Genomic DNA, 72,089 nt, shown 5'->3' on the forward strand with positions numbered 1-72,089 from the left:
ATGACCGGTGTGGCTAGCCCTGAGTATGACCCAGTATGGTGACGACTTCATGGAAGTCGAGAACATCGGAGCTGGAAGGAATCAGGGCACACCAAGCCACACCCCTTCATTTTACAGGTTCAACGAAGGGTTTGTGGAGTTGCTCATACACGGAGAGGCCCCTAGCTGTGAGCTTCTGGGGAGATCCCAGGGGAAATTGAGCAGAGATGTTCTCACAGGGCTGTATGTCGGGTTCAATTCTCTCTCCTCCCTCCTTCCCCATTTCAACCTTCCTTTGCTTCTCTTCCCTTCTCCTCCCTCCATCGCCGCCTCCTCCTCCTCTTCCTTTATCTTCATGGTCCTTCCTCCTCCCACTGTCCCTCTCCCATCCCTCCTTTCATTCCTTCTCTGCTTCCTTCTCTTCTTTCTCCCTCTCTCCTCCCCCTCCTCCTCCCCTAAGCACCCTACCTGTTCATGCTGAATGTCTTGTTTATACCCAACCTCAGCTTTCCAGCTGAGCCAGCCTCCCAAGCCCTCTCGGGGCATCCAATGCCTGATCTTCCTGGCATTCCTGTGGCAGGATGCTGAGAGCTCCCGGGGACAGGTGGCGGCGTGGGTGTCCCTTAGGGCAGCTGCCCACAACCATGTTCTTAGTTTTGCCACAGGTGCTGGGTTTTCATTCAAACAGTCAACATCCTGTACCTTCAGCTCTGTTTTTACCCATTTGCCAAAATGGGCCAAGAGTCAAAGATGTTCCTTTGGCTGTCCGCTCCCAAAAAAGACCCCCAAGAAGTCCTAATATACAGATAACCCCCTGAGGCCCTGCTAGGGGTCTCCCAGAGTCAGAATCTGACTCCTAGGGCCCACCGCCCAGCTCCTGGGAGAGTCCCTGAGCCTGAGGCCAGTCTTGCCTCGCTAACCTGCTCCCGGCCACCTGAATGCACACTGCAGCTGAAGAAAGGGTCAACTTTCCCCTGAGCCGAGCTGCCTTCTTTCTCAAAGAAAACTTAATGCAAATTATTTAGAAGTGGTTTATGCTGCTCCCAATTCCCGAAGGATCCTGCTTTCACGGAGCAATTAGGAGCCTGGGAAGCCACCACAGCACTGCGCCTGTTTCTCCACATGGAGACAAAGTGTTTGCTAATATTGACTGCCCACAAAATCTTCATGCCCTCCTGGCCAGGCCCCAGGTCCCCGCACAGGCTCAGTCCTGTTTCAGATCCTAATTCCTTTCCCCACGCTCAATCTGCCAAGTCACATAACCCAAGCCTGAGCCCGCTACCTGGCACATGGATAGGTTTCACAAATGTTCAGGGCCCAAACGAGATGAGTTGATTCACTCGACAACCAACATATGCTTAGAAAGCACCTACTATGTGCAGAGCACTGTGCTGGCTCTGACCCTAAGGGAGCTTACACAGGTGCTGGTCCTGCTCGCTGGGGGGTGGAGAAGTGAAGAAAGGAGTAAGTGAATGAATGAATGAATGAGTGAGTGAGTGACTCTAACGCATGTGCTGTGTAATACATGCTGTGGGGTTGGTTGGTTGGTAGTGAAAAGCACCCATCAGACAAAGCCTGTAAGTCTCAGCTTGGTAGCATTGATTCTGGGCCAGTCTCAGAAGGAATTAATCGCTGGGCTGGAGAGGGGCAGGAGAGAGGGACTGGTCAGCACATCCTTGCCTCACTGCTCTATAGGGGGTGCAGACGGCCTTTTGCTGCTCCCCAGAAAGGCCCACCCACCACCAATACTCTTTGTGGCCAAGTGACAAGGGCAGAGGAGTGTCTGTGCTTGGAAGGTCTTCATCTTTCATCTCACCTCTATGGGCCACCAGGAGGGAAGGGAGAGTGACAGGCCGGGCCACCCCGCCCGAAGCAGCCTGGGCCCTGCTCCCGGAGCTGGTGGGCTTCAGCTCTTCCGACGGCAGGCTCTTGCCCAAATGACCCAAAGGGCCTAATTCTCCAAGACGCGGCCCACCCCTTCCTGCAGGTTGGTTGTTTCAGGCTGGCCTAGGAACAAAAATTAAATTAAATTTAAAAAAGGCAGGACTCCAAGCAGAAGTGCTCATCCGAGCCGGTTTTGCAGACAGCAGAACTTTCCTCTCCCCAACAGAGTGCGTGTTTATTAGCTTGTTGCCTAGTTTCTAAGCCCAGAACGCGCACTCCGTGAGCACAGGGCCTTGTTCTGTTGCATCCCCAAGACGCAGAACAGAGCCTGGCTCTCGTAAGTGCGCAAGACGACTGCATGGATGAAGGGATGCACGAGCAAGCACATCGCCTTTTGGGTGGTTTTTAGGCCTGATTCCACTATAACCAGCTGGGGAGTTACTTAAAAAAATACTTTTCTTCTAAAAACATCCCCCACGTGGTTATCATTTCAGCCAATAGTGAGGGCCTATGCTCTGGGGAGATCACGCTTTAAAAACCCGTCCCTGGGACAGACATGCTCCTGCACTGCTGCAGTGTGCCAGTGGGGAGAACCTTCCAGAAGGAGATTCAGCAGTGTGTTCATTCACACGTGTCTATTTCCAGGCACCGATCTTCGGGACCATATTAAGGTGCCGTCCTAATTAGGCTGTGGAGATGGCCACAGACCCTGCTGTAATGGCCACAAAAGTGGGATCCAGCAACAATACTGAAAGTGTTAAATAACATGCTACTCTCATCCTCCGGAATATTAAATACTACTAAATGTAATTTGAGGAAAAGTCTTTATTGAGATAAAAAGTTCACAATCTGCTATAAGGTTTTTAACAAACAGGTTGAGCAAGACACTATAAATAGTATAATGGAATTTTTAAAATGACACATGCATGGGAGTGCCCTCCGGAAAGAGAAAAAGCTTATTTATCCAGGAGCATCTGAGACACTGTTGATCTTGTTATGTTACCTTGGAGTTATGTGTCATATCTATGAAATGACAGGCGGTACTAGCATTAGCATCCCAGTCAGAATGAGGATACAGGCGGAGAGAGAGGCGATGACTGGGCCCAGGCAGGTAACTCCAGAATCCGTGCTCACCTGCCCTGGACTGAGTGGAGGCACTGGGCCAGCACTGGTTGTGTGTGGGGCTGGCATCACAGCCGTTTCCCCTCCTTTCTCTTTCTGTATACATTTATTCTCTCATTGTCCTATAGTGGATATATGTCAACTGAATAAAAGTATCTGAACATTGAGGACAGGTGACATCTTCCAGTGCTAGACACACTGCTATCCTCACGGGTAAAAATTACTTTGGTAGCTGGCCTTCTCCCCCTTGGATTAATTGGTGTGAACTCGGCCAAGGGACCCCCTTGGCCCAGGAAGGGGCACTGCCCCTCAGCACCTCCTGATCTGGGGCTGTTGAAACTGCACCTGAATTCTGAATATAGCCCTTGGCTGCACATCCCTGAAATGTCAACAAGTTGGAAGTTGTTTAGGGAATTGCAACAGGGATGATTAAGGAAGAAACGGAATGAATTTGTCAGAAAGGCTTTATAAGAGCTAAACACGATGGCTTGGAGTAATGGCAACTGTCCATCAGTATGAGCGGGGTCCAAACAGGAGAGCATGCAAGAGAGAACTGTGGCTCTCGAGGAGAAGATCTGGGAGAAATGAGATGGGATAGGACCAGGAACCTTCCTGGCTCTGTGGCAGGAGGAGCGTGCTCAGAGTGGGCTGGCTTTGGGGTTGTAGTAAGAACCCTTCCAACTGGACATCACTGGGCATTTTGGGGCATTCATTCTAGGCAACATCAGACATCACTGAGCACCACTGAGCATCATTGGACATCATTGGACATCCCTGGATACAGAGAGTCAGTACAAAGATGTAACATCTGCTTACAAAAAGTTTATAATCCAGAGCAGTAGTAGACACATGTACAAAACAACTCTGATCTTACAACATAGAAGGTGCTCAGGTAGTGTCACCTACATAACGCTAGGAGAGAACAGGACGGAATTAAGGACTTCAGCTAGTAATGGAATTTAGCTTGAGCTTCCTGGCAGCCAAAAGAAAAGGAAAACTATGTTGGTTATATGGATCTCATTGCTCAAAGAAAATGTTTTTCAGAAACACTATGCCACAAAACCTACGTCCTTCACCTCACTTCACCTCATCACGTAGGAATCATATCATTTCACATCATATCATATCACATCATCACAAGAAGCAGGATGAGTTCAGTACAATGAGATATTTTGAGAGAGAGAAAGACCACATTCACTAACCTTTCATATTGTTATAATTGTTCTGTTTTATTATTTGTTGTTGGTAATCTCTTACTGTGCCTAATTTATAAATTAAACTTTATTCTAGGCATGCATTTATAGGAAAAAACATAGTACAGTGAAACCTAGATATAACCGACTAATTTGGAAGGGGGTGTCCATTGAAGCTGAAAGTTATATAATAAAATAGGTTCTCTAAATACATATGTTAAAAATTGACAAATAGTTTACCTGTTTTTTAAATTATGTGGATGTGTTTGTGTAATTAAAATTAAGCGTATGTGAAAAGTTTAATTTCACAGAAAAGTTTTCTATATGCATTATTATAATTTTAAATTTATACCGAACACCCATTCAGAGCAACAAATGGGAAAAAAAAAATTTAAAGCAGGAGGAGAGCTTAAGGGAGCTTTGGGACAACATGAAAAGTAACAACATTTGCATTATAGAGGTAGCAGAAAGAGAAGAATCCAAGCAAGGAATGGAGAACCCATTTGGAGAAAAATTTCCCAACCTGGTGAAGGAAAAGGTCACTCAAATTCAGGAAACAGAGAGTCCCAGCCAAGATGAATCTCAAAAAACCCACACCTGGGCACATAATAATTAATATAGTAAACATTAAATACAAAGAAAGAATCTTAAAGGCTGCAAGAGAGAGACAGAAAGTTACCTACAAGGGAGCTTCCATACGACTGTCAGCTGATTTTTCAATAGAAACATGTCAGGCCAGAAGGGAGGGGCATGAAGTATATAAAGTAATGAAAAACAAGGGACTGAACCCAAGACTACTCTATCCAGCAAGGCTATCATTCAAAAATCAAAGGTGAAATAAAGAGCTTCACAGGCAAAAAAAAAAAAAAAAAGGCTAAAAATTTATTACCACCAAGAAATGCTAAAGGGACTAGTGTAAGGAGAAATAGAGAGAAAGAGGAGGACACAGGCAACAAATAGTAAGAATGGCAACAAATAAGTACTTACCAATAAGAACTTTAAATGTAAATGGCTTAAATGCTTCAATCAAAAGGCATACAGTAGCTGAATTGATAAGAAAACATGACCCATATATATGCTGTCTACAGGAAACTTACCTCAGAACAAAAGACTCACACAGAATGAACGTGAAGGGGTGGAAAAATATTTTCCAGGCAAATGGAAACGGGAAAAAAAAAAAAAAGCTGGGGTAGCAATACTCATATCTGACAAAATAGACTTCAAAATGAAGGCCATCACAAGAGACAACAAAGGTCACTACATAATACTAAAGGGATTGATCCAACAAGAGGATATAACTCTGGTAAACAATATATGCACCCAATAGGGGAGCATCCAAATATATAAAAATCTTCTGGAGGATTTTAAAGGAAATATGGACAGCAATAAAATCATAGTAGGGGACTTCAACACCCCACTGACATCCCTGGTTAGATCCTCTAGACAAAAACAACAACAAGGAAGCAGCGGTCCTAAATGACACACTAGATCAGATGGAATTAATTGACATTTACAGAACATTTCACCCCAAAGCTACAGAATATACATTCTTCTCAAGTGCACATGGGACATTTTCAAAGATAGACCATATGTTAGGACACAAACTAAGTCTCTACAAGTTCAAGAAGATTGAAATCATATTGAGCATCTTCTTAGATCAGAAGGGCACAAAGTTAGAAATCAACTGCAATTAAAACACTCAGAAACATTCAAATACATGGAGGCTAAATAGCATGTTATTAATCAATGAATGGGTTACCAAAGAGATAAAGAAAGGAATAAAAAAACTTCCTGGGGACAAACGAAAATGAACACACAGCAATCAAAATCCATGGGACACAGTGAAAGCAGTCCTGAGAGGGAAATTCATAGCACTACAAGCCTACCTCAAAAAACAAGAAAAACTTCTAATAAACTATCTAATCCTACAACTTAAAGAATTAGAAAGAGGCCGAAACTGGTTTGGCTCAGTGGATAAAGCGTCCGCCTGCTGACTGGAAGGTCCCAGATTCGATTCCAGTCAAGGGCATGTACCTTGGTTGTGGGCACATCCCCAGTAGGGGGTGTGCAAGAGGCAGCTGATCGATGTTTCTCTCTCATCGATGTTTCTAACTCTCTATCCCTCTCTCTTCCTCTCTGTAAACAATCAATAAAATATATTTTTTTAAAAAAAGAATTAGAAAGAGAACAAGAAAAGCCCAGAGTAAGTAGAAAGAAGGAAATAATAAAGATCAGAGTGGAAATAAATTATATAGAGACTAAAAAACAATACAAAAGGTCAACAAAACCAAGAGCTGGTTCGTTGAAAAGATAAACAAAATTGATGAACCTTTAGCTAGATTCATTAAGAAACAAAGAGAGAGGACCTAATAAACAAAATCAGAAACAAAAGAGGCGAAGTAACAGCTGACCCCACAGAAATGTAAAGGATTGTAAAAAAAAGAAAATACTATGAACAACTATATTCCAACAATGTGGACAACCTGGACAAAATGGACATATTTCTAGAAAAATGCAATTTTCCGAAACTCAATCAAGAAGAATCAGAAAACTTGAATAGGCCCATAACTACTGATGAAATTAAAGCAGTAATAAAAATAAATAAAAATAAACCTCCCAGCAAACAAAAGCCCTGGTCTGGATGGCTTCACAGGGGAGTTTTACCAAACATTCAAGGAAGAACTAACACCTATCCCCCTCAAACTATTTTTAAAAATCCAAGAGGAAGGAACACTTCCAAGCTCTTTTTATGAGACCAGCATTATCCTAATTCCAAACCCAGATAAAGACACTACAAAGAAAGAGAATTACAGGCCAATATCCCTGATAAACATAGATGCTAAAATCCTCAACAAAATATTAGCAAACCAAATCCAGCAATACATTAAAAAGATCATACACTGTGACCAAATGGGATTTATTATGGGGATGCAAGGCTGATACAATATTCGCAAATCAATAAATGTGATACATCACATAAACAGATTGGAAGACAAAAATCACATGAGCATATCAATTGATGCAGGAAAAGCATTCAACAAAATCCAACACCATTTTTTGATAAAAATTCTCAGCAAAATGGGGATAGAAGGATCATACTTCAACATAAGAAAGGCCATATGTGACAAACCTACAGCCAACATCATACTCAATGGGCAAAAACTAAAACCATTTCCCCTAAGAATAAGAACAAGACAGGGATATCCTCTTTCACTACTTTTATTCAATACTAGAGGCCCGGTGCACGAATTTGTGCATGGGTGGGGTCCGGCAGGCCCGCCCTGATGGGGGCTGCCGCAGTGCATGTCATAGGGACTGGTCGTTTTGTTCCTTCCAGTTGTTCTGATCATTTTGTTGTCCCAGTCACTTGGCTTTTATATTATAGATAATACTGTACAGCCTCAGTGATCAAGAAGAAAAAATAAAAGGCATCCAAATTGGAAAGGAGGAAGTAAAATTCTCATTATTTGAAGGTGACATGATATTGTATATAGAAAACCCTAAAGACTTAAAAAAAAAAACCCTACTAGATTTAATAAATGAATTCAGCAATATAGCAGGATACAAAATTAACACTCAGAAATCTATGGCATTTTTATACACCAATAATGAACTCTCAGAAAAATAAACTATAAAATACCATTTACCACTGCAACAACAAAAAAAATTAAGACATTTAGAAATAAACTTAACCAAGGAGGTAAAAGACCTATACTTGGAAAACTACAGGACATTGAAAAAATAAAGGATGGTAATTCCATGTTCATGGTTTGGTGGAATCAACATCACTAAAATGTCCATATTCCCAAAGCAATCTATAGATTCAATGCAATCCCTCTTGAAATATCAACAGCATATTTCACAGATCTAGAACAAACACTCCAAAAATTTATATGGAACCAAAAAAAGACCCTGAATAGCCACAGCCATCTTGAGAAAGAAGAACAAAGTTGGAGGAATCACAATGCCAGATATCAAGTTATTCCATAAAGCCACTGTACTCAAAACAGCCTAGTATGGGTACAAGAACAGGCAGATAGATCAATGGAATAGAAGAGAGAACCCAGAAATCAACCCAAGTCATTATGGTCAATTAATATTTGACAAAGGAGGCAAGAGCATACAATCGAGTAAAGATAGTCTCTTCAATAAATGGTGTTGGGAAAATTGGACAGGTAAATGCAAAATATGAAACTAGACCACCAACTTACACCTTACACAAGAATAAAGTAAAAATGGATAAAAGACCTAACTGTAAGTCATGAAACCATAAAAATCTTAGAAGAAACCATAGGCAGCAAAATCGCAGACATCCCTCATAGCAATATGTTTGCAATACATCTCCTAGGGCAAAGGAAACTAAGGATAAAATAAACCAATGGGACTACATCAAAATAAAAAGCTTCTGCACAGCAAAAGAAACCATCAGCAAAGTGAAAAGAGTGCCCACTCTGTGGGAGAACATATTTGCCAATGATATATCCGATAAGAGGTTAATTTCCAAAATACATAAGGAACTCATACAACTTAACAAAAGGAAGACAAATAATCCAATTAAGAAATGGGCAAAGGACCTAAATAGACACTTCTCTAAAGTGGACATACAGAAGGTCAGGAGACATATGAAAAAATGATCTAAGTCACTAATCATCCCAGAAATGCAAATTAAAAAGACAATGAGGTATCACTTCATACCTGTCAGAATGGCTACCAGCAACAAATCAACAAACAAGTACTGGTGAGGAAGTGAAGAAAGGGAACCCTAGTACACTGCTGGTGGGAATGCAGACTGGTGCAGCCATTATGAAAAAACAGTAAGGGGTTTCCTCAAAAAATTGAAAATCAACTCCCATGTGACCTAGTGATCCCACTTCTAGGTATACATCCCAAGAAACCCGAAACACCAATCAGAAAGAATGTATGCACCCCTATGTTCATAGCAGTGCGATTTACAATAGCTAAGATTTCGAAACAGTCCAAGTGCCCATTAGTAGATGAGTGGATAAAAAAACTGTGGTACATTTACACAATGTATAAAAAAAAAAAGAAGGAACTCTTACTATTTACAACAGCATGGATGGACCTGGAGAGTATTATGCTAAGTGAAATAAGCCAGTCAGAGAAAGATAAGTATCGCATGATCTCACTCATATGTGGAATCTAATGAACAACATAAACTGATGAACAAAAATAGATCCAGAGACACAGAACCATGAACAGACTGATGAATTTCAGAGGGAAGTGTGTGTGTGTGGGGGGGGGGGAAGGTTAACCAAAGAACTTATATACAGATATGCATAGCCCATGGACACAGACAATAGTATAGCAAAAGATTGGGAGGAGCGGGTGTGGGGAGGAGGAGGTCAATGGGGGGAAAAACAACAACAAAAAAAGAAAAACAAAGCAAACATCTGTAATACTTTAAACAATAAAGATAAATTAAAAAACAAAAAACAAATTTATACTGAATAGGTCTAGTAAATGTGTGCATTCACCAATCACCTGGGGTGAACAAATGCTCCCGTCTAGGCGTGACTCAGCACATGTGGGAACATTGGCACGCACACGGTAAAGCAGCTGCAGAAAGTCAGGCCATGTGACAACAGAACCAATTACCATGGCGATGCGGTGTGATCACATGCTAATCATTCACTAAACATTGTTTATGAGCGGTGACTTTTGGATTTAAATACGTAGACTATAGTTGTAGATATATAGTATTTATTTATGTCAGTGAAATTACTGCAGTGTTTTTTCCAATATGGCCTATTTGCTAAAATGCGTCAAAAATAACAGTGAAGTGACCTGCTGGGTTGCTCAGTGGTTAGAGCATTGACCCAAGGACTGAAGGGTCTCAGGTTTGATTTCCAGCAACCAGCACATACCTTAGTTGCAGGTTCTCGTTAGGGGCGCGTGCCAAGGGCAACCAATCAACGCATCTCTCTCATGTCAACATTTCTCTCTCTCTCTCTCCATCCTCTTTCCCTTCCACCTTTCTCTTCTCTCTCCCTTCTACTCTCTCTAGAAATCAGTGGAAAAAATATCCTTGGGTAAGGATTAAAAAAAACAAAACAAAACAGTAAATTAATAACAAAAAATAACCTGTTAATTTAAATATAAGCAAATCTTGGTTAAAAGCATTCTAAAATGAACAGGGTGTCAATTTTCACATATGCTATCCAGACCAGAAGTTTTGTCCGTTAAATCCAAAGTCTGTTCAATCGGGTTCTGCAATATCGTATATGTAGTGGTTTCAGGCATCCACTGGGACTTGGAACGCAGCCCCACAGTAAGGTGGGAGGCTGCTGCACAAGGGAATTCTGAATGTGGTCCATCTTCAGGCTGTGGAAACAGGAGAGGGGAGGGAGCGCGCACTCTTTATTTGTGTCCGTCTCTATTGGTTGAATTTGTTAAAGCAAGCATCCATTTCTTTCTTAATTAAAAAACGGGGGTGTGTGCTTGAATATATGTAAAAGGAAGACATCTTCCCCCAGGAAATTTCTTAAAGTGGAGGCTGGGTTGGGCACTGGTGAGCCATTCTGAGAAAAGCTTCAGGCTACCCATGGTCAAGTGCACATCAGCCCTGCCAGCTGCAGGCTCCTCCTGCCTCCACGACACTGCAAAATGCTGCAAAACAGGAGGCTCTGGGAAGGCCACCTCCCACCTTCCCCCACCCGGCCCTGCCCATCCGCAATGGGCTCCCGTGAGGCAAACAACAGGCTCACTTTGGACACGTTTCTTTTTAAATAAAAACAGCAAAACAAACAGACGAGTGGATCTGAAGGATCTCCTTAAGATCCTTGGCGGATCTGGTCCCCTTCTCCGTGCCTGAGTCTAGAGGCACAAATCTAAACCTCCATCTGCGGTCATGCAGGGTAGCAGAGGTGGAAGTTAACAGCAATTGAGGAGGGTTTCCTGTGATAAATGCCTCAATCTTCCTTGAAATCTGCGCGCTCCCAGCTTTATGGCCGGCTCATGCTGGAGGGAGCTCTGCAGACCAGACCATGTCAGAGGTCACGCTGCCACTTTTTAAAGATTTGGCCAGAGAGGAGGGTCCTTCGCTATCAGATGTACCCGGTGGCCCCAGCAGGACAGAGCTGGTGGGAGATCGGCTGACCTACTGGCCAGCTGCCCAGCACTGGGGGGCCATCAACAGCAAATTACTTCCTGGGCCTCCATCTCCTCATCCATAAAAGGGACAATCATTTCTGCTGGGAGGTTGCTATGATACGAGCAAGCAAGTGAAATGATTAGAAAAAAACATGGTGTACTGAGTAATAAATAGATAACAAAGTGCTTGGACAGTGTGTCCTCGGGCAAATCCAGATTTAAATCAAGGTACCCATTCAACTAACTGCTGAGACTGGGTTCCCACACCTGTCAAATGGGCATCTCAAGGCACATGGCAATGACCTCTGAGCACCCTACTTACAACTGCAAATACCCATGCCCCTGCCTCCACCCACTTCTCTCTTTTCTCCAAAACACGTATCACTATCCTGGCATCCCGTTTATTGATTTGTTTCATTGTCATCTCCCATCCCCCCAACCCCGAAAGCTTCATGGGGACAGGGATTTTTATTTGTTTTATCCTCTACTCTAGCCCCAGCACCTAGTACAATGTCTAGCACATAGTAGGTGCTCAATAAAATATTAGTTAGTGTTGTTGCATTTGATAATGTGTATACTGGATACTTCTGAAGTTGATTTGCAATAAGTCCAATTTATATATTTAAGGTACTTTATGTGAAATATTTATTTTAAAGTCCTCTCTTTTCTCCTTTTCTGGAGGTTTTAAACTTTAAGGTGTAAAATTCTGATAGAGGTAGGGAGAGGCGGGAGGGGAGAGGAAAGGCATTGGGAATTTGGTTGACATTCCTGTGTTTGGGGCCAATTTAAATCCACCTCCTACCCAAGCCCTCCTTTGCACGCCCTCCCACCACAGACTTAGACGGACTTTGGCTTCCTTCCCGGCGGCAGGCACCTTCCATTGCAATCACAGCCCCAAGTGTCTCTCTGTTTTCAAAGAGAACTAAGCGCCTCAGGTGAGCACTGTTCCTAGTGGGAGGAGGAGCCTCCTAGGTCTCAGGAATGGTCCTCCCCTTGGAATCCACGATCGAGAACAAGCCAGGGAATGGGAGCAGAGCATCCGCCATCCAAAGCGCTGGCCTGGAGCTTTCCTCTGGCCAGGACCCGTGTCCAGGTCATCGGGGTCAGACTCCGTCTGCACCAGGGTGAGAACCAGAACGCGAGGAGACACGAGGGAGGGTGGGGGTGATGGCCGCTGAGAAGCCGCCCGGCGTGGTCCAGGCTGGGAGAGAGAAATGCAGGTCTGGCTGGATGCTGGAAAGGGTTCTGATTAGTTTGCATCAGTCATGCCCTCCCATTTCTAATGTTCCTTTCAAATCAAGTGAAAAACGGAGGGACGGGCCAGGCATTTATATGTGGAATGTTTGGGACGACCCCAGACATCAGAACATCTGCTGAATCTGATTTCGGGCGCGCTCCCTGCCTCCCCATCCCAGGCCTGTGAGCATCTGGTACGACTTTCTTGCTTATCTGGATGATTCCAATTGCAACACCATCTCGTCTGTGGTTTCACTGTTCATTATAAAATCATGTTTTACTTTTAAAATGCAATAATGGTAGAACCAACCTAATTAGGCACCAAAACCAAAATCTCCCAGAAAAGAGAGTTTTCTTTTTTACCCGCCACGAGAGAGCTGAAATCAGATTATTACTAAATCTAATTTGCAATAGGTTAAGAGTGAGGTACCGGCGTAAGCCTTTTAATTGATTTCAGTGACGGCGCCGGAAACAAACCTCTGGAGGAAATGATAATAGCAGAGAAGAAAACGTTATCATGCATTGGCATGAGCGATCAGGAACTTTAAGATGCAGCTTCTTGGCTTAATGCTCAGCAAATATCTCTTCCCTCTCTCGATTCCCTCATCTTTAAAATGGGAACAAGAGAATCAGCTTATTTCCTAAACATTCTAAAGATTTGGGTAAGAATGCAACCCTCATGCCATGTGCAAGGAGCCAAAATCAGTATGTGTAGCTTGGCTGTGAAGTACTAATATTTCTTAGCTCACCCTGAAAAACTACAGGACCCGCAAACCCCAAGATGAGATGGTCCTTTACATCTTCCACTTAACAATTGGCTCTGTCCCCCAGCCCCAGCCAATTTCTCTCTCTCTCGGCAACCGACGCTCTTTTCCCAGGGTCAGCATGTCCTTCTGAGGCATCCGCAGTCATTCCTTCCTTCCCCCTGCCCACGCACTCACGCGCACTCCGGCCACCAGCTGGCCCAGCATGTTTGGGCCATTTGCGTGCGACCAGCACGCGCCCTGCTCAGCTTGCAGGCTCCCATTACTGGATGCTTCCTGTTAGGCTGGACTGCACGAAACTGCCGTTTTTGTAGGTCAAAAGCAGTTGCGTGTTGGCGTATGAATATGGTTTCAACAAGGCACAGAAATAAGAGCATCTGAGTTCCTGGATGGCGGTCCGTCCTCGGGTCTGGATGCGGTTTGGTGCCTGCCTGCACCACCTACTCTGTGGCCTTTGGCCATGACCTTTTCTGTGCCTCAGTTTCCTCGTGGCGGTAGCAGCAGCACCGATGTCATGGTGAGGTGAGCACGAGTAACTGAGTCATAGAGCTAGATACCTAACGGCACAGGTGCATTGCAGCCAGCGAGGGGCAGCTGCGGTCTCCTCTCCTGAGCCCCTAGACAAGCCCTGGACGAGGGGGTTACTACGAACGACTTGTCCAAGGTCTCCCAGCTCCTGGTGGCCCAGGCAGGCGTTGGTCTGAGACCTCCCACGTCCAGCTGCCTCCTATCTCCGGCTCCAAATAAGTCCAAACACGAGGCCTCCTGGGTGCTTTCAGAAGTGGTTTCACACGGGGTTAAAGGTGAGGCCCTGGAAAGAAGCCGCTCATTTGGCTGCCAGTTAGCGGGACAGACATATTTACTCAGGTGACCGTTCCGTGCTGGGAGGACGCCAAACCCTCGCCGATTGGAGGAGGGTCTCGGGCACCGCTTGAGTTGAATTTCATGTTTTTGGACAAGGTTGTCTTTCCCCCTTAGCCCAACTCACCTGCAGTGTTTTCATACCCACTTTGGTGGCTTCAACACTTGGGCTCTAATTTGCACAATGAAACAAAAATAACCCCTCCCGAGGGACTGGCTTGTGCCGCGGAGTCCAGGGGGCTTTTGAGGGCACGCAAGAACCTCCTCCGCAAACAAACAAACAAGCAAACAGATCAGGCCTCCTTCCGCTCTCGCTCTCCTTCCCACAAAGGCGCATGAACCGTGCCAGGCGTCCTGGTCAGGGGCCGGTCATCTGCTCCGTCAGCCCCATGGATCTCTGGGTCTCAGTGGGGAGTCTGCCTGGACGATGGGGGGCAGGCAGCCAAGTGAGCTTGGACAAGTGTCTCGTGTGTCCCTCATCGCTGTTTCCAGCGCCTCTGGATCCCCCACAGGCCAAGACAGGATGTCCTGTGTGTCCCCACCCCCCCCCCCCTTGGCACTCCCACCCCAGCTCCATCAGGTTCTGATCCCTGTACCTTAATTCACCCCAGTGTCGCGTCTCCGAAAGTGATGCGGCAGGCAGGAAAGAGAGTGAAGCTTTTAAAATATATATACTTCTAATCTTTCTGTTCCGTGAACCAGGAAGTCGTGCTTGTCTAAGAGCAAATGAACTGCCACCACCCCTTACCCCAACCTCCACCAAAGGCTCCATGAGTTCAGATGCAGAACCTGCCAAATTTGGGTGGAGACCGGCTCTGGCCTGGCGCCTTCGGCCTCCTGGCTGCTGCCAGGCCCAAAGGGACAGAATGTTGGGACGGTCGTTTTCCTGAGTGACCGGGCCAGAGGAAGCCTTTCTCAAGGACGGGACTCCCTACCTCTGCCTCCTCCATAGTGAATCCATTTTTTAAAGCAGGAACAACCAGGTAGGAAAGGGGGGAGAAAGGTAGGGGGTTTACAAGGGTATTCCCTGTGAGGGCTTTGCATGATCGTAAAAAAAAATGGGGAGACCCCCCCATCCCAACCTAGATACCACCTGCCTTTGGTCCTGATGTCAACCCTGTGACATGAGCCCTGCATTCATCCCCATTTCACAGATGGGGAAACTGAGTCCCAGGGTGCTGAAGACTTCTCACTGATACCCACTGATACCTGTCAGACCCTAGAGTCATGAGCCCCTCGCCCTACTCAACATGAGTCCATCAGTGATTGTTGGAGGTGAAACCAACCAGAACCTCCTCCCCTTCTCATGTAAATGGAGACCCAAGGAGAGGAGGGGGCTTATGAGGGATAGAGTTGCTCCCAGTTTCCTGTCCTCTGGACTGAGATGCCCTATACAGGCTGCAAAGGAGCCGTCCCACTTTTCCAGGTGTTTGAAGGTGTTCGTTGAGGATCTGTCCTTCTCTGAGATCTGCTATAGGGACGGGGGAAGTGGCAGGAGGCAAAGGTTCAAGGGACAGTGCTGGCTTTGCCACCTGAAAGGATGCCAGTCCCTCTGTCTTTACCAGGACGAAGCAGAGGGGGACGGAAGGGGGATGGGAAGGAGAGGAGGAGGAGGAAGGAAGAGGGGAGGCCTGCAGCCAGTACCCACATGCTTGTAGTTCCCTCACGTCCATGCACCATCCATGCATCTGCCTGTTCCAGGGAGTCCCAGGCCCGAGCCCCAGTCTGGGGCTCAGCACCCCTGCCCTTCTCACCCCTCAGAAAACCCTCCCAGGCAGGGAGCTGTGAAAGGCTGAGAAACTGCCGAATCATCTGCTTTGGGTTAAAATAAAACAAAGTCAGATTTTTAGGAAAAAATAAAAAGTAGAGAGAGATAAGCTGGGGACTCGGTGTGCAGGGCCCAGACACACTGCCTGGCGGGATACCGAGTCCACGTTCCCTGACCCCTCCCTTGACACGGGCCACCTCGGTCTCATTAGCCGGAACCCAGGGCCAGTGTGGGTTCTCGGCCCCAGGGCCCCTGTCAGGGACACGGCCTCCTCGGAGGGCTGGAATCCTGCACGCCGGGTGTCGGGCTCCTGGAAGCCGAGCTCTTGGTGTGTAAGCGCAGGCTCGGAGAGCCCCAGGGCAGCGGCAGGCCGCGGGTCCGGCAGGGCGGCGGTGGCCAGAGTCGGTTTATTGTACAAACATCACCCGACTTGGTCACCAGGCCGGTAACAGGAGATGGTTGGCCTCCCAGTTTGACCTTTCACCCCTCTTTACTAAATAGGCCTAATTATTGCATTTGTCTGTCATTTGAGCCACAAATGATCCATTCAGGTCATGGGGGGAGGCTGTACTTTTCAGCCCCTGTCTGGAGAGCTCCACTAATTGTATCCTTCAGAGGAAGTTTGGCGGGAGGCTGGCTTGGTCCCCGTGTTTCCGGGGAGGGGACTCTTCCTGCTACAGGGGACGGGATGTCACTGAGCCATGAGCATCATCCAGCGAAGTCCTGGACTCTGGCTCTCTGCTATGGAGGGAAGCTGGCTCTTCCTTCTTGGGTCCCTGGGCTTTAATTCTAGTTCTGCATGGGTGAAGGGCTTCCCTTTCTGCAGCCTGGCCCACTGCACATTGTCTACGCAATGGCCACTGTGCTTCCTGATGCCCGTGAGTCCCTCTTCCTTCTGTGCGCACAGAGACTACACATCCCAGTCTCCTGCGGTTAGGTGGCCATGTGACCAAGTTCTGGCAATGTCATGTGAGCAGAAGTAGGGAGTGTCCTCCCCAGATCTGGACCATAAAACCCTCCTGTGGCCCATCCTCATTGTCTTTCTCCACTTGCTACCTCCAAGCACCTAAAAGAGGGGGGAGCCACAAGATAAAAGGAGCCTGGGTCTCTGAGTGACTTGGTGGAGCAGACATTCACAGCACCCATCCTATCCCTCAACCTGTGTTATACTGTGATGTGAGCACAAAATAACATTTATTTTATTACATCTCTGATATTTGGAGGTTTTTATAAGCACTAGGCAAACCCTGCCTGATCACAGAGCCCCATATTTATTTCAGGAGGTAATGCACTTAATAAAGAGACGGTAATTTTCCAGCTTCCCTTGCAGCTAGAATTGGCTAATGAAATGTAATCAAATATTATTGGGTAGAACATCTGGGAAAGCTCTTTGAGAAATAAACAGATAGTAGTACATTTCCTTTTACCACCCTTCAGCAAACATGATGGCTGGAGCTCCGGCAACCATCTTGAACCATGAGGTGCTAAGGATGGTGGAGCCAAATACAGAAGTAATCTGAGACCTTACTGACTGTGGAGCCACCATTGGCCCTGGACTCCCTTTTTCTAAACTTGGTTTATAAAAGAGAAAAATAATCTCTTATATGTTACAACCACAGTTATTTGTTGTTTTCTGCTAAAGATATCTGCGCCCAGTCCTAACACCTACATTCCTTAGCTATAAAAATGTAGGAATCCTGCAAAGCTTAAGTGAGGTAATATTACATAATGTAAAGAATGCATTCCATGGCAGGACCAAAAGGCAACCCATGTAATCAGGACAGAGCTTTGTCACATGATTACATTGGGGTATAATTATTTGTTCACAACAGGAAGTTGCTTCTGTAAAATGAAAATAAAAATGCCAACATGAGGCACGCATGAGATGGAGGGGCCACCCCCTTGCCTGGACTCCCAGCTGCTGCTTCTCCCTCCCCTCCTCACAGCCTGTTTCTGCCCCGCACCCCAAGACGTCCTCCCACGTTCTCAGACATTCATGACATGTGATGGGAACAACCCTGATTGCCGTGTTACAGCTAATCAAGGCCCTGGACACTAAGTAATCATAGCAGCTCCAGAAAAGCTACCTTCCATAGAAGAACCTCCCCAGGCAGGTTTCTGATGCCACCACCTCAGAGATACAAAGCAAAGATGCCCACAGGAGGCCTCTTAACCTAGTTTCTCCTAAGCAAGGGGTTAGCCTCCCCAGGTGACAGCAATTTATGAAAGCAAGGGTTTAATGGAATTGACATGTGTATACAACCAATTGCTGACATTTAACCAGGCAATTGCCCTTTCTTGTCCTTGGCAGTAGAACCCCTTGTGAAAGGCATTCAGGAGACATCCGGGACTCTCTTGCACCCTGGGCTGCTGGGCACAGTTGGGTAGGTTGTTCACTGCACAAGGCACCCAGGCGAGGGGCAAGTGGCCAGCCCAGCCTGCACTCACAGCCTTGCACGTGCATGGCTCAGGGCCATACTTGCCAGGGGAAAAGGTACTTCTCAGTTTGCACAAAGATACTCTATGGGCTAGTGGCAGGCAGCTTAGATCACTGAGTGGTAAACCCCCGTCTCTGTGAAGTTTCTACCTCTTTTTGCTCAAGACTTCCAAATGCGAAACAAAGTATTGAAAGCACGCCGTGGGGATTTGGGGCACTCCCTGGAGATTAAGCATTCTTATCCGAGTGCATTATCCTGACTTAGAGCTGCAATCGCTTCATCTTGAACGGTGTTGTTTTAATCCTCTCTTCTCCAAGTTAAATGACTACCTTACAACAATAAGGGTGTCCATCAGCTGGCTCTACTCTCAGGGGCTTGGGGCGAAAGACAGGCAGGTAAGTGGTGCGGATAAAGTGAACCCTGGGTATTAAAATGCTCCTTAGACCCCCCAACCACACATGGATTCTCTGTTAAGATGTGAGATGCCTGTCTGCACTCCCTTATTCTTCAATCCTCCCAACGGCTGGCCCTTGAAGGGTCTGTTTCCTGAGAAGAGCCCTTGCATTTTATACCTGAGCAGATGCCTGAAAACACAGATGGTACCTGCGTACAAACCAGGTGCTTTAAACGCTGGTTATGGTGGGTGGAAACACCGTCAAAAGGGAAGTGGGAGGGAGAGGGAAAACCGCTCGTTCCAAGATGGGGCAGGGAAAGTTCAGGATGAACCCAGACATCTTGTCGTGATAGACATGCTCGATGGATCATGGGGACATGTCAACCTGAAGGGGCCCCCACTGGCCAAATTTAGGACAATTGGAGCAACAGGATAAATGCGGGTAATAACGAGTTATATAACCCAGAGAATAAAAAGAGATCATGGATCCACACTGATGGAATAAATGAGGGAGAAGGAGAAGTTATTTCGTGCAATAAAACGACAGTGAAAAACTCTAGCAGGAATGACAGGATAAGAAATCAATCACCATGTGGAAGCTACTCTTCGATACTTACGTCAGGCAGGAATTAGCCGTGGATGCTGGAACTAGTAGGAGAAAGCATGGTAAGTAGAAGGATTTTGCATAGTCTCCAAGGATCTCTCTATTCTCATAGAGAATTTATCCCTTACAAAGGGGGGTCAGTAACTTTACAAAGGAGGGGACACCACCCTCCCCACGTGATCAGATACCATCACCAGACAGGGGACAGATGACGTCATGGGCCCCTGATATGAAGTCCTACCAAGGACACACATCACTCCTGCTTTATTTCTGCCAAAAATTTCTACACTGAATCTAACCACGAGGAAACATCAGACGAACCCAAACTAAGAGCCTTTCAACTAAGTAACGAGCCTTCCATCGTCAGCAATGTCACAGTCATGAGAGACTGCAATTGGCCGAGGATGTTTCAGAATAAAAGAGACTAAAGAGACAGGACAACTGGCTGCCAGGTGGGATCTGGATTGGATCTCGAACCAGAAAAAGTGCGTGAGTGTGCGTGTGTGTGTGTGTGTGTGTGTGTGTGTGTGTGTGTATTCCCCCACCTTTGTCTATAAAGGACATTCATGAGACTATCGGTGACATTTGAACAAGCTCTCTAAAGTAGATGAAAGTACTATATCAGGCATAAATTTCTCATTTTGTTAATACTGTTTTATGTAAAAAAAGTGTTCCTGTTTCTAGAAAATATACACTGGAATATTTAGAGGTAAGGGGACATCATGTTTACCAGACCGGACAAAGCAGATATGGTAAGGTGTTAGTTAGCATTTGGGAAATCTCAGTGAACGGTATACCAGAATTCTTTGTGCTCCTTCGTAACTTCTGAAGTTGTTATTTCAAAATAAAATGTCTTAACCCTTTGCACTCGCTTGTTTTTTTCTCGATTCCTTTATTCTACTCGGGATTTAATTTTTTAGATACCCCAGATTTTACAAAGCGCGGCAGTAGAATAAAAAACTGGAGTTTCTTTCCATACAAACTTATTTATTTGGATTTTTTAATATTTCAAATTATTGATACATTCAAAGAGTAATTTTAATCTCGATGTTAACCGTGTCGAGTCACACTCGACATCCGAGTGCAAAAGGTTAAAGTAAAAAAATTAATGATTTTGCATAATACACACACACACACACACACACACACACACACACACATCCATGTTCCCTAGAAGGCCTTCCCAGCCGGTCCCAGCACATTCCTTCAGGTCTCTGACATGCTGTCCCAGACAGCAATGTGACCCTCACTCCCCCCCGGCCCCCCGCAAACATATTAGGGAGCTTTTCCACGTCAGTGTGTCTTGTCCCCACCCCAAGTGTTCATGGTAAGTTGCTGCAGCTCTCATGGTTATTGTTAGTACAATTTAAGTGAAACAAAAAGCAAAAAGTTCCCCCTCGAAACCAAAATACGAGAAGGTGTGGATGGAGAGGACAGGAAGTCCTCAGAAACGTGTCTGGCTTGACCAGCTCCCCCCACTGGCTTCACGGTGTTTAATCCAATTCCTTTCTCCAAACAACCACCCCAGGTCACCGACAACAGAAGCAACCAAGTTGTTCTAATGATTCATGGCCCCGAGCTGCCGATGGAATGGCCAGGCTAGATTTTGCTTTGTTTTGTTTTGGAGAGAGCACAAATGCAGTCCCCCACTACCACAAAGTATGCAGTTGAATTTCCCACATTTGGGGAAATCGCAGGAGGTCCGCACGTCCGGAGTGCAATGGATAAGCCTTCATGATCATGGCATCTCCCCTGCCAGGTAAGTATTACATGGTTTTGTTACCGTAATTCTCTTAATAGCCATCGACAAAGTAAGGACTTGAAAACCCCCAAACTTGGGGTTAATTAACTTACTGGAGCAGTTACGGAGGCCGCAGAGCTCTAGTCTGCAGCGTGTGCCGGCGGGACTGCTTCCAGCAACAAACGGTTTGAACAATCCACTGGGGATGCGTCCAAAGTCGCTGATGACTGCAGGTGATGGGACCTGGAGGAGGACTGGCTGCCTTGGCTTTGAGGACAGAGCTCCGAGGTTTCCACGGGGACCGGATTCCTGGCATAGTTGGGCAGCGAGGAGATGTCAATAGCACAGACCATCCCGACATCCCCCTGCAACGAAGATGCCGTAATGCTTTTGGGGGGAAAGAACAGATCATACGGCATTTGGCTCCCTTCCTAGCATCTGTTTTCTTTTTGGCTGGTTGGGAAGATGGAAACGAGCACATGGAATATCTTGGCTGGACCACATGTTGCTGAGACAAAGGGATGAGGGATTTTCACAGACAAAGCGATCTTCAATTGCAATGACAGCTCGAGGATGAGAAGCCAGTGTCTCGGTCCCGGCACTTACTGAATGCTGGCCATGGGCCTGGCGCGTTACAAACCCCGTCTCTTTGAACGTTCCCACCAGCCCGACAGGTGAGAGCACAGACGCTTGACTCTGTTTAAATTAATCCACTTGCCAGGGCCCCACAGCCCCTGAGGATCCCAGGATCGAATCCCAGGTCTCCCTGAAGCCAGTCTGCAGTTCCCCTTCTTCTTGGGAAACCTCCTTCTTAGTGAGGTTCAACCTGCACCCCCTCCCATCCCCCCGCACCCACCTGGAGGGCCCTTATGACCGTGAATGAGGACTCCAAAATAAGGACCAAAACAGGGTGGACCATCCCCTGTGAACTCTGACCCCTGCGTGAGTCGCCGCCCACATCTCAGTGACTCAGCTGAGCCTGGAGCAAGGATACAGCAGAGGAAGCTGTGTCGCCATGGAAACTGTTCCCTCCCCCCAGAACTGGCCTTCCAACGCGTTTCAGGGACACTGAATCAGCACCACTAATTTTCCAGACAGAGGACCCGCACTGCAAACCAAAGCTGGGAGAGCTGAAAGCAGCGAGTGGTGCTTCTTTACCTCAGGGAGGTTCGTGAGGAAAAGAGGGTGGCAGCCCGCATTCCTTCCTTCCTAGCACGTGCATTGCTGGGCGGGGCTGCCGCCTGGACCTGGCATCCCACTTCTGCCCTCAGGAAGCGGAAGCCTCCTGGACGCTGCTCCAGACCCCCTGCCCGAGCAGCCAGAGTGAGAACTCCTTTAGCCGAGTGTTGGGTTTTACAGGTGAGATGTTTGCCTGCTAAAGCGCCATGGTATCTGCTCTTCATAATCAAGCTCTAGGTAACAGAACCCTAGTTTCCCCTGGTTTTCCCGAGGAGAAGGGATCTGCTTTACAAGGCTGGACGGTCAGCTGATTAGGTGATAGTCAGCCACTGGGGGGCAAGTTCTCCTGGTTAACCTGCCCCACCTTCCCTACCCCAAGACCACCCCTGTGGCTCCCTCCCACACGGCATTTGAGAATAGATCCCACCCTGTTCAGGGGTGGGGCTGCCACGTTCTTCCGGGGGCCTGGCCCCTGGCTGGCTCTCCCAGGCACGGTGGGGCTGCCCCTCTCCAGCTCCAGGACCTCCCTCTCCCCTCATTCTGCCATGTCCTGAGCTGGTATTAGCCCCAGCTCTCCCCACCCCAATTCAATAGAGTCCCCACACCTTGCCCATAACTTGGCAAATAGTCCTTTGTCCAACTCTCCTCCAGTTTCTCAGTTGGACTCCGTCACTAGCTCTTTTGCTCCCAGAAACCTGACAATACCCACCGCTCACTTGTTAATCGGGGAATGATTCAAAAATCCCTTCTCCGGCGCCGAGCACGCCAGGCACCGAAATCCACCTGAAGTGGGCATCACTTCAGAATCTGCCCTGGGTCAGGGGACCTGGGTGGAGGGCTGGGCGGGGGGGGGGGGGGGGGGCTTTAAATGTTCACTGTCTTTAAAGAGAGGCCAACCAACTTCTCAGGGCAAGCAATTGCCTGGAAACTGGAAGGCTTGGGAAGGCACTATTGTACTCCGTGACCTTGGGCAAATCCCTTGATCTCTTGCATTTTAATTTCCTTTTGAAAAATCTGAGGTGGTTTGGAGTCCTCGCTAATGAACGTTAAGGGAGAGAGAGCCCTTGGCCAAAGCAAGTTCAATGTCCATTCCGGGGGCTTTTTTCGGAGGTTATTTTTGTGTGCCGGTGCGTGGATGTGAGCGAATTTGATAAGGAGCTTCCTGGAGGTGTTTGTGAGAGGCGCGCAAGCCAGGGGTCCTGGGCCTCAGGAGCTGTGGCTCCTAACTCCAGCGCTGTGTGTGTGGGGTGGGGGGGGGAAGGGGGGGAGTTGCGGCGAGGGGGAGGAGGAGAGAATTCCATGAGGACCCTATTTTTGTTCTGTTTTCCCCGAAATAGAACGGCACGATTCTGTCCCGTTTGCATCCCGGTGGCTTCGCCTCCTGGAGCGCTCCCTCCGAAGGAAGGACTTCCCTTGCCTCCTGTTTCCTTAGCAGGTTTCCTCAGACCCCTGCTCAGGGGAATGCCGGCTCGGCAGGAAGACACAGGCGGCCAAGGTCTTTGGAGCCTTCACTGTCCGGCCGAGGGTCCCGCTTCAGCCCTCTCAGTCCTCCCGAAGGACCGGACAGCCCGGGCACATTCACTCCCCGGGGGTCGCATGGTTCCCGGCGCTGCTCAGCAGAGGGGTCCCTTAACCCGGCCTCCTTAGAGCAGGAGGGCGTGGGGCAGGGGACCTGCTGGGAGATGGTGCGTCTGCTCCTGTCCATCACCCCACTGGGTGGCAGCAGGCCCTGGAAGGGGTGGGAGGAGTAGGGGTTTGGGGAGCCACACAGGTCTGCCTTCAAGCCGCAGGTCCTCCCCTGACCAGCTGTGTATTGGGGGCACACTGCTGCCTGGGAAGTGATCCATAGGGTTGCTTGACTAAACACAGGACACCCAGCTAAACTTGAATTCCAACTAATCAATGAATGATTTTTTTAGTGCAGCACAGAACAAACTTTTATAAAAATGGTTTGATGTTTATCTGAAATTCAAATTTGCCTGGACATGTTGTATTTTAATTATATTGCACCTGGCAACCCTGACTGGGTATCAAGCAGCTGCTCTCAGCAAGGAGTTCCCTCCGCTCTATTGACTCATTCGGCAAGTATTGAATGTGAATCGACTGTGGACCAGGCCCGGGGGACATTGCAGGGAACAAGACAGAATCCGTTTCTTGTTGCTGCTGTAACAAACACCAGGGACCTATTTGGTGACTTCAATGACACACCTGTGTTCTCTTGCAGTTCTGGAGGTCAGACCTCCACACAGGCCTCCCTGGGCTCACGCCAAGGTGTCAGCAGGGCTGCTGGTTCCTTCTGGAAGCTCCAGGAGAGAATCCGTTTCCTTGCCTTTTCCAGCTTTTAGAGGCACCGGCATTCTTTGGCTAGTGGCCCCTTCCTCCATCTTCAAAGCCAGCAGTGACCGCTTAAGTCCTTCTCATGCTCTTTTGTCCTCTCGCTGTCTCCCTCCTCTGCTTTCAAGAACCCTGTGAAGACACTGGGCCCACCTGGATAGCCCAGGATGCTCTCCCGGTCGAATGGTCAGCTGATTGGCAGCCTTGATCCCATCTGCAGCCTTAATTTCCTGTTGCCATGTACGGTAGCATATTCACAGGTTCTGGGGATGAGGAAGCTGGACATCTTTGTGGGGTGCATCATTCTGCTCACACACTCTCTGACCTCACGCAGCTCACCCTCTGGGGTGGGAGGTGGGGGGTGCGCGCGTGAGAGAGGCGGGCAATAAACAAGTAAACATGAAATAAATGAGTTTACATGTAACTCAGGGTCTCTTCTTTCTCTTCTTGTGTGTGCTCAGCCCCTACCACAGCCCAGGGGCAGCTGGCATAAGCCTGGACCCAAGACATAAACCAAATAAGGGCAAGAAACACTGAAAATAAGAAAGTGGTGCAACCACTTTGGGGAACGGAGTGTATCTACTGAAGCTCATGTGTATATATGAGCCTAGCTTCTGACCCAGAGGTTCCACACGGAGGCATGTACCCAAGTACAAAGTGTCGGTATGTGCCCCATGAGACATGCGCCATATTATTCGGGAAGCACTATTTGTAGTAGCTAAAGACTAGAAACTACTTAAATGCCTTTCAACCGTTGAATACATAAATTACGGGATAGTTATACAATGGAATATTATGCAAAAAGGAGAATGAGCAACTCGTGCTACACAACAACAACAGGGTGAATGCCACTCCGAGCTCTGAGTGAAAGCAGCTGGCACAGGCCCCTGTTCAGGCGGGTGCTCCTGGTCTGCACCCGTGTGGGTGCCGGGCTGCCCAGCTGAGCTGGAGCCACTTCTCCCTGCGTGGTCTCAGGTTGGAATTGGTGGAAAGAGGGGCGTGCCCTGGATCTGAAGGGGAGAAGTGGAACAGTGGCCATCGCCCTCCAAAGCCCCAGCAGCTGCCCTAGCAGGAAATGGCACCGAGCGATTGCCTCCTGCCAGGGTCACTGACCAATAGTTGCAGAGGCAGCTGTCCATAGGCTTCTCCATCGGCTCCCCGGCCGGGTTCCAATCCGGCAAACCAGGTGCGAGCCTGCGTTCCGGGTTTTCCTGCCAGCCACACTCCGCCTCTGCTCAGTGCTTCTGGAAGGCTGGGGCGGGCCTTGTCTCTGACCTCCCGGGCTCCTCCCCACAATCCTGTAGGGTCTAATCCCTGTAATAAATCTGTTACCCCACATCACGTAGGCAGTTCTGCCTCCCGGACTGAACCTGGCCTGATAAGCCTAATCGGGAGCCCAAAGAGTGGGAGGCACAGCTGGAAGGGGCACCGCCGGGGCTGCAGGGGCTGGACCCAGGGCTGCGTTCATTTCGAAAAAGTCCGCCAAGCTGCACGCCTATGATTTGCACGCTGTTCTGGATATTTCAAAATGCACTTTTTCCAAGGGTGTTCTTAAGTTCTGCTGCTATCACAACGCTTATCAAGTTCCCAAAGCAGGTCTGCCAGGCTCCTGGGTCGCAGGAATCAGCAGGGAGCGCCTTATCTTCTCTGAGTTCCCAGGGCCTGGCTGGCCCAGCCCCCCGGCCAGGGCTCAGTGAACATCCACTCCGCCAGTAATGGGTGCAGGGCCGCTGGGAACAGGACTGGGGTGGGGGTGGGGGAGTCTGGGAGGAGGGACAGGGAGGCTCCCTTCTCTCCGGAAGCCACATCTCCAGAGGAGACCCCTGGAGTCCTCCTTCACGTTAATGGTCTCTTATCTGGGGGCATTGCCCAGAGGAACGGGCTGCCTCGTAAACCTCTGCAGGGGCATTTTATGTGCTTTTCCCACCGCCTCTTACAGGGACCTGAGAAAGCCCCTTGCACTGTGATTAGATGGGCGGGGCGAGGGGACATTGCTGACCCAACTCGAGAGGTCAACCAGGGACCCAGGACGCATGCGTGGGCTCAGACAGAACTTAGTGGCTGGGGATCTCAGGTGTCCCCACTAAGAATGGCTTCTATCCATTCAACACCTTTAGGTAAAGATCGCTGGCTGGGTGTCAGGCACTGGCTACAAAGACAGACTCATCCCTGCCCTTGGGGGGCTGTCTAGGTGCATGATGCAGAATGATCTCCGTGGAAAGTTACATGTACTTATCTGTGTATTTTGTACATATTTATGTATGCACAAATTGATTTTTGTCCAACACATAGAAAATAATGATATTCTATAAACTATAATTTGCATCTGTAGTTTGTATATTTATGTAATATGCTATGTAAGTATATAAATTACATATTTATATTACAATTATACTTTACAAACATACAAAAATATAATTTTATTTATAAAAACTTATATTTATACAAAATACGAGTATGTAATTTATAAATGTAGTTATATAATTAATATTATGTAATATAATTCATATATTATATATGATATAATGTGTGATTTATTTATGTGTCATGTAAAATAAGTGTATTTATATAGAAATACATTTAAATATAACATATAGATTTCAATGTCCATCTGACCCTCCAGTCCGTGTCCATCTGCAAAGGCACAGTTTACCTGCTTGAAGCCAAAGGACACACATTTTGGGGATCTGCACCTTCATGTAATGCTACCAGGAGAAATGTAAAGTCCTTCTGGCTGGAGCTGGGAGTAGTGGCCCGGGCAGCAGGAAGCCGGGTGTGGGGACCCAGAAGGCTCAAGCCCCAGGCTGTCTCTCCTTCTCTCTCCCTCCCCTGCAATCCAAGGTCCTTCCAATGGCCCAGGATCCCCTGACCTGGCCCCTGCTGCTGTCTGGCCCCAGGTGTCCCTTTCCTCGCTGCCCCCCTGCCCCTCGCACACCCCAGCCGTGGAGCAACTCTGCTAGGAGGGCAGAGACCGGGAGCCCGTGTGGTGGCCCGCGCTCCCATCCTCCTGGCTCCGGCACAAACGTCACCTGTGCAGAGAGGCTGCAGGACAGTGCGCCTGGAATAGCACCATCCACTTGCTATCCTGTTGGTGCCGCTTGGGTTTTCTTCCTGCAACCGGACACCTGCAGGCGCACGACTCACTCTCTCCTCTGTCCCCGTGTCACCTGTCTCCCTGTGCTGGAGTGTGAGCTTCCTGAGGACAGTCACGGTCAGCGCCTCCAGCACAGAGAGCAGGGCCCGCGACTCTGCAGGTGCTCGGGAACACCTGTTGAGTGAATGAATGAATGACTCATCCTTTCCCCGCCCCTTCCTCTCTCCACTCGGCCTATCACTGCCATTTCTGATGAACGTGAACAGATGTCCTCCTGGGAAATGTATTTTCCTGTCAGATTTCCAACTACGGGCGTACTGAAACAAAAGGTCCCTGCACCCCCCACAGTCCCTTCCAACCATCAGCTTCCTACTCGCAGGACCAGTGCCTGCTCCGGGGCCCCCGTCTCCGCCGGTTCACAGCACCCGCCTCGGGGGAGAGCCGGGGCCCCGCGGGCGCTGCGGAGGCCTCCCCAGGTGGCAGGGAAGAGCCACGGATGTGAGTCTGACTAACCGGCTGCTCTGTGGATTCCTTCCTGAGTTTGCCATGTTGGGTGTGGGGTGGGATGTATTTATTAATGTATTTATTGAGTGACGGATGGTGGATGTTCTCCACTGTTGTGAGCAGGATGAAAACGCAGAGCCTGTAACACACAAACAAACCAAAATAAAAACCCAAAGTGGTTCCTCTGGGGAATAGAACCGGGGACGGGTTGGAGTAAAGCAGGATGCTAGTGTTTTTCATTAAAAGGTTCTCAGGATTATTTGATCTTTCTTAACCACTATGTGCACTAGGACATCAGGGAAAACAAAAGTACAAACTGGACAGTGTCCGTCCGCTGCGGAAACCTCCGATGACACCTGGGACCCACGGAACGTGGCCCCAGCCCTTCCCCGGACTCCAGGCCCTGCGGATCTGGCCTGCCTCCCCCTCTGGCCTCTGCTCCAGCCACACTTAACACCGGAGGGCCTTTGCACATGCTGTTCCCTCCTTCTAAGTGCTCTTTTCCCAACTGTCACTGTAGACTTAATCAGAGTTTCCAAATCGCATGATCTATTTTTGTGGTTGCTGGACTCCATTCTCTTCCCTGATGGATTCGAAGTTCCCAGAGGGCAGGGGCCACGTCTGTTCACACACCGACACGCATCAGCCCCGGCACAGTCCGGCTCCCGCTGGCTCTCCACAGCTGCGCAACCAAGTGGGACAGTTCACCTCTCAAGAAAAACCTGCAGAAGTCTGTCTCTCGCGCCCTGCTGCTCAGCGCTAGTGCGTTTCCTAGTGGCTACAATGGAAGTAAAACAATGTCCTGCTCGTTGGGGATCATCAGAGAGGCTTCTGATAGGACAGGGAGGCGGGGGACGTGACCTAAGCATAGACGTGAACAGACGTGAGTGAAAGAACAAAAAGGTCTCCAGCAAACCATCTCCCTGATGTCCCTGAAATTCTACATAGAAGCCTCCGGACTCAGGAAAGGCACCTCTGAGCACATGAATAAGATCAAATTAGATGATGCTTATGGTGCTCAATTGTGGGGCAGGCTGAAAAGCCAGGGAAGCAATGTTCCTGCACGGAGCGGTGGTTTCACCTGCATCCACCGGGCACCTGCCACAGACTTGGCTTCTGCTGGCGTCCACCTGCCCCTGAGTGCTCAACTCGGGAGCGCCCCGTGCATTTCGTCCTCGCCACCAGGGGGCGAAGGAGAGTCCCGTCTCGGCAACTGGAGACTCAGGTTGGGGCTACACTCCTTGTTCTAACTTGGGTTTCATCCCAAACACCTGAAAACTTGGGTAAAAAGAAAATATTTATAAAAAAGAATCTGCAGATTCTTTACCCCCAGTGAGAGCCTGGTATGCAGTGGGCCCTAGGAATTCAGTTTAGTTTTTGTTCTTTAATTGAGTGCCTTGGTTGATTATGGTGTTGCACAACGCAAGGACCACTGGTCTGTGTCGCCCACAAACGGACTTAGCACTGAAACTCCACAAAGAAGTCCGTCCCACTCATTGTCCATTGTGAGGGGGAGGGAGAGGGCTAAGGAGAGGGAGGCCTCGTGATGCATTTCAGTTCTCTATCTTTTGACCATGACTGGGTGCCCTGCTCTGTGGACACCCCAGTCAAGGGGGCAGGCGACAGGCATCCATGCTGATGAGAGAAAACCCCTGGGAGCAATGGAAGGTGCAGAGTCTGCTGGAGAAAGGAGTCTTCTGACTTGTCTGTGGAGGCCCAGGGCCAACATGTTCATTTTTTCACGTTTTATGTATTCATTTACTATAGAGTCTTTTGTTGGACTCAGGTGCCGTGCTGAGGGCACCATGTTCCTCCCTGGTCCCAGTGAGTCCCTCTCTTGTTTTATTTCTCTAACCCCTTTTCTCTCTGAGTTCCCACCTCTGCCCCCTCGTGCCACACAGGTCCTTGTGTCCCTGGGCAAGGTTTTGTGTGCGGACCGTTTGCAGAAGTGGTCTGATGTTACGTATCTCATTCTCCCCCACGGTGTTGGGTGGACCCAATGCATTGCCCTGCCTGGTGTCTTGCACTCTGAGGCAGGCACCTCCCACGGTACCGCCCACTGTCCCCGTGACGGACACCTAAGTTCTCACTGCTGTAAACAACACTTCAAGGGACATCTTTGCACACGTCCCATGTGCACCTGTGTGAGAATTCCACAGGATTACTTACCCAGGATGGGATGTGGCTGGGTCCGAGGGTATGTGGACATGATTTGACTACTAACTACTAGTCAGAGTTTTATGCTTCAACCATAAAGGGGGGGGGGGGGAATCCCTAATTTAATAACTGCAAGTATTCCATGATGCAAATGCCATTAGGCCCCAAATTGCAGAAAAGTAACTTGGACATGGCACATGGTTGATTATTGCTCCGCGTGCATGTAAGAAATAGGTAATGCTATTTTTCTTCTTTATACTCTTAGCTTTTTCCAAAAGCTCCTGAAATCAAACATGGAGACCCTCTGGTTCGCAGAAGCAGAAGAAGATTCGGGAACACTCCAAGTGCGACCCAGGACGGGCAGTTGTCCGCGTTACCTGGAGCGGGTCAGCAATGCGCCACTCAGGACCCCCTCCCCCGGGGAGTCAGAGGCTGCGGTGTGGAAACCCATGTTTGAACAAGATCCCGAGGGAATGCTCAGACAGGTTAACACTTGGGAACAAAGGAAGATAAATCCGAGAGATAGGCAGACAGACAGATGAGAGATACAGAGAGGGAGAGAGGGCCAGAGAGGGGTGGGAGGTTAGACAGACAGGCGGAGGCAGCTTTTGGCCAATCCCGGAACACAGGTTCACAAACGCGAACCTGCCTGGGAGAGCACTTCCTGGCATGGCCACCGCGCAGTGGGAGGAGCCCTGAGCCTCCGGAGGACGGCGCAGGGGCCTCAGCACTAACTGTCTGCCTCAAAGTTCTCAGCTTCCAGCCATTTTACAAATGTCACCTCCTGGGAAGGTTTTCCTAGAAAATAGGATCCTGGGGTGAGGCAAAGTTGAAGACAGGGCTAGTCCAACCCCCCTCCCTTCAGAGACATGGAAACAAGCTCAGAGAGGTGATGCGCCTCCCCCAAGGTCACACAGCCCCTCGGTGGCAGAGCCGGCTTCGTTCCTCTCCCGTGTGGTAGGCTTAGCCCTATGTGTAGAAAAGAAGGTTCTGGAAGCACTCACGGAGCTCTTGGGGCAATTCCAAAAGGGTCGCAGGCTTGCTTCTTTTACAGAGGAAGGAGGTGAGGCAGGACGGGGAGGGCGCCTGCAGGGGCTCACCCCCACTCCGCTGCCCGCCTGCCCCCAGAAACTCCGACAGCCAAACCCGCACACAGCTGGCAGCTCCGGCTTCCCGGCCAAGTTCGCTTTGACATTACAAGACACAAAGCACAGTCGTGTTCCGATGGGAGAGGCCGTAACCGCGGTGCCATTCAATAGGGTTTACGACTTTCCTGGAGCCTCTCAGCCGGGTGATGCCAGAGAGCGAGCCAGAAAAAGAAAATTCTTAGGTGACGTAAATGCAGTCAAGACACTGGCGAGTGGCATGCGCTCTTCCTGCCCCGGGAAGTGGCGGGGTGTGGGGAGTGGGGCCGTCTTAGAGCCAAGCAGAGAAAGAAAAGGAACAAGTCCCCAGCCCCGGACTCGCTCCATCGCACAGGGTCCTTGCGCATCCCGCCTTCGCTCCGGAGCCAAATGCCTTCGACTTCATAAATGCCCCAGGTGATTAGCAGCCGGAGGACACCCATTAAATCATCAGAGCTGAGATCACCCGAGAGCCCTTCAGAGAGCCGGGACATCAGCGGCATTATTTTATTTCCAGATAAAAGTTATTTTGGTGGAGCCAGCCTTTGCCAGAGGAGAAGGTGATAAGATCAGATGCGTCTTTCACTGCCAGAGAGCCGATGAGGGCCCAGCGGGCCAGGGCTCTGAGGACAGTCGGCTGGGATGAGCTGGAGGGATTTGTTTCAGGCCAGAGGAAAAGCTGGAGAGGCCGGAAGACTGGCCTGTGAACCAGGGTGACCAGCTCATCTCAGCCTTCGCCCCCCGCCCCCCACCCCCAGTCCTGCCTCCCATGAGCCTCGTTAAACCTTGGAAAACCAAGTTGGCCTTTACAGGGTCTTGGGGAGTTGGGTAAAGTGGGTGCGTTTCTGATGGCCCAGCCACAGTGATGGTGTTCACATGAAACAAAACAAAACAAAACAGAATCCTCGTGCTCTTCCCCTTCAGGAGAGGATTCTTGGCTCCTTAGCAAGCACAGAGGTTGGACTTGGTACCCAGCCTCGGGTCTCTCTCTTGGCAGCCACCCAGAGCTGAGAGGGAGAGGGAGAGGGTAGGGAATGAGAAGGGGGAGGAGACAGGGGGAGAGAAAGAGTGGGAGAGGAGAGGGGAAGAGAGAGGGAGAGGGGGATAGGAGGGAAGAGGGAGGGAAAAGGTGGGGGAGGAGAGGAGAAGAAGAGGGAGAGGGAGATTGTGTACGAAGTGGCTGTTTCTCAGAGAAGTGTGTCTAGTCCCAGGGGGACACGAGTCCCCTAAGAGAAGGTGTCTGTAGGAATGTGCTCATCAACCATGCAAACAGCACTGTCCTTAGAGGATCGACAGCCTGCGGACAAAGGCATCTTTCTCTCTCCTTCCCTAGGTTTCTGCAGCTCCAGCCAGGATGGGCAGCCATTGCCTAAAAGCACCTGGCCATTGGGAGACTGTGCCCCAAGGAGATAGAAACTGGGATGGTAGGTGGCTTCTGCCTTCGTGCTCAGGTGTCCCAGCTGGGGACGACCCCAGTGAGGCGAGGACCGGCTGCCTGTCTCCTCGTCCATACATGGCCCCTGCCTTGTCCGCACGGCACTGTGGAGAGAAGGACTGTGAAGCCAAGCTCAAGAGTGCTCGGAAGACGGTCTAGCGGGTTTGTGATGTCAGAGGTGACACGTGAGGAGGTCTTGTGTCCTGGATTTTTACGGGCAACGTATGGCCGGGTGGATTGCAACTTGAGGCTGTAGAGCATGTACCAGGTGCCCCACCAATGTTTCAGGAGTTGTGATTGCTGGGATAGTACTGACCGGAGACCACCTGGCACTCTCTCATTTTGAAGACCTGGTTCCTCAATGTAATACTATAAATGGGATCACATGGACTCTCTTTTACTTAAAACCACTCTACATGCATCCTGCTCTAGACGCATAGTAGAAGTTAATTCTTTCTCTCTCTCCCCCTCCCACCTTCTCCCTTCCCCCCCTCTCTCTTAAGCATTTCACAAGCCTTGATGGGATACCAGTAATAATGATGACCATGAATATTTATGAGCGCCTACTATTTTCCAACCCAACCTAAATTGTTTGGATGCATCATTTCATCTCAACTTTATACCTATTTTATACCGTTTTTCTTTCACTGTTGTAAAGTATACATAACATAAAGTTTGTTATTTGAGCCTTTTTTAAGTGTCCAGTTCTGTGGCATTGAGCACCTTCACGTTGTTTTGCAACCATCACCACCATCCACCTCCAGAACTTTCTCATCTTCTCAAACTGAGGCCCTGCACCATGAACCATCGCCCCAGCCCCTGACGACCACCACTCTGCTTTCTGTCTCTCTGGGTCTGTCTTCTCCAGGGACCCTACGCGTGAAATTGCCCTTACGTGGCTGGCTTGTCTCACTCAGCCTAAGTCCTCAGGGTTCGTCCGTGTTGTAGCATGTGTCAGACCTTCCTTCCTTTTCAAGGCTCAGTAATATTCTAGTGTATGCATATGCCACTTTTTGTTTATCTCTCTTTTTTTTAATCCTCACCCAAGGATATATTGAGAGAGAGAGAGATGAAAGTGAAACATTGTTTGATTGCCACCCCTACGTGCCCGGACCAGGGATCGAACCCCCAACCCAGGCAAGCGCCTTGACCAGGAATCAAACCCGCAACCTTTTGGTGTACACGAAGACGCTCCAACCAACGGAGCCCCCCGGCCAAGGCTTGTTTATCTCCATCTGTTGATGGCCAGTTGGATTGCTTCTCCTTACTTCTTATTCCATGATGCTTAACTAAAGAAAACCCCCCCCTTTTTTTTTTTTTGCAGGCTTTTTGTTGTTGTTGTTGTTGCCATTTACCACAGACCTGGGAGAGGCCACGGCCCCTGAAATGCCACACTTATTTCTGGCACCTGTGTGCCTCCTTTACACAGGAGACCTGAGATTTCTGAGGGTTGAGTTTGCGGAGGCCAGTGTGGGAGGTAGGTCCTGGTCCACTTCCCTCAGCCAACCAGGAAGCTCAGAATCCCCTCACCACCCCACCCCCACCACCACCCCCGCAATCATGGAGAATGCTGGGATCCGCTCTCTGAGTCCCTGCTAGATTCTTCCTGAAGGAGTTCAACACCCCAAGTCCTGGTCCTTGTACCCGGAAGGCTCTCTGTTTCACAGGCGCTCTCTTGTCAACCTGCCTCACCCCCAGGAGGCTCCTCTCGCCTCTGGGCGGTCGTGCTGGGAGTGCTGGGGGCTTTGTCCTGCTCGACCATTCCCAGGCGTGGGCCGTTAGAGGTTTCTCTGAAGATTTCCATTCATAAACCCTCAGCAGAAGCCCATCCAAAGCCAGGAACAGTCTCTCCCCTGCCCCGCTCCCGTGCGCTGCCTTTACAACCTCCTCCTCAGCATAAACAGAGCTGATCACTTTATACCCTTTGTATATTGTTTCTTAATATGAATGAAGTGAAACAGCTAACCGGGAGTCATTCAAATTATTGCCTAACGTAAACTGACAACACGCATTGAAGTGTTTAGCTTCAGAAACTGTGAAAATGGTCACAGCTTGGTAATTAACTCCCATTTACTTAACCCCAACCTCCACTTTGTTAATAGTAGTATTTTTAATCAAGGAGACGAGGTGCAGTGGGCTGGATGAGGATCTGATCTGATCTGTCCCCATTTATTTTCGGCTGACCCGACCCATGCCCCGGTCCCCGCCGTCCCCGCAGCCAGCTTCCCCGGGACAAACTCGAAATCCACGCCAAGGGCTCCAACACAAACAGCTTCCCCGCCACTGGGCTCCGAGGCCGCGGCGGGCAGGGCTCGGTCGACACCAGGGCACGCGTTCAAAACAAACAGAGAGCTTTTACCTTTTTGCCAACAATTCTGTAGGCAACATTTGTTTTCTATCTTACTTTTTTTTTCTCTTCATTAAATCACTTTTATAAACTCCTCAAAAGTTTCAGTTTATTCAGTGACAATTAGTTTATGGCATTTCTGAAGTGGATTTAGATTCGAGTGATAAAATTACAAGCCAAAATTGCAACCATAATGGAAAATCCTGGTTCATGTTTGGCCCTCGAGACCACAACTGAAGGAGGACGGGCCGACGCCAAGGCCCCGAAGAAGTGGCAGTCACAGGGCCTTCTCGTCCATCGCAGCGGGATCCCGGCTCTGCCGTCAGCACCCGTCGCCCTGGGCTGGAGGCCGCTGCTTCCTGCGGTTAATGGTGGGACCGGAGAAGCCGCTTTGGCCTTGCCCGACAGGTGGAAGGGAGAAAGGGGTTCAGTTGGCAGACCTGCCTCCTCTCACCCTGAAATGTGTTCTTTCTTTCTTAAACTCCAGAGCCAGCACTTTCCTGAATTCCAGCCCGGCTGATTGCATCTCAGTTTCTTGGTGTTTAATGGAGACCTTCCTGAGCTATTTCCTGATAGCAGCTGGGAGCCTTTTGAACCGTCAGCAGCGGGATTCTGGAACAATCTAAACTCGTAATGGCAGTTCCAGGGGCAGGGCTGACTTTGAACTCGAGCAGGAAGTGCAACACGCGGCCAGCTAGCCCACTTTAAAGTCTTTTTCCTCTGCATGGTTTCAACCCCAACAAGCCCCTCAAATCCTGTTCTCACGGGGGGGAGACCTGTGGTGGGAACTATGCTTTACTGAGCATCTACTACATCCCAGCACTGGGGGTGCAGCTGTGGACAGAGAGCCCAGGTCCTTGCCCTCCTCAGGGGGGACAGAGGCAACAGAATGGAGACCGGGGGTTCAGAGCGCAGTTACAGCCATCCTCTCCTCTTCTCATTTCACAAGCCCTCCAACCGCCTCGGATCCTCAGCCCGAGTACCCGGGGAGCAGGCCCTCCTCCTGGGGAGCTCACTGCACATGGCAGTCGGCACAACGAACCCCAGGGGCAAAGGGCCCTCGTGGCCCTCTCCTTCCATGGAGATGAGCTCACTTCTACCCCCAAGGCTCAGGCCTGCGAGGTGGCTCTCAGGCACCCCACGCACCCACAGGCACAAGCTGGAGGCCTAAGAACTTTGGGGAAAAAAATCCAAAGAAACCATAGTCCACATTTTGGTATATGTCCTACCAAACAGAACCAGTCTTGTTCTCTATTTCCTAGATAGATGGATATATAGATAGATAGGTGGATGGATGGATAGATAAATAGATAGATAGATAGATAGATAGATAGATAGATAGATAGATAGATAGATAGACAGATACACAGACGCATGCATGTAGAAAGATACACATGTGCATACAGATACATGAACATACACAAGTACAGATACATGCACATGCAGAACAATATAAAACTGGAATTACTCTACAGCCTGTTTACTTTATTAACTTAGTACTAACTGGATAACCACAAACCCTATCATCAGTATTTGCATATAGCATTGCCTGTATATTTGTACTGGCTTTTACGTTACCAGGACAACACGAGCTCTCGTCTATAACAACTCAGACAGGGCAGACTGGAGTCATGCAGAGAGAGTGCCCCTCTATTCCCCGTCCCACAGTAGTTCGTGGCTGGCTGAACGGCTTGTGTGTTTCCTGCCTCGCGTGCTGCTGTTCCTATTCAGGCAGGAGCTTACCCACGTGCTATTTGTTGGGACAGAAATGCTGTCACACCACATGGAGCTTCCCTGCAGCATCCCTTTACGCTGGCCTGGCCACCTTTTCTGTTGGTCGGCATGCACTGCCCCATACCCAAGGCTGCAGCTGGGACCCTGCGCATCGCGCCCAAGCCTGCCTTTTTGGAGACTCTTGTCCACACACAGGCAAGCAGAAGTGATGACCTCTTGCCGCCCCCCAAAATAGCCCTCAGCAATTTTGTGGATGAGGTCCCACCTGGTGTTGGGAGAGCGCCGGCCACGGCGTTGGGCCCCGGGGCCAGTGGTGGTAACATTCTAGGTAATGTTCCTTTTATAGACCATCTCCCTTCCCTGTCCCACTGCCTGTCACCCACTGGTGTTTCCTGGGGTCACCTCCCAAACAAACTCCTTGTACTCAAATCCTCACGTCATGGGGTGCTTCTGGGGGATCCTAGACCGAGACAGCATCGGAGGGTGTAGTGACTCCCCATGGGCAACATTAGGTTGCTCCTACTCCCTACTCCGTTAGTTGTCGTGGTTTGCTGATATTCTATCTATACCTGGAGTAGGCCACAAATGTGGCCCACAACCTGTTTTTGTAAATAAAGTTTTATTGGCACGCAGCCAGCCTGTTTGCTTATATGTGGTCTATGGCTGGTTTCCCACAACAACAGGGGAGTTGAATAGTTAGATAGAAACGGTATGACTCAAAAAGCCTAAAATATTTACTATCTGGATATTTGCAGAATACATTGCCCAACCTTTGGTGTAAAAGAGAAAGCAATCCCATATTTAATCAATATTCTATTCTAGGCATTTCTCACCCAAGTTAAAAATTCTGTTTTGTTGTGACCTGTGTGTTTTGTTTGAGTGTGTATAAAATCACATTGCATTCAGCTTCATTGTAATGAAATCTTTGCACATGTATGCAATTATTTTCTTTAGACAAATGCCTCAGAAAGAATTATTGAATTAAAAGCTAGTTGCATTTTTAGGCCTTTTTTTGAAAATCTTCACCTAAGAATATGTTTTATTGATTTTATTTTTTTTAATATTTTTATTTATTTCAGAGAGGAAGGGATAGGAGGAGAGAGAGAGAGAAACATCAACGATGAGAGAGAATCACTGATTGGCTGCCTCCTGCTCGCCCCCACTGGGAGTCAAGCCCACAACCTGGCCATGTGCCCTTGACCGGAATCGAACCTGGGACCCTTAAGTCCTGAGGCTGACGTTCTATCCACTGAGCCAAACCAGTTAGGGCTGTTTTATTGATTTTAGAGAGAGGAAGGGAGGAGAGCGAGAGAAACACGAATGTGAGAGAGAAATATCCATCGGTTGCCTCCCATACACACCCCAACCAGGGATCAAACCCACAAACTGGGTGTGTACCCTGACCAGGAATCGAACCCAAGGCCCCTCCGGTGCTCGGGACGATGCTCTAGCTGAGCCACACCGGTCAGGGCACATTGTTAGGCTTCTGACGCCTATACTTACCATTTCCTTCTAGAAAGGCAGTAGTAACTGATCCTTCCACCAGCAGGTTTGGAAAATGCCCGTTTGAGGTCAGGTCATCGGGGGGACTAAACCAAGCCCATCTCCTCCAGACCACACGGAAGGGGCGATGAGGAGGAGGGGGGTGATTTTCTGACACTGACCATGTCAGAAATATAAATAGCATTTCATCCTTATATCCCTCACTGCAACCCTAGGGGGTCAGTACTAAACCCAGTAACACATGAGGAGGCCAACTCAGAGAGCTTAAGTGACTTACCCGACAACACACAGCGTGGTGTCTGCATTGGTTTCCCGGGTCTGCTGAAACCAATGACCACAAACTGGGTAGATTGAAACAGCAGAAACGTATTGTCTTACAGTTCTGGAGGCCATAAGTGTGACATCAAGATGTGGCAGGTCTGGATCCTGGCAGCTCAGAGAGGCAGGAACAGGAAAACCTCCCCACACGATAGTCAGAATGACACCCATCCCACTGGGAAGGCAACTCAGTGATTTAAGGGGTTGACAGTTAAAGACCAGAGTGGGTGAGACCAGAGTGGGTGAGACTCAGCAAGTTAGGTCCATGCCTCCTTAAAACCAGACACAAGAAGCCAGGCCACCTAGGGGCCCAGATAGGAGTATTCCGGAGCAGAGCCAGGCCTCCGGCTGCATTGTGGTCAGGACCCTGGGCACATAGTAGGACCACTGGCATTTAGCAGAGGTCAGGAGCTCTAAGAGGCAGCTGGTCATGTATGCAGTCACCACACCTTTCTGAGGGCTCCTGGCCCTGATGGGAGAGAAGACCTGTTCTCTGATCTCAAGAAGCACACGGTCCTGAGGGAGAGCAGAGGAGGGGCCGGTGCCCAGAGGGAGCCCAGGAGAGTCCTGCTCATCTCTCCCCTCCCAGTGTCTTCCTGACCAGGACTCTGCTCCTACCTTCTGTCCAAGAGATCAGCCTGGCTACATACACACTCGGCCAGGGAACTGGGGAGCCATTGAAGGTTACTGAGCAGGGGAGGAGTTGTGAGGAGAGTGGTGCTCTGGGTTGCAAGAGTTGGCAACTAGGATGGATGGGAGTGGGAGATGGCAGGGGGTAGCCATAGAAATGTTCGTCTGGAGAAGAGTCCTATGGTCTTATATAAACAGTCCTCAAGCCCCAGCTCAAGAAATGACTTGCCCGACAAGTCAAGAATCTCTAAGCCTAGGAGAACTTTCCATTGACAAATCAAGTTGGCCTTTAATGACAGGGGGAAATCTGCTCACAGGATCTTGGTATGCCAACATCATGCTACATTACAACTCCATTTCACAAATGCTAATTGTGTGCCAGCTGCAGCCCTGGAGACCCTGAGTGAGATGGACATAGCCCGGGCCTCATAGAGCTCACAGTCTGGGGGTGGGCCACACAGCATCCAGGCACCCACAAGGCAGGCAGTTAAGAAAAGTATAAGGTCAGGGAGCTATGAGTACCCCAAGGAGTGGTAGTCAACTTAGTCTGAAGGATCAGGGTGGCAACAGCCAGGTGGAGTAAGACCTGAGAGATGGGCAGGAGTTAGCTCAGCTAGAGAAGAGGTGAGGGGTGTTCCAGGCAGAAGGGTCAGCACGTGCAAAGGCCCTGAGGATGCAGAGAAGACAAGACGTGCTTTCTGGAATGAGAGGGACAGAAATGCTTAGGGAAGGAGGCAGCTGAGTCTTAAGAGGAAACCAGCATGCATACGCTATGCAATGCAGCAGCAGCTCATTTAGCAGGCAAGTTCAGGGCTGGTTGAGAGCTGGCTGGCCCAGGTTGAGTTCAGCTGGGATGGCTCTGATCCAGATGTCTCTTATCCTCGTTCTGGGTCAAAGGGGTCCAAGAAAGTGTTATGTGCGTGGCCTTGGCAGAGGAACAGAGAACATGCCAGGCCCCGTAGGGCTTGAGCTCAGGACTGGCACACTGTCCCTTCCACCTCACTCGAATGACCAAAGCAAGTCACATGGATGAACTCCAAGTTAAGAGGAGGGAACTACATGTTGTCCCTTTGGTGCGGGGGACACTGCAATGTCACATGACAAAAGTCTCGGATACAGGGGTCATGAGGATTGGAGCCAGTGATGTGACGCACTGGAACACGGCAGGCATGTATGTGAAGAACAGGGACAAGGGGGAGGGGGGGGAGCATGAGAAGAAGGGGAAGACGGGGAGAGGAAAGATGAATAGGTGAGACAGTGTGCAGAAGTCAACGTTTTCTCCAGCCAGGACTAGAAGGCAAATCCAGTCTCAACTCTTGAGAACACAAGAGAGATGGGGGGAGAAGACAGGGGGCAAAGCAGACCCAACTCTGCTAGGGAGAAATGATGGCCCTGTGAGTCCATGTGCCCGTCTCGGAAAAGGGGACGGGAGAGCTCCGAGCTCACACTGATAGAGCGCTCAGAACAGCGGCCGGCACGTCTTAAGCGCGATCTGAATAGTTTTTAAACATCAACATGAGGGGAGCTGGACATTATGCTTTCTTAGTTCCTCATTCTGCATCGACCCAGTCTGGAAAGGAACTGTCCCCCACCAGCCCACCGCCCTGCTCCCAGCTCCTCACCTAGCATCTTGCACACTGCTTTCCTTCTTCCGCAAAATAAACACATCGCTTCCCTCCGGCAAAAGAGGAATAAAAGCAGTTCCTTGATGCATAAGAAGAAAGTATGGAAGAAATTCCAGTTTGATGGTCTACAGGTATGTTTGTTTGGACTGGCGCATATAAATCAGTGCCTGGCTTACATCAGATTATCACAGCGGAGTGGGCTCTGGGCTGATTGCGTCTTTACAATCTGTTTACGAGGAGGGCTGAAATGAAGCGTTCTGGAAGGGGTTGCTGCATAAGCCTTTAAAAGTTTTCGTAATTGCTCAGCCCAGACCGTTCCGTTCTGCACTGGGAAATGCATCCTCCTGGGAGTGCCGGGGTTGGGCAACCAGAGTCTTTCCTGCCTGCTTTTCAGCAACCCCTGAGTCCCAGGGCTGGCCCATGCCACCCAGGGATGGCCCTGGGAACATGGAGGGATCTTTTCTTCTGTGTTCTTCCCCCTCTCCCCCCCCCCCCCCCCCCGGATATATATGAATGTGTCTGCGACTTTACAAAGGAGACCACACTGCATGCATATCCAATGTATCCGGGTAAACTCTTCAGTGTCAGCTGCCCCCTCTCCAGGCACTTCCATCCCTGCTCATTCCAGAAAGCACCTCTGCATCCTCAGGACCTTTGCACGTGCTGTCCCTTCTGCCTGCAACACGCCTCATGTCTTCTTTGGCTGAGTGAACTCCTGCCCAGCTCGCAGGTTGGCTGCTGCCTTCTATGACTCCTCCGTCTGACAGGGGTGCTGGTGTTGAGCTGAACTGTGTCCCCCAGAATTCACATAGTTAAGTCCTAACCCTTAGTACCTCAGAATGTGACCTTATTTGGATATAGGGTTGTTAGAAATGTAACTAGTTAGGTTAAATGAGGTCATACTAGAGAAAGTGGGTCCTGAATCCAAAATGATCAGCGTCTTTAAAAGAAGGGGACATTGGGCACAGAGAAGCACACAGGGAGGATGCCACGTGAAGATGGAGCTGGGAGGGGCGAGGCTCTGCAGGCCGAGGAACATCAGATTGCCGGCAGACGTGCAGGCCTGCGAGAGGCTGCACAGATCCTCCTCGCAGGCCCAGAGGCCCCAGCCCTGCCCGCACCCTATCTCGGACTTCTGGACTCCAGGGCTGTGAGAATAAAGTTGCATTGTTTAAGATGCCCAGTTTGTGGTACCTTGTTAAGGCAGCTAGCAAACTAGCATGGGGGTCCCTGCAGCCCCCTCCTGCTCCCCAACGCCAATTTGAGAGGCCTCCCTCGGTGGATGGTCACTGGCCTCCGCTCTCGCAAGCGGGAATTGGAGAAGGTGACTGAGAATGATGATGGAAAACAAAACCAGACAAGCATGGTGCTGGGACAGGGGAGGGAAGCTAGAGATGCTCTCCGAAAAAGTCACCCTGAGCTCGGCGGGAACACTGTGCTGAAGTATGAACACGTGACATGTGGAGTGTTTTCCAAAGGCTGATTATTATGTAAATCAGGTCTCAAACGCAAGTCTCTGGAGGAACCAGGCAAGTAACTGAATTGGGTCAGATAGTTGCTCTTACAGAAATATGCATGAAGGAGCACGGTTACGTGTAAATGTGCACATGCAGCATTTCCAACGACTTTTATTACACAGAGCAGGGTCTCAGGGCAGAGGTACAGGCCAGGGGTTACTGTGGGGAGCGGGAGGGAACAGCCCAGGGCTCCAGAGAGAGCCCAGACTGGAAGGGTTGCAACTGTTTGGATAAACAATTTGCTCAAGGAAAGACGGTCTTCCTACACGGCGGTCTTCAGAGGGGCAGCCCCAGGGGCACAGGGCACTTGGGAGTGGGTGCCAGGATCGCCAGGGGACCTGGCGTTAAGTCACGTTGGCTCACAAAGCGCCTGCTCCTTTTCCTTGCTCAGCCTCTCCTTCTGACTCGAGAAAGCCTCGGGTGGGTGCCCACAGGCCTTAGCATCTAACTCGCCAATCTCCCTCCTGTGCCAAGGAGCGAGCAGACCTGGAGCTCCAGCTGGCGTCTGCATCCGGCTCAGGCACGCGCTGTCCCGGCACGTGGACTCTTTGAGAGTCACTCGCTACCTGTAGCAGGTCTTTCTGGGGCGCTGCATGCAAATTTATTTAAAACGTCTTTGAAAATAAATCTGACTTGGTAAAAGTTGAATGGACTTAAACAAAAATGTTAGCCGAGATCCTACCGAACCAGGATGGTGAGCGTGCTGTGCAGAGGGCCGGAGTCCGGAAAGTGTGGGTATGTGGACAAGCGCTGGGCTAGGAGTCCGACGGAGGGGCTCTGGCCTGCACTTCTGGGCAAGGATCCTTAGGGACAGAGAGTCAAGTAACTGGCTCCAGAGTGAGACCTGGAGGGAAGGGTGACTCCGGGTCTGTCTGAGAGCTCACCTCTCTACGCCCCCTGAGCCCCAAGCTGCCCACCAGGTGCATTCCCTGCCAGCATCACCACACTCAGAGCCCCTAACTCAGTGATGGGCAACCTTTTGAGCTTGGTGTGTCAAACTTCGCCCAACAACTGAGCATAACTCGGGCAGTGTGTCACTTTGAGGAAAAAAACATTATTTCGCGATATTTATAGTTTAAATAACATAAATGTATAATTGTTATATATAATTGTATTTAATAAACCTCAGTGGCCGTGTGTCATCAGAAATGGCTACGTGTGTCAGTGCTGACATGCGTGTCATAGGTTCGCCATCACTGCCCTAACTGAAAGCAAAGAGGATCCTGTCTCGGTGAAGGGAGCACTCTGAAAAAGCCACTGTCTTGTTTTGGCTTGGTTTGGTCTTTTTAGACACCATTTATTTTCTGGCCACACAAAGGAAGTCATAGCATGCGCAGGGGATGCTGTGGGGTTTCCTGCAGACACGAGTTTAGAAATACTTCCTTTGCAGTTGGGAGTGACCTGGTGACACACTTCGGGCCTGTGAGTTGCAAGCAGAGTCCTCAGTAGCTTCAGATAGACTCTGTCTATTTGACCTTCATTGCCACCTTCTTCCTGCCTGGAACATGGGTGCAATGGTCGAGGTGAAGCAGTCATTTTGATGCCACGAGGCAACAATAAAGCAAAGTCCAAGAACAGTGACAAGATCTCAACCGAACTACTGCTCTCTCGGACTTCTCAGCACTTGAGAAAAATAATACACCCCGTGTGTTGAAGCCACCATCTGGGGATTTCTGTCAGGAGGATTCCAAGGCGATTGCCAAATGAAACACCCCACCAGGGGCGGGTCCTGCTGGCCTGCTGTCCAGGACAGACCCTGCTGGGAGCTTCCTCTGTACCCACAGACACTCATTTTCGGAAATGCTGTTCCTCCTCTAATCAGATAAAGAATGTTCCCGTTTCCTGGGGACCCACAGGCTGTTGGCCGGAGTCCATGTCCCTCTCTGTCATCAGCATGCTCCAGCCCCGCCTGGAAAGCTCTGAAATGACAGCCTTCAACTTCCCACTTGGGGAGGGAGCATTCTCGGTCGACCGCATGTAGTCTCAGCGGGAGGACAAAAACTGGCACCAACCGTGGCCCGTGTGCGCAGTGTAGGGAGGAAAAGGAATTTATGGGGAAAAGAATCTGCCTCTTGCTCAACCCCAAGAATGAAAAATGAGTCCTGCATCAGATTATTACGCCAAATATGCAACAATAGGGGGCTGGTCAAGTGAATGACAGTATATCCTATAGCCGAGCCCTAAGCACTTACCACGATGCCATAAAACACACAGTGCTTTCAGAAACGTTCACGATACAGGGGTGGGCAAAAAAGTGGGCTTACCGTTCTTCTTATGGGAGATTGTAACAACACAAGAATAAACCCTGTGTTTCGCCTACTCATAATTGTAAACCTACTTTTGCCCACCCCTGAACATTAATTGGGGGAAAAGGGTTATGAACAGCAGGGCGGGGTGCAAAATGCATTTTAGGTGTAAGCACAACATGCACGGAAACCCTAAAGGAGAGTTACGCCCGGCGTGGAAAGGGATGCCCGTAGCAGTGGGACTATAAGTGATACCTCCTCTCTATGGACTGTCTCCACGTTTTCTTGCCTCCATAAAAGAAAAGCCAAGGATGGTATGGGAGTGCGTCTGCATTTTCACTCAGCTGAGTGGATCCGATTTCAGTTGTAAAGGGGTCAGCTGAGTCCCTGGCAAAGTTTTATTTTCCACTATTATCCAAATAGAATTGGCTAAATATACTTTTCACAACAGCATTCTTGGAGTGGCCCATGTTCCACCTCCCGCGCCCCCCCCCCCCTCTTTTTTTCTTTTTAAATCCCCTTTACAGACGTTCGTTCGGACACACTCAGGAAAAACCTGGTTCTAGGCAGTTCTTTCTCCGCGGCCGGACTGGCTCCTCTCAGCCACCTCAGAGGAGCGGTGTTCCCGCTTCAGCTCCAACCACCAGGGAAGCATTTATAGAGCGCCAGCTGTTTGCACCAGGAAGCGCAGTGCCCAGAAAGTCCTCACGGGCATCACCATCTCTTTTGGGGGGAGAAAACTAATGGCCAAGGAGGAATAAAAGATCTGAGGGTGAGAGGGTGAAACCCATCCCGGTCACAACCAGTGGGGCCTTTCCAGCAAGTTCCAGAATCATCTACAGAAGATGACGGAGCGTTCCAATAAATCAGAGTCTCCTTTAATGACACTGGCAGCCCAGCACCTATTTTTAAAAGTTTACGACCTTGGATTTGCGAAGTAAAACCTGCGAGGCGCTGCCCGGAGCCGTGTGGAGCGAGGGCATTTTTAAGTTTCCATCTCACTCCCGAGTGGCAATCCATCATGATAAGAAGGGGCAGGGAGGGAAGGAGCCAGGCTCCCGAGGCCTCCCGGCGGGTGAGGCTGTTTAAGTGGCAGGCACCGCAAGCCCAATCCATTAACCAAAAAAGGGCCCTCGGGCCAGAGCTATTCCAGGTCCCGGTGGGCAGGGCGGGAGTGCGTTGTGGATTCCCGCGCAGGAGTCTCCCCGAGTCTAGCGCACAGACAGGACTCTCTCCCCTACATTCGCCCGGAGAAACACAGTAGGCACACGGAGTGCCTTAGAAGGTGTCCTTCCACGTGCGTGTCCTGGGACTGCCACACAGAGGACCACAGCCGGGGGGCTGACAGCTAGCAACGCCTTCTCTCCGTTCGGGAGGCCGAAGTCTGAACGCGGGTGCCAGCTCTGAGGGCTCCGGGGAGCTGCCGTGTTGCTCCCCATTTAGAAAATTCCAAGGGTGTGAGGATCTCTGCTCCAGGAACCGGGACAAAAGCCAAAGGCTGTTTCTATTATAAATCACAGTATCACAATATTGAAATCCACAGAGCCCTTTGTTCAAATGTATTTCCAGAAAACCCAACATGCCAATGGGATTGGAGCTGGGGCGGGGGATGGGGGGTGGGGGTGGGGGGCGTGCAGGGCAGATGCTCCCCCAGGAAGCTGCATGTGCAAGTGCCTTTGGTCCCCGGCCAGGCCAGGAAGAGGCCACAGCTTCTTAGTCTGCCACCGAGTAGCAATGATGGCTATTTCCTCGCCCCATCTCACCTCAAACAGTCCAGTCTGTTTCTAAGGCCCACCTGAGCTTACACACATTAAGCAAAGCAAAGCAAGAACTAGACAAGAAGATTTCACACATCTTAAAAAAAATAAGACCAACACGTATTTATTGTAGAAAATGTGGGAAACATACCTAAGTACGTAAACTAAAATGAAAATCACATACAGCAGTGATCTTTTCGTGGTCTCGACCCCATTCGCTTCTAATAACCGAAGCATGTAAATAATGGCCAACATTCAGATTCATTTCAAGTGTGTGTTTTTTTTTTTTACTAGATTAAATAAATAAAATATTTAATTTTAAAATCAGTATCACATTGATTTTTAACCTGTTTTTTTTTCTGTTAGATCTTTGCTCTGTAACTATATTTTATAAACATTGCTTATACCTTTAAATTTTTTTTTTTAAGACCGAGGGCTGTGGTGGGAGGGGCCAAATAGGGGTGTGGAGGATGTGCCAAGACCCATCCCTGTGCCCACCACAGCCTCACGGCGCACAGTTCCTTTCAAGGTGCACGAATTCATGCACTGGGCCCCTAGTCCTGTAATAAAATAGATAATATAATATACATAATATATTACATATACATTATATTGATGATCTATATATATAAATTATACTATAATATAATGTTATTAGTATTTATATTATACATTATATATTATGTTAAAGGTTATATTATTAAATTGTGTTATTTATATTATATATTATAACATTATAATATAATATGTATTCCATATAGTATATTACAATGTGTTTTATATTATATAAATGTACATACTTATTTATCTTTATATATATACATATATATGTAGCAGTATTTTCTTTGAACCAATTCCTATAAACATGACTGCCTTAGACAGTGCACATTGAATACCCTGTGTCAAATTGCCCTCCATAAAGGTTTTATCAATTTACAATCTCACCAGCAATGTGATAGGAGTACTTTCCTCAAAAATCTCGTACTAGCACCCTAACTTAACCACCCTTAGCCGCCGTGGCGGGTGGAGGAAGGGCGTCGGGATTGCCGCTGCGGTGGGCACTTTCTGCTGAGCGGCTGTTTGAATCCCTTCCTTTGCGAACTGCTGGAAAATAGTTGTTGCCTTTTTCTGTTGAGGCCGTTGCCTTACTCTTATTGATTTATGTGTCATTTGCACTTTAAGAATTTTCATTTGTACTAGCCCTTTATCAGAACTCATTTCTTCTTAGTCTTCTAGAGGCCATTTAAAAGGTCAGACCGTCTTTCACAGATGTTGCCAGCATTTCCCCTAGCTTGTTGTTGACTTTCTAATTCTGTAATGGATTAATAGAACGATTTCACATGGTCAAATGCATTCATCTTTTTCTTTAAGATTTCTTTCCCTCCCTATCAACTTGGAAAGATAGGAAATGTAACTTTCCCCAACTGGTGTGGAAACAATTAGTAAGTATTAAATTGGGCAAAACCTCCTTAACCCAGGAATGGGAGAAATGAACCTGATGACGTCGAAAACTTCTGTTCTAGAAAAAGAAAGTTTGACTTGGCGCTGGGAGCCCGCTGGGTTCCATGTGTTTTGCTCACTCCTAACCTTCTTTGCCTGGATAATGAGTCTGTGTTTAAAAAAATGCCTCCCCAGATTTGCTTGACGCACAGCTGAAGTTGTTATTCCCATGCAATAAGAAGTTTCTCTTCCCCCTCCAGCCCATAATCGGCATCTTTTTAAGCATATCCACATGGAGGAATTCGGAGCCCAGTCCCAGAGGCGGATAAAGAAAAGGAACATTTAGCTGCTTAAATACTTAAACTGCTTCCCCGAGACCGTGGGCCAGTGATGAAGCGCGCCGGTGCCCGGAGGTGTCTGCAGGACACGCCCCGTAAGGTGGGTGTCAGACCCCATTACACCAGGATCCGGGACAACCTGACTTCCTGACCAACCGCTGGCGACTCTGTTCTGACTCAAAGGGCCTGGGTGGGGCCAGGAAGCGGCATCTTGAGCAACATCCCCAGGTGCTTCTGTCGCTGGTGGTTCATGGTCTGTATTTTGAGAAACCCCTTCCTAGGCCAAACCCTTTAGTGCACAGCTGAGGAAAAGGAAGCTGGAGTGGGAAACACAGGTTCTCACAGTCGGGGGGCGGGGGGGGGGGCGGGAGGGGAGAAGGGGGGGCAAATCCAGTCGGGCTGCCTGGTGTCTAATTCTGAGCACAGCCCTCCCAGGCCCCTGCTGGTGTGAGGACCGAGCGCCCGGGGGGATCTGCCCTACATCACTACAGAGCCCCTCAGATGTCCAGACTCCTCACTCCTGAGTCCAGTCGGAGTCGCTATGGCAGCAGGTGGTGTATGAGTGTCCTGTGACTGCTAGTAGCAAATTCCCACAAATTGGGGGCTCAAAGCAATAGAGATGTATTCTCCCACAGTTCTGGGAGCCGGAAGTCCAGACCCAGCAGGGCCACGCTCTGTCCCAAGGCTCCAGGGAAGACGTCTTCCGTGCCTCTTCCAGCTCCTGGCTGCTGCTGGCCACCCTTGCCTTGCAGCTGTCTCTGCCTCATTGTCACAGGCCTTTCCTGGGGCCTCAGGGCGAGGCCACCTCCTCTGTGTTCTGTCTCTGTGTCTTCCCCTCTTCTTATGAAGGGCCCACCCTACTCCAGTATGACCTCATCTTAACTTGACTGATGACATCTTCAAAGACCCTATTTCCAAATAAGGCGGCATTCCGAGGTTTTGAGAAGGACATGGATTTGGGGGGGGGCAGGGCACCATCCAGTCCGATGCGTGTGGTCAGAGACAAGTCGGAGAGTGGAGAGGGACAACGTGAGGGACCCTCAGTCAAGGCCGCCCATCAGAATCGGAAGAGCTCTTACAAATCCCAAGTGCTCCCGCCGCCCAGGCCCACTGAGCCAGAGTCTCTGGGCCCAGCATGTGGGTTTTAAAAGTGTTTCCTTGGAAATTCTGCTGTATAACTGTGAGCCCCCTTCCTTAGAAGAGTTGTCACCGGAGCAGCTGCTAAGCTAGGAGCTACATTTTTCAGCCCCTTGCATCTGAAGTGGCTCTGGGACAAATGCTCTTGGTGACCTGTGAATGAGTGGAGGTCACTGCCCTAAGGGACTCAAAAGTGGGTGTGCCTACCTCTTCCTCCTTTCCCCACCCACCAGCGGGAAGAGGAGAACCATGCAGGAGAGAGGGCGGCAGGGCCACAAGGTGAAGCCTCCTCGTTCCTGAGGGATACCACCTGCACACAACTCACGCGTGCGCAAAACGCGACCTTTTACTGCCTGAAACATGGCGGGGGGGGGGGGGGGGATGGTTGTTACAGAAGCTAGTAATCATGGTAACTAATACACGGTCCCAGTTAGGTTTGAAGACTTGAGCTCTCTGTGTTTCTGTCCTCCCCACATCTTCTTCCTATCACCTTGGGGTGACCTCAGATTTGAATATGTGACTGTTTTGTATCTTTAACAAAATAGAAGTCAAAACCATTTTCCACCAACCTTAAATAGGAACCTACTCCTTAACGTCCTCCTCGAATTGAATAACAGGAAGACGCTGATGATCCTGAATCATTTCCATTTTGTCTTGGCTGCCAGGAAGTTCAGAGTAAAATTTTATGTTTAATTAGAACACCTACCGCATTCCAGATTCCTGATCTTTCTGCCTCTACGTGATTTCAGATTAGCCTTTAACCGTGCATCCTCATGGCTCACCTGTGTTTGAAGGTTGCAAGTGAGCATCCATCCCATTTTACATTTGGCGGCTGATCAATAATAAAGGTAAACCCACATCCATCAGTGCAAATACACATCCACAGCTGTGACGCACGGGTCACATATAGGATGTCAAGGAGATCATTTTTTAAAAAATTAGCTAATTAATTAATTAATTAACAGGTATTAATCCCCTGCCAAGGCCCTGGCCATGTGCCAGGCACCCAGGAAGATGTGCAGACCCGAAGCCTTTTGCCATTAGGGAACTTGTGATCTGGCAGTGGAGACGGGTGTGCTCACGAATAATCATAATATCGGGCCAAAATAATAATAATAAACACCATGCGGTATAAACAGTCTGCAGAGAAGAGAATCTCCGGTTTGGAGTGGAGGCTTTAGGAAAGGGTCACAGAGCTGAGGCATCTGACCTGCGCTTAATGAGATTGACTGAGATATTGACGGGCGGGGAGGGGAGTTGTTTTGAGCAGAAAGAACAGCCAGGACTGTGAGAAAAGGGCGCAGGGAGCGTTTGGAGGGATGTTTTTGTATTTTTTTTTTTTAATCCTTTGCTCCTTTCACCCCGTGGGGGGGTTCCAAGCAGCATCTCCTTTCATTATTTTGTTGTTGTTGTTTTTACGTAACGTGTAAAGTTGCTCAAAATATTCACCGTGTCCCGGCCTTACATTCTGGGTCTTCCTAAGATGAAATCAAAATTCTCCAGTCTGGAAGGTTCCAGCCTTCGGGAACTTGATGGAAGTCTGACATGTTTCCCTTGGCAAGGGCCGGGTGTGCTCGCCGTGCCAACAATAAGAGAGTAAGATAATGTTGGTTTCAGATCTTGATTCTTCAGAAAAGGCCTCCGGCGTTGCACTTTCTGTAACATAATGGAGCGAACAGGACAGTTCCAAGAATTGTACGCCCGCAGCCCTCGGGGGAGGCAGGCCGATTTATAATTATCGCGGACTAAGGTTCAAAGACCCTGTTAGTCAGCACCTAGCCCGCCCCCGACGCCCCCCAGGAAAACGAAACAGCACAGAGCAAAACCGGCTAGGAAAAACCCCCTTTGAAAGAGTTGCTTATGCCAGAAGAAAACAAACCGTCAAAGAGAGTTCTTTCCCATGGGCGCTCGCTCACGCGGCTCTGCAAGAACGCATGTGCACGACGCTCAGTTCCTGTGCTGCTGTTTCCAGAAACGGGGGTCGGGGGTGAGGTGCGGGTGGGCACTTAGGTCTGGCACCCATGGGTCTCTTGATGCTTTTTTGTAAGTCTCCGAATGAAGGTTAAGCTGTATCGGAGCAGGAAACAGAGCTGAGAGGGAAAAGACCCAGATTCTCCAGCTGCCTCCTGTCTCCACAGCCACCTCTGACCACCATGCACCAAGGACACCCCATGACCTCCACCTCCTCAGGATGGGGATGGTTTCCCCTCGCTCTTCGCTCCATTGCTAGTGCAGCTCTCCCTGACTCCAGCCCTCCCCTGGCTCCCTGAACCCAGACGGCCATTCTTTTTTAAAATATTTTTTTATTGATTTTTGTTTTTTGTTTTGTTTTGTTTTTTTTTTTTTAGAGAGAGAGAGAGGACGGGAAAGGAAGAGAGAGAAACGTTGATGTGAGAAAGAAACATTGATTAGTTGTTTCCTGCATGTGCGCCAACTTGGGATTAAACACGCAACCTGGGTATGTGCCTTGACCCAGAATTGAACCGGTGACCTTTGGATGCACAGGATGATACTCAACTGAGCCATACCAGCCAGGAAATGAACAGCCATTCTTTTCCAGTTGGCCCTCCTGCCATCTAACTCTGTGTGGCCCGTCTGTCCCTCACAGAACTCTGTTCTTGCAGCACCTGTGGGACGTGGCATGCACTGGGGGCATAACTGGTATTTGTTGGATACGTGAATGAATGACCAAAGCGGGGAGGGCAAAGGCAGTAGATAATGCATGTCACTCCTCTCCCTCAAGATAGGCTGATGACTTCTTACTGTGCTTCTTCAGCCAAGAAACACTTACCTAGAATAAATGACTCCAATCAGTGGTGGTCCTTTCTTGTTTCTCTGTACAGACCAGTTTCTAGGCAGGGAAGGACCTGCTGACTAAGCATGAGTCACAGTCCACCCCATGACATGGGAAGGGCAGGACACCATGATTGTACAGGACTTTATTGGAAGGAATAATTCCTCTCAAAGGAGCAAAGATAATGAAGCCAAAGGACTGGACTTTCTGGGCTTTCTCATTAACAAGGGATGCCCAGAACACAGGCCAAGTCAGAGTGCTCTGATCAAAGGAAGGTGGAGTGATGCTGGGCAGCCCCAAGACATGGATGTACATCCCCTCAAGGTCATGTAGAAAGTTCATTCATTCATGCATCATTCATTTAACTCTTATTTATTGATCAAGTCCCACTGTGTTAGGACTTGAACTCAATTGCCTGCCTTGAGGGTTTCTCTATATTGCCTTGGGGTTGGGTTCTGTAGGGCATGCTGGACCCTGCACAACTTAGCGAGACCTATGGCACGTGCCCATTACCCATAAGGCACTCACTGAGGCGAAGTGACCCTGTGACTTGGCCAGCAATCTCCCCTCCCCTGCCTCACCAGCCCCATGACAAATCTCACTAAATTCCTCAGGCAGAGTCCCATCATGCGGGGTCTGTCCAGCAGGGGAATCCCTGACAGACTGAACATCATCCTTATCTGACCTCTGGAGACCTTCCCAGGGCCATGACCCCAGCAATACCTGGCCTAAGGAGCTGGGTCTTGAGGAGACTGATGGGACCCCAGAAAGGGGCCCTTTTTTCATCCCAGAAAGAGCTGTCTTCTTTGTATATTTTGCACCAACCTGGGAGGGGCCAGGGAAGGACACTGATGGGAAAGCGGATTCTTTAGAAAAGAAGCAAAGATACGAAGCCAAAGGGACCTGGCTTTTCTGGGCTTTCTCACAAGGAATGTCCAGAACAGAGGCCCATAAGCAGATGCCGTGGCCCGTCTACAGGTGCCCTCCCCATGGGCTCCAGTGCCTCTTCAGCAAGGAAGGCTGTGATGGGCAGCCGGAGCCACACCGGTGCACGTGCACACACCAAATGTGCCGCCGCGATACCCTGGACCTGGGGAGGCCTGCTGAGGCCTAATGTCTTTGCCGTGAACCCGGAGCTCCAGATCACTTGTGAGGCGCTCTTTGGGCTAGTTGTGTTGGGTGAATGAATGAATGAATGAATGACCAAAGCCGGTAGGTCAAGGGAAGGAGACGCTGCTCCTGACCTCCTGAGGACTAGTTGTGTTAGAAAAGTTGGAGTTCCTCATCTACGCAGAGCCTAGGACTCCATGGCCCACCGGGTTGAGGTGTAGCTTGGATGGGCTCCATAAGGGATGGATGATGGATAGGAAAAGCTGACTCCATGCATCCAGGGAGTGCAGTGGGGAAAGTCTGCTGTTTGGTGCCAAGCAGACCTCAGTTTCCAAGCTGGGCCCACTTCCTTCTAAACATGTGGCCTTGGCTGACTTCCTCAACCTCTCAGAGTCCCAGCTTCCTTCCCGAGTCTTCTAATGCACTGGTCACTGGCCTCGACGTGGACCAAATTGCTTCCGGCAGGAGGCAGAGAAGGGAGAGAGTCTAAGCCAGGGTTCGGAGGAAGAGACAGGGTCAATTCCTTTGACATTGAGCTCATTTGTGCAAGAGGCATGAAAACAAAACAATAGTGCTTCACAGAACTGTGGTGAGAGGAATGCTTGCAAAACACGCACAGCGCCCTGCATAAATAACCACGATATGGTACTCATCTTCCATTGCCTCATCTGTAAAATGGGGTGATAATTCCTCACTTTTCAGGATGCTGCTCAACCTAATGAGAGGCACTCGCCTTACATATGGGAAGTACTTGAGAAATGGCAGTTTCCTTTTCCTCCTCTTCTTAATTGTCCATAATTGCCCTAATTCTTAATGACCCTGAGTAGTCAAGCAGTCCTGGCAGGTCCCTGCAGAGCTGATAGATACTCGGGCACTCAGCCAAGGCCTGCTCAGCCCTCGAAGATCCCTGCCCTCAAGCCAGAAGTCATCTTCTTTCCTCATCCTTGCGGACCCCCTGAAAATGGGCTCACTAGGTGAGTTTTATTCTGAATGGGTGTAGAGAAGATATTCCGTTGTGTACTCAAGATCCTTTCTGTGCTTCTCCCCTAACAACAGAACTCATCCAAAGATTGCCATTCCTAGGCTCTCTTGCAGCTAGAGGTAGTCATGTGACACTCCTGGCCAATGAGGTGTGAGAACGGGGTTGTTGCTAGGAAACCAGTGCTTCCTGGATCCTGTTTCCTGCCCCTTCCTGCTTCACAGTCAGACAAGAGGGCTGTAGCTCTGCTGTTTTCATTCAACAGTGCGTCCTACAACCCTCTTTTGTTAACTCCTGAAACTATTTCATTTCTTAAAATGAAACTAATTCCTTTTTTACTTGGAATCATTCATAAACTATTTTTTCTGGGTTTCTAACATGTATCATATGTAACAATGTGCTTTTTGAATTATAAACATGGTCACATTTTGTCATGACAAGAAGTACCACATTTGAAATCTCTAATGAAGTCTCACACCTACAAAAAACTGTAGAAATCCTAAATATACAGCAGGATGAATTTTTACTAACGGAACACACCCAGATAACCAGCACCCAAATAGAAAAACAGGCATTACCAGCCCCAGAAACTCTCCCTTGTCTGTTACCGTCCTCCAAGGGGCAATCTCTATCCTGGCCTCCGGCGGCATGGATTAGCTTTGCCTGATTTTAGGCTTTCTAAAAATGGAGCCCAATAGCGTGTGTTCCTTTGTTTCTGGTTGCTTCTGCTCAGTATTATGTAGGTGAGATCTGTCCATGTTGGTGCCTGTGGTTATGAATCTTCCATTCTTGTTGCTGTGTGATATTTCACTGCATTGACCTCCCACCAATCCGTGTGTCTAACAGCTGCCCCGTGCTCTAACATGTGGGTGCACCATGCTTTATCTACCCAGGCTTCTTGCAATGTTTCAGGGAGTTTCTGTTTGGCCCATCACAAGCAATGCAGTAGTTCTATTCCTGCGCATTCGCTGGTGCACTTTCACGAATTCCTAGCTTGTCTTTTTATCAACCTCTGACTATTGGGCTTATTAAAGTATCATATAATTATTGTAGTGAAAAAATCCAATAAATTATATTCAAATTGTCAAAGTTCCTCATGGAGTGGGGCCACTCCCTCCCTCGCCTTCCTCTCCCTCCACTGAGGCAGCCTCACAGCTCACAGCTCTTCTGTTGCTCGCCCCTCCCGGGTCTGGAAATGATTTGACAGCCTCGTGAATTTTATAGGCTCTAAGCCTCCATTAGCTGGCCTAATCATTTTCAGAGACCTGAAAGCCAGAGGTATCCATGGTTCTGCCAAACCTTCACCCGCTGGAAATCGGAATGGGGGAGATGGCTCCCCCGTGGTCCAGATCTCCAGAGAGAATGAGGGGGTGGGGAAAGCTGGTCAGACCCATGTTCATTAGAGAAAGAGAATTCAGGGGGCCTGAGGGAACTAATAAAAAGGTTGCAAAGTGCATTGTTAGGTTAAATACAAAAATTTGTTAAGGCCATGTGTGTTACATATTCTATTGTGGTAAATGGGGAGAATCATTTGCATATACTTGAAAACAAACTGCTCTCCATGCTATTGAGGCTCTCATGTGCATAAAAGTTGTTCTTAAAGGGGACATTGGACACCAAAGAGAGATTGGGGGGGTGGGGGTAGAGGGAGTGGAGCATGAGAGGAGCCAGGCCTGGATTTTTTGTGTTATTCCTTTCTGTACTGTTTTAATTTTCTAGCCATGGGCATAGTATTATTTTTCTATTACTGTGTAACAAACTTCGTGGCTTAAAACAACACACATTTATTATCTCACAGTTTCTGAGGGTCAGGAGTCTGGGTACGGCTCCTCTGGTCTCTGCTCGGGATGTCACAAGGCTGCAGTCAATGTGTTAGCCAGGCTGCGTTCTCATCAGAGGCTCAACTGGGTCAAGGTGCACTTCCGAGCTCCCTCGGGTTTTTGGCAGAATCTTTTCCTAAAGCTGTGAAACTCGTGATGCTTGTGTCTGTGAGGCAAATAGGAGAGACAACCTTTAACCTCGAGGAGGACCTCACTCTCTCTTCTAGGCTCTCGCCTGATTAAGCCAGGCCCACCCACAATAATCACCCTTTTGATGAACTTGAAATCAATTGATTAAGGACTTTTCTTACATCTGCAAAGTCCCTTCATCTGTGCCATATTCTGTTGGTTAGAAGCAGGTTACAGGTTGTGGCCCCCCCCCTCAAGAGGAGGGGTTCCCAAAGGTGTGGATGTGGGAGGTGGGGACAGGGCATCTTAATTTTGCCTACCACACACCTATAACCCCGTTTAATCAAGGAATGTTAATGAGTTGTCTCAGGAAAAGGTTCATGGTCATGTTTGGTGTTCTCTCTCTATTTTTCTGTGTGTTTAAAGACCGAGCATGCACTTGTTGAAGGAGTATTTTGCAGTGCTCTCCCCATCTCCCCTCTTCCTGTGCGAACAGAGTGGCGCATTTCCTTCCCTGCCTGTCATATGCTTCCATAACCAAATACGACCCTGTGTACCCAAATAGAGATTTCACCCCTATATTTTTACCCACATGACATTAAGCCATAAATAGTAATCTGCACATCTGTTTATTTTTCTGCTCCTGGGACAGCCCCTCTGATGCTTCACCAATTCCTTCTGCATCACAGCTGATACCCACAGCTTGGGTGACTCACCCCACCCCCAGAGAGGGACGTTCTGTTTGCGTCCAGGCTGCTTGGTTTATTTGTCTGTTTTTGTTTTTGTTTTGCTTCCACGCCATTTAATGCTGTAACAGATATCCCTGCAAATATATCCTTACACACTGGCGCTCTTCCTCCCACGGATGGGTTTTCGGAGGAAGATTTGTGGGCCACATCCGAATGTATGCTGCAAGTGGCTGTCTTCAGAATCACAGTGATTTGCACTCCCATCAGCGTGCTACTGAACGCACCCGCTTCCCCCTGGCCCTCCAGATGAAACGACGTGCCAAACCTGAAGTCAAATCCCGCTTTCACCAGTTCCTCCCGTGTCATCCGGGATACATCCCTTAACACCTCTGGGCCTCGGTTTCCCCATCTGTCAAAGGGAAGTTAGGATAGCACCCACTTCACCGGATGGGTGGGAGGATTGAATGTGTTAACACAAGCAAGTGCCCAGCCCAGAGCCCTGCACCTGCTACGGTTCAGTTTGTGGCAACAACGCCGAGGAGTGGCAGAGCGGAAGCTGGCATTCGGGGGCCCGCCCACAGCGGCGCTCCTTGTCACCCTGCGCCTTTTCTGAGATCCCTTTGTTCCAGCTGGAAACCCCAAGCCTGCATTCTCTGGAAGTCAGGGCTCCCAAGTGGCAGGCAAAGCAGAACTGGGAGCAACACTATCGCCGCCGCCACCGTCATGGTCATCGTCAGGGTAACCCCACTGACTGGGCACTTATACTAGTGGGGAAGCTCCTGGGCAGGAGGGTCACTGAAAAGGTGTGTCCTACTTAGTCTGTGAATCAGCGAGGAGGAGTTTGGCTCTAAATAGCAAAATCCCAATCCCAGGCAGTTTAGGAAAAGGAAAATGTATTGTCTAGCAGGAGAAGTTTGGAGGCTCAGTGGCTCCAGGACTGGTTAATTCAGTGTCATCATCAAGAACCCAGGTTTCCCCCTCTGGCTTCTCCTCCATCCTCAGCATGCTAGCCTCTTCCTCAATATCACAAAACGGCTGCCAGGGTTCCAGCTATCACTTGCAGATGTTGTGATGTGCAGCGGAAGAAAACGAACGGTTTCTCCTTGGTGCCTCTAAGAGCAAGAAAGCCTAGAGGTCAAGAACTGTGGAGTTGCCACCCAAGCGTCCCTCACTGGTCCAGTGCCAGACAAATGTGCTCATGCGTTAATGAATCCTGTCTCCGACGCTTACTACATGGGTTGCTTCACCTCTCTGTAACCCGGGCTTCTCATCTATAAAAGCTGATAGAGCAGTATCTATTTCAAAAAGTTGTTGTGAAGATTAAATGAATTACGAATGCCAGTCATACTCATGAACCGGGGGTTTCAAAGGTCCTTACTATTATTGTTGTCCTATTGTTGTTGTTATTGCTAGCCCGGGGCAGTGTCTGGCTTAATAAATACTGGAGTTGCCGAGTGATTGACGGGAGGGAACTGTCACATCAGCAGGACGCGGGGAAGGGGAGAGAGGTGTGGGAGAAGTGGGAGCTGACAAGCGGCCCGCACAGGACCACCCAGCACGCAGCTGCAGGCCCGGACTTAGCATTCAGGAGTGACTGATTCTGTGTCCCGCCTGAAGACCCTGAGCCGGAGGGGCCCAGCCAGCTGCCCCCGGACCTTCCCGGCCTTTTGTTTTTATCTGGCCGGCCCTCGGGCTAACACTCCGTGTCATTACTCTGCTTGAGACGCTCAGGTACCAGCTCATTTGTCAATCAGCACCGAGCATTCAGTTGTCAAAGATGCTGAGATCTTTGCACAGGCACAGCCGCCTTCGCAGCTGAGACGGCCCCCGGCTGCTCTTCACGGAGCCAGCACAGGGAGGGGCGGCCCTGGGAGAGGGCTGATATTGGGGTCCACTGAGCCCGAGAGAGACAAAGCACTCCCTGAGCCAGATTCGAGGTCCACCACAAAGTGAATTAAGGGTGCAGACGAGGACCAAGGCCACAGGAACCGTGACCCAGGGCCCCGATGTGCATCCTCTCATTGTGCCCCCCCCCCCCAGCTGAGTGACTCAGGGCAAGTTACTCAACCTCTCTGAGCTTTGTTCAACTCTTCCAAAAAAACGAGAGTCAGACCAACTGGTGCTGTCCTCTGGCCTCCAATGGTACAACCAGTTCCTGGAAAGAATCAGGGCCGCCCCGAGGAGGAGGGGGCTTGGGAAGGGTGGAGGCCAGGACCCCCGTGGCAGCTCTGGCCGTGACACCTTAGGCAGTCACTTTGTGTGCCTGGGCCTCTGTTTTCTCACATGACGTTAGGAAGAGGGGAGGAGAGGTTTAAACAAGGACACAGGATGCAGGGCTGCTGGGCTCAGAGGGAGCCACGCCCATGGCACAAGGCAGTGGTCTTGGTGACACAGAGCCTCCAGGAGGAGGAGCTAGCCCCTGACCCCCGTTCAGACCTGTGTCACGGTCCACACTGCCCTCTACCCCCTGCCCCTCCCACCAAAAGTAGCCCAAGACTCCTGTGGCCAGTTCTGCCACACTGCCAGCTTCCTGTCATTGCCCCTGAAAAAGGGGGAAATTCCTGTTGTTTTAGGATTAAGTCATCAGCTTGTCATTTATTTCTCCAACCACAACTGCAGCGTCTGCTGAAGAGCTGGCCTCAGCACCGTGAGGCGCCCGCCGGGCCCTGCGGCTGAGCCCGCCCTGGACCCGGGCAGATGCAGCGGCCGTCAGCCAGGGCCCCACCTGCCAGCCGGGCCAACGGCGGAAACTCCAAGAAGGACAGGAATGGCCTGGCTCGGGGTCCCTGCGAGAATCACCTCGAGGGACTTCAACGCTTTCCTCCTTATAATACAAAAACAACCACAAGCGTGACATACGCCATTCTTGAGAGCTCACTGTCGGCCAGACTCGCTCAGGGCACGGCCCTGGACTAGGGTGCCTAACCGGCGAGACAGGTGCTAGTGCGTATTATTGCCCTTGACTCAGATGCCGCAGCCAGGGCCGGGGGAGGGGGGGGGCGGTCGCGGCGCCTGCCTGCGGTCACACAGCAGCGTAGAGCGCCCGGGACCCGACCCCCAGCCTCAGGAGCTGGTTGTGATTTCCATCTCGTTCCGGGGACCAGAGGGATGCCAACCCTTTACTCCAGCCACTAAGCAAGAGGCAGCGGTGCCTCCAATGCTACTCTTGGATCACGCAGTTGGGTTGTTTTCGGTGTATTCAGAGACATGTGCAGCCACCTCCACGGTCAAGGTTAGAACATGTTCATCACCTCAGCAAGAAGCCCCCTCTCCTTCACAATCACTGCTACCGACCTGCTGCCGGACTCCGGGGCTTCGCCTCTTGTGGACCTTTCATAGAAACGCAATCATGCAGCACGTGACCTTGGAGTCTAGCCTCTCTCCCTTGGTGCAATGCTTTTTCAAGCTTTATCCATATTGCAGCCTCACTCCTTGGTGTGGCCCCAGGGCTCCTGGGGAGAGAAGACCCGCGGGAGCTGCCCCGGGTGCAGCCCAGGGCTGTTTGCTGTGAAAGCTACAACATCACTGGTCTCAGGCACTGCTCAAGTCCAGCTGGGCCCCCCTGGAGTGGGCGGTGCTGGAGTAGGCGGTGCTGGAGTGGGCATCCCTGGAGTGGGAATCCCTGGAGTGGGCCCCCCTGGAGTGGGCATCCCTGGAGTGGGCCGCCCTGGAGTGGGAGCCGCCTGACCAGCGCTCCCTGTCACACTCTTCTCCAAAGCCCCTGGAAGGCTCTTCTTGCTCTTCTCCCTCCGAGCCACCCATGAGGCAGACGTGGGGACCTGCACCAGTGTCTCGCCACCTGCAGAAGGCTGGGACCCTGTCTTCCACTGTAGTGTAGCCCTCCCGAAATCCCAGCAGGCAGTTTAGGTATTCGGCTGCTGTCAACCTCAGGAGCCCACCAGTATGCCCGCGGGGCAGCTCGAGACACAGCGCTCAGCCCTTGGCCTCTGCTTTCTCTCCTCCCGCTGTTCTCTTTCTAGGACGCGCTGGGCTTCCTTGGGAAGGTCTTGCCGTTCATCTCTGCCATGAGTCGTTTTGCCCGACTGAAAGGCTTTCCCGGGGAACCCCTGTACTGGTCTGCGGTTGGACCCGAGGAGACTTCATCAGTTAAAATCCGTTTTAAAGGTTTCCCTGGCTCTTGGTCTCGGGTTCTCTCGGCTTTGTCGGCTGTTGCCGGGGCTGAGGAGCGTCGGGCTCTTCATGTTGCAAGACCTTTGCTTCCCTTTCGCTGTTGCTATGACTGAATCGCTTTCCTGAGCTTGTCTCTTCTTACTGCACTTTGCCAAGTGGGGCCCATCGAGTTCCAACTCCTTTCCCTGAGCTGCAAGTTCATGTTTACAAGCTGCATCCAGAGTTCCTGCAGGTTTTACCGAACGTTGGCCACCACGTATTACAGGCTCCCCCTTTCTGGCACGTGGCACGTTCCCTTGTCTCCTGCGGAGGGCTGAGGCAATGCTTAACGTCGCAGGTTTTTGTTAGAGCACCAGTTTCCCCTCTGGCACCAGTTCCTGTTAGTCTGGATAGGCTAGATTATGCTTGGGGAATTAATTAAACTCCAGATTCCCATGGCTTAACACAACAAAGGCTGACTTTTCGCTCGTGCTCGCATCCATGAGGGTCAGCAGGGTGCTGGCTCAGGTGGTCATTCAGGAACCCCGGTTCTTGGCAACACCGCCACCCTGCAGCCGCACTGTCTGCAAACCACGGCACCCAGGCCGTCAAGCAGGACGGAGGCCGACCAGAGAATTCCCTGGTGCCTTCCAGCTGGAAGCTCATGTGTTATATGAACTCCTGGTTCATTGGCCAGAGCTAGTCACGTGACCCTCCCAGAGAGGGGTGTGCTCAGGATTAAAAGGCTGGTGGGCATTGCTGTCTTTGGTGCACTGGCCGCAAACATGGGACGGGACACACTCCAGGTGTAAGATGACCAGATCGTCCCGCTTTTGGCGGGACAAAACCAATTTTTAACAATTTGTCCCGCGTCCCACGGCTTTTTAAAAAAGTCCATAAAACGCCGTGGGATGCGGGACAAATTGTTAAAAATTGGGACTGTTCTGCGAAAAGTGGGACGATCTGGTCACCTTATCCATGTGGCTTTCAGCTCTGGCACATTTCAGGGAGACGGCCTTCTACATGACACAGGGGAGCTGTGTGTTTGTTAGGGGCATGAAAGATGAGCTGCTTCTAAACGTCCTGAACTTGCTGTATCAGCTGGGCAAGGCTGGACCCTGCATTCTGGTAGACGGTACTAGCCTAGTCAGGGCCCAACACATCCCCCGTCAAGAGCTGCCCTTGAAAGGGACCTGTGGCCTGTGACCTGTCCTGACTCCAGGGTATCCTCTCAGGCCGTGGCTCATCTGACCACAGCTGCCGCCTGATTCAAAAGCAACCGGCCAAGCTGCTCACCAGCCAGCCCGGGGGTGTCCTGGCCCCAAGGCTCTGCCCTACAGCAAGACAGCTCTCCCGGGGTCCTGCGTCCTGTGTCCTGCGTCCCGCACTCCCCTGCAGGTGCTCACCCCAGCTGCACGCCCGCACGAAAACCTCCAGAACACACGCCTGGGATGGTTCCCAGGGGAGGACCATAGCCTTCTGTATTCCGCACGCATTCCTGTATCAAACCTGGGCTTCTTGGGGGTGGGGCAGGAAGCCCCTGATTTTTACAACCACAGGAGCTGGCTCCCACTCTGGACAAGAAGCGGGGTTCTCCCCTGAGGTGCAGGTAGAGCTGGACGGGACTTTTTAATTGCGCAATTCAAAGAGTTTAAGATTCTATAACCTGAGCTGTACTCTGAGCCACAACCTTCTGTGACTTAGGTATTCAGAGCCCAGGGCCTTGTCCACAAAATCTCCTGGAGACCCCTGGGCTCCCCCAATAACTCACCAGGGCACGTATAATCTAATTCCTGCCGACATCTCCCTCCAGTCATAAGCACACACCCTTCCATCCCAAAGCACTCCCCAACCTTCCATGCCCTGCCGGTCTTCCCAGCCTTGGCACATGCTGTTCCCTCTGCCAGACACACCCTTTCCCACTTGACCTCCATCTCCTTTTTCAAGATACAACTCAAGCTCCACCCCTTCTGTAACATCATGCCCAGCTCTCCCACTGCCGCACCATCAGTTCTCCTTACTGTCTTCCCGTGGGTCTAGAATTGCCCTCGTCTCATCATCTTGAAAGGATTGGTTGATACATGCGGCCTTTTACCTGATCCCCAGGACCAGGAAGAATCCCATGAAAGCAGGATGTTAGCATAGTCAGCCTGTATCCCAGGGGCTAGGATGAGCCTGGCACAAAGTGTCCACTCAGTGAAGACTTGTTAAACAAATAGATGGAGGGATGGGTGATTTAGGGGGTGTATGTCCAATTAAATGCTTGGCTAAAGGAATGGTGATTGCTTGCAAGAAAGAGGGAGAGAGGGAAGAGAGGATGGAAGAAAGGGAGGGAGAGAGATAATCGGGAGGGGAGAGAAGAAAGGCAGGTAGGAAGGGAGGGAGGGGGGGAAAGAGGGAGGGAGGAAAAAAGACCGACTGCCCCTCCACCATTCGAAGTAGATTATGATGGTGACCCAGGAGCTATTTTCATAGTTTCAGAAAACCTAATAGAAATTGTACATGAACCAAACTCAGAGTGACTTTAAGGTCAAGTTTCACTGCTTTTGGCAACAGTTGTGCTGATTATCTCATGCTCTGATTGGCTGCCATAAGTGTGTGTGATGAATAAGGAATGAGGAAGCTGTTATCATTTAATAGAAAAGAAAGTTTCAAAACTTAAGATCCAAGAGGGTGTCATATTGAGGGGAGCAAGGTTGAGAGCCTCTCTGCCAGTGACTTGCCACAGATATAAAAGCCGAGAGATCTGGTACTGCGTGTTATTCTTATGTTTTATTTTTATTATTTATAAACGTCCCTTATAGGAACAAGTCACTTCAGTTCTCTGGGTTTTAATTTCACCACCTTTATTTTATATCTTTAAAAAATATGTTTTATTGATTTTTAGAGACAGAGGAAGGGAGAGGGATAGAGAAATAGAAGCATCGATAGTGAGAATCATTGTTCAGCTACCTCCTGCATGGCCCCTACTGGGGATCAAGCCCCAAGCCCCTGCATACACCCTGACCGGAAATCAAACTGGGTCAACGCTCAACCATTGAACCACCCTGACCGGGCTGGTACTGAGCGTTTCTAAAGCAAGGCTGGCAGTTTTTTAAGGGACCCAAATAAAATATTATAAAATTAACTTGCTTATTTCCAGACTAGTAGTGAACACTGCTTAGAAGTGGCTCTGGAGTGAAATGGGTACGAGTTTCAGGCTGTGGCCTCTGCTCTGGGTGGGGTCTCTGTCACCACGGACGGAGCCGGAGTTGGAAAACGCCAGAGCTCTGTGCGTAGCTGGCTCAGGCCGCGAAGGAGCTGCTGCTCAATGGCGCCTGCAACACGGGAGAGACTGTGGAAAGATGGGACCTCAAGGTCCTCTGGGCAACACTCCTCTTTGTGCGTGAGTCCTCTCTGAAGCTCCCCCGTAAGTTCCTGGATGCCTCCCCTGATGGGGAACTCACTACGGTACAGGCAGGAGCTGTTGGACAGTTCTGTCCGGATGAGGGGAGGGGCCCATCACCATTTCTGCTGCTTTCCGGACCACGTCTCATCCAGTCTTCCCAACAGCCCTGTGAGGTTCTCATTGTTAAGCTCTTGATAGACAGACACTGGGGGCTCACAGAAGTTAAAGGACCACTTCGGTGTGTGTGTGTGGCGGGGGGGTGGGGAGGAGCCAAACCCAAACCCAGATGGTCTCCCTCCAGGGCCCAGCCCTCCTGTGACTCCACGCTCCCCCAGCAGCAGAGCTGAGTCGCCCTCAGTCAGGAGCGTTGCTGCTTTAGGCGGATGGCCATTCTCAGTCTGGGAACGAGGGCGTGGAGGACGGTCCACTTGCCCTGTGCCTGACCCTATTGCCAGGAGGAGACATCAGCTGCCAGCAAGCCCTTCTCGGTCTGAGTGTGGCCTGTGATGTCTGCAGGTTAGGATATTTTCATCACAGGGGGCCCGGGTTTTGTGTATTTTGTTTTGTCGGAGGGCACTGGGGAGGGGGGTCCTGGGGTCTTCAGAGGGGTAAACATCACTTTATCTAAAAGCTATTGGGAAATGTTTCATTTCCCACCAACGCCGGTGAAGGCTGCTCTCGGTACACGTGTCGGCGTAGACAGCAAAGGTGTCCCTCAGTGAGTCGGGCATCCTCCATCCCCAGCACAGCGCCGGGCAAGGAAGCGTGCGACGCCTTCGTGGGTGGCACAGCGCCGGCATGCCCCGAGGCAGCTTCTCTGCGTCTCCACCCCGACCTGTGCTAGCTCCAACGGGGAAACCGAAGCTTAGAAGACCAAGTTAATTTTCCAACGTGGGGTAATCAGATGGCTTCTCCTCAAGCCTCTGGTCACATTTGGTAACAATTTGTTGACCAAAATTGAATGAATGATAAAGCCCAAACCAAAATCAAAAACAACAACAAACGGATAGAACAAAAAGATATGAGGTGAAAAGTTAATTGATTACATATAATCTATAGTATCATCTTATAATTCGCATTATGTAGCTCTTACAACTTCAAAAAAATTATTTTTGTTCTCTAACAAATAAAAACAGCAGACACACACACACACACACACACACACACACAGAAATCACTGCTTGACTTATCACACACTTGGCTGAACTCAGTGGTCCAGGCAGCACTCAGAGTCTGAAGCATCCTTTCTGCACCAGCGCTGACCCAGGCATTGAAACAGGACACTGAGCCTCATTAACGAGCTCGGGCCTGCAGTGTCTCCGCTGAAAAAATATTCCCCCTTATCAGGCGATGGAATTTCCTCAAGGGACAAGAGCATCGTGTTCGAAGTGTGACTGACTCCAAAGGACAATCAGGCGGCGCTCTCCCCAGAAACACCGTGGCTGGTGACGGGGTCAGCGTCCTGGGCTGATACAGCAAATGACCACAAGCTGGTGGCTGAAGACACCATCAGCTGATTCTCGCACAGCTCTGGAGGCTGGAAGTCCAAAATCCAGGTAGTGGCAAGGCCGCCTTCCTCTGGAGGCGCTAGGGGAGGGTCCTTCCTGCCTCGGCCAGCCCTGGTGGCCTCGGGGGTCCCTGGGCCTGTGGCGGCATCACTCCAATCTCTGCCTCCTTTGTCACCTGGCTTCTCTGTGCCTGTGTCTTCTCCTCATCTGTCCGGTACAAGCACACGAGGCCTTGGACTTAGCGCCCACCCTACTCCAGGATAAGCTCATCTCGAGATCCTTGATTGCATTATTGAAGGCCCTATTTCCAAAAAAGTTCAACAGGTTCTGAGGGTGAGGATGTAGGCAGCTCTTTTGAGGGGGACACAATTCAACCGACTGCAGTGGCCACAGCAGATCAGCCTTACTCCTGCCAAAAGGAGGTTTCTCATGGGCGTGGTCCCCCAAGGCGGCGAGCTCATGTGGTGGCTATTTCCACGCATTGCTTTAGCATCTCACCACTCGTGGGAGAAGCTCGGGAGTTTCTGAGGGGACACACGGATGACTGTGTGAGTGAGTGGCTAACCCCAGCCTCCCAGAGCATCTGAAGGCAGCTTTGATGAAGTCCAGGTTTTCAGGCGACTGTAGCCCTTGACTCCATGCTGTGCCCACGGCGAAATGGCTGAAACAGCGCTGGTCTAGCTGCACCTGCTGGGTGATTTGGTGTCATCGAGGGACGGGCAGGGTCCCAGGGGCACTGAGTGGGAAGGAAGGCTGTGCACCACCAAGTCCAACCTCCTTACCTGCCAGGTGAGAAAACTGAAGCCAGGGAGGGCAGGGATCTGCCCGGGTCAGCAGCCAGGTGCATCTAGACCCCCTCCCTCCTCCTCGTCATCATCATAATCCTCCTCCTCCTCCTCCTCAACCAGGGCGGCGCCATGGTCTCGCCTCTGCCTGGCCTGCGCTCAGCCTCTCACACATCACCTATCACCTCCCCACCGCCTAGGGCCTCACCCTCCGTCCTCATCTCCATCTTACAGGCGGCACCACTGAGGCTCCGAGAGCTGAAATCGCTTCTCAAAAGTCCCACTTCTCACAGCGAGTCGTGAAGCCAGGATTTTAACTTAACTTGTCCAGACTCCCAAACCAGTGCTCCAAACCCGGGGTGGACAAACCGCAGCTCCCAGGCCACACTGGAGCGCCGCCCAAGACCTCAGTCCGATTATGTTCACCCACCAAAACCAGGAGGTTTCTCAGGAGAACACATCAAGTTTCATTGGAACACAACCACACCATTCTTTGTTTCATTTTCTTTTTGGTAATCCTCACCCGAGGATATTTTCCCCATTGCTTTTTAGAGAGAGTGGGAGGGAGGGGGAGAGACAGAGAGAGAAACTTCGATGTGAGAGAGACACATTGATGGGTTGCCTCCCGCTTACCCCTGACCAGGGCCGGGAGTCGAGCCTGCAATTGAGGTACCTTCTGTATATTACACTATACTGTACTATATAAGGTGGGGCAAAAGTAGATTTACAGTTGTGAGTACGTGAAACACACTTTATTCTTGTACTATTATTTATTAATTATTATATTATTTTCTATGTGAACAACTGTAAACCTACTATTACCTTACCCTGTATAATATATTGTATTAATTACACATATCATATTCACTGTATATTCTGCCATTCATATCAAAGATTTAAGGCTTCTCATTTATGATTTCTCCGTCTATTTTTACATTTGATTCTCAAGTGAAATCCACCAACAATTAATTTACATGGAACCAAACACTCCCTAAAGATGATGGCCTTACCTTGCTGTTTCTATTTCCACAGGTACATTTTCCAAATGGATTATCCCCAAGTGACCAAGTTAGGAGGAGGTGGAGGAGGAGGGAGAAGAGGAGGAGGAGGAGGAGGAATAATGAAAAAGCTCAACAGCTTGAAGTGCCACCACATCTGAGCCAGCAGGCCCGTCTGTGCTGCTTTTCGACCTATGCCGGGAAATGTATGCCAACCTAGAGACTCTTCTACATCAATAACGCATCTCCCCATCCCCGACGGGAAATGACATGACAAAAGCCGGAAAGGACATCAGACACAGTGCTTGGCAGCCACATGCACACGTGGAATTACTGTCAGAGTTCAAAGGAAGGGCTGAGAGGTGGAGGCGCCGGCCGCAGCATCGCCCGTAATGCTTTCACCTCATGGGACGAGGCACAATGACAGCCGCTCTGACCCGGCCACCAGCTTCCTGACACCCATCCCGATCTGGCAGGGCGCCTGTGGGGCTGGGCTTGGTGGGCAGCACGGTTCCCGGATGTCACCTGCCCCCACACGCCACTCCAGCTCACCTGACTTCCATGCCAAACAACCTTTCCGGGAGCGGGCGGTGCGGCCCACTGACTGTTTTCCCGGCTGGCCTGCACACTGACTCCCTCTGCTCCCGCTCTGTGCCAAGCATGAAGACGTTGTCTCCTGTCTCTTGTGTGGCCTGGCGAGGTAGAAGCTGAACTGACTCTCCATCTATGGGTGGGGAAACTGAAGTGAATCAAGGTTACTTCATGTGCCCAGCATCACCAAGTCAGGGGAGGAGCCATGATCCAAACCCAGAGATTCCTTCATTCTTAACCACTAGGCTTCACTGCCTCAACCAAGAAGCCTCCTTGGGAGACGCAGCCAACTAAGCCCAGGCAAGGTTAGACCTGAGGTGTGAGGGGCTTGCCTCTCTGGATAAAACAAGTCATCGAGCCCCCACTTGGGGATGGAGTTGCATCAACTTTCAGGTAAGAGGGGTCCAGGGAATAGATCAGCAACTGGGCTCAGTCTCCTCTAGCGAAACAAGTGACTGGGCTCAACCACCTGACTCTTTAAACTGCCTGGTGAACTCCTACTCATCCTTCAAAACCCAGCTTAAATATTCCTTCCACCATGAAGTCCTCCCTGTTCCATCAACGAAGTTAATCAACCTTCCGTTGTGCTCCTGTGTTGTATGTGCAATGCCTCTGTTATGCTTTGCAGGTGTGTGTCTCACTGTCCAGCACGGTGAGTTCATCAAGGACAGGAATTCTGTTTCAGGCACTTATGGGTCTCTAGCTTATATGAATAGGAGCGATGTTAACAGTAACCAGCATTGTTTGAGCACATACTAGGTGCTGGGCATTCCTCTAAGTATGTTGTATGCGCTAATCCTGAAAATAACCCTAGGAGACCGGAATGATATTATGCCCATGGCTAGGCTTGGAAACCAAACTAAAGGGTTTGAATCCTCGCTATGCCTGTGACCTTGAGTGAATTACTTAACCTCTCTGATATCAGGGTTCTCATCTGTAAAATGGAGATAATCACAGTAGCTACCCAGCGGTGTGCTGGAACTGACTGTTACATTTTAATAAAATTTAAAATTTTGCCATTATTAAAAATCAAATTATGCATACTTAAACATTAAATAAACTGTATTAAAAACAAAGGTAATAAATACTCAAAGCTAATCACTTCCTACTTATTTTACAATATTCTTTCTATTATCCCTTGGGTTGTTTAAGTCTATTGAATCACTATGATGAAAACAGACAACAATAGTGAGCTACTGTACATCTCCTCCTGACTCCACGTTCAATGACCTCACACTGGGAGCTTGAAATTAGCCAAAAGACAAGTATTTACACCATGGTAATTAGCAGATGCTACAAATCAGTTTTTTCACTCCCAGAGAGCTGGTTATTGAGCTTTTACCAGCCCACTACTCATAGTAAACAGTCATATGTGTTAGTCATTATTGTCACTGATAAAGAAACCATGGCGAGTAAAGAACCAGCCAAAGGTATGGAAGATCCATATATGGTTCCATTCACTGCAGCTCCATAGCTGGCTCCTTAACCAGGTAGAACTCAAGGCACACCACAGAGTAGGGGCCAAGGAATACTTGTTGGGTGAATTAGCAAACATCAAATTAATGGGTCTCATTAATGATAAGACACATGATAAGACAAAACAGGGCATGATGTGCATGGCACTTGGAGATTTACAAAATGCAACCACCTCCCTTCTACTTTAGTCTCACTATGAGATTAGCAGAGGAAGCACACTTATTTACAGACCAGAAAACTGAGGCTCAGGGAGGTATTGACCTAAGCTCATCACTGCTCAGACCTGGAGCCTCCAGTTCCAAGCTGTGTTTTCCCTCAAAATCAGGGTAAGGGAGAGGGGTAGGGAAGATGAGGCTGGGTCCCAACAAGTCAATGTTCATTCATTATCTTGGCTCGGTCACTCACTAGCTGTGTGACCCTGGGCAAGTTTCTTAAGCTTTCTGTGCCTTAGGTTTGCTCAACTGAAAAACAAAACAGGGAAATCATTGGCAGCCTTCTCTATGCTTGTTGCTAATTAATTGATGTAAAAATGCTTCTTAGGATGTTATACCAAGTGGGTTCAATCATGTGAAAAACAGCAAGCATGGTAAAAGCTATAAAGACATTGTCACCTGGATCTATTTTGTGGCAACTCATGGTTGGCTCTCTTCTTTGAAAGGCAGCCTACTAATTTGGGGCAAAGATGGGAAGTGGTTTCCTAGGCTGGAAGTTGGAGATCCTGAATTGGTCCACAGGTATTCCCTGGGCCCATATGATGTGCTGATGCTTTGAAGTTCCCTCTGACTTGATGGCTACGTGGAACAACAGCTAAGAGGGAGAGTGTCAGATTCCCATGGATATTATGCAACTAACAAGCTTGTAGGCTTGCTCAACTCCCTTATTCTCTAAATCCTCCCAACTGTAAAATGGGATGACAAAGAAAATCAACCCTATAGAGTGAGTAGGGAATCCTATATAATAAAATCCGAATATGCGAATTGACCGAACAGCAGAAGGACTGGTCGCTATGATGTGCATTGACCACCAGGGGGCAGATGCTCAATGCAGGAGCCGCCCCCTAGTGGTCAGTGCACTCCCATACGGGGAGCACCGCTCAGCCAGAAGCCAGGCTCACGGCTGGCAAGCACAGTGGCGGTGGTGGGAGCCTCTCCCACCTCTGTGGCAGTGCTAAGGACCCCTCAGGGAAGCAGGGAGCAGTTCTAAGCCGGCAGGCGGACATCCCCCAAGGGGTCTCGGACTTCGAGAGGGTGCAGGTTGGGCTGAGGGGACCCCCCCCCCCCAGTGCACAAATGTTTGCACCAGGCCTCTAGTTTTAAAATAAAAATGTTCCTGTAAGGTATTTAGTTTAGTATAGGGCAGCAGATACCAACCCTGGCTGTACGTTAGAATCATCTGGGAAGCTTTAAAAAAAAGCCACTGTGCCCCATCTTGGTGATGGTGGTGGTGGTGGTGGTGATGATGATAATGGTGATGATGGTGATGATGGTGAAGGTGATGGTGACAATGATTATGGTAACAGTAATGGTGGTGATGGTAATGATGGTGATGATGATGGTGATGATGGAGATGATGACAATGATGATGGTGACAGTGATGGTGGTGGTGGTAGTGATGATGGTGAAAGTGATGATGGTGATGGTGATGGTGATGGCGACAATAATTATGATGACAATGATGATGGTAATGATGGTGATGGATGATGTTCTGTTCCGCCTGCCTGGAATGTTCTTTTATAACAGCTTCTCGTGGCTCCTTCGCTTGCTTCTTTCATGTCTGTACACCAGTCAATCCCTCCTCAAAGAAGCCTTTCCGGAACACCCCATACAAACTGTTACCACCACCACCACCCCATTCTTTGGCAAACACTTTTTTGTTGCCTGTGTCTCTAGCTCACATTATATCACACATCAGTTTGTACAGTTGTTAACTGTCTCCGCACCAGATTATGAACCCTGTGAAATCATGCTGACACACCTCAGTGTTACTCTGCCTAACATGAAGGAGCCTAGGTGTCCATGCCCTGGGGCTTTAGCAGCCAGCACTTGGGGTCTACCAACATGCTGGGCAGAGAAGGTTCCAGTGACCAGAGGACAATCCAGGCTGAGATACCTGGGTGCAGCAATGGTAAGGGTTAAGGAGGTAGGAACTGGCTTACATTGTTTGCTCCAATCTCTAAGCCTCATTTTTCCTCTCTGTGAA

General features: G+C 49.6%; 1 long non-coding RNA gene across 1 annotated transcript; it reads left to right on the forward strand.

Moving 5' to 3' along the window:
* The first annotated feature begins 31,796 nt into the window (after window positions 1–31,796).
* On the forward strand, window positions 31,797–33,603 carry LOC307115837. Its single transcript, XR_013815133.1, has 3 exons — window positions 31,797–31,903; window positions 32,004–32,046; window positions 32,820–33,603. It is a non-coding gene; the product is annotated as an uncharacterized lncRNA (long non-coding RNA).
* The last annotated feature ends 38,486 nt before the right edge of the window (window positions 33,604–72,089 follow it).

This window comes from Cnephaeus nilssonii (genome assembly GCF_951640355.1).
Source record: "Cnephaeus nilssonii genome assembly, chromosome: 20".
Classification (NCBI taxonomy): Eukaryota; Metazoa; Chordata; class Mammalia; order Chiroptera; family Vespertilionidae; genus Cnephaeus; species Cnephaeus nilssonii.